Source organism: Castor canadensis, chromosome 16 (genome assembly GCF_047511655.1).
Source record: "Castor canadensis chromosome 16, mCasCan1.hap1v2, whole genome shotgun sequence".
NCBI classification, from domain to species: Eukaryota; Metazoa; Chordata; class Mammalia; order Rodentia; family Castoridae; genus Castor; species Castor canadensis.
This window is the reverse complement of record NC_133401.1, coordinates 1,664,243-1,725,190: the sequence shown is the minus strand read 5'-3', so window position 1 is coordinate 1,725,190 and position 60,948 is coordinate 1,664,243. Positions and strand designations below refer to the sequence as shown.

The 60,948-nt window shown below is 56.6% G+C and overlaps 2 protein-coding genes across 8 annotated transcripts; one reads left to right on the top strand and one right to left on the bottom strand.

Annotated features, from left to right (window-relative positions):
- The first annotated feature begins 3,446 nt into the window (after positions 1-3,446).
- Positions 3,447-13,874, top strand: Lrp3 (LDL receptor related protein 3). Of its 3 annotated transcripts, none has more exons than XM_020179713.2 (7): positions 3,447-3,729; positions 5,379-5,426; positions 10,514-10,652; positions 10,942-11,156; positions 11,488-12,604; positions 12,842-12,974; positions 13,216-13,874. In XM_020179713.2, exons 1-7 carry the CDS (start codon positions 3,657-3,659, stop codon positions 13,801-13,803), a joined length of 2,313 nt encoding a protein of 770 aa, XP_020035302.2. In that variant the 5' UTR covers positions 3,447-3,656; the 3' UTR covers positions 13,804-13,874. The 3 variants fall into 3 exon arrangements, with proteins under 3 accessions (XP_020035302.2, XP_073914269.1, XP_073914270.1); XM_074058168.1 differs by lacking the exon at positions 3,447-3,729 and adding an exon at positions 3,857-4,087; XM_074058169.1 differs by lacking the exons at positions 3,447-3,729; positions 5,379-5,426 and adding an exon at positions 9,140-9,959.
- A 993-nt stretch (positions 13,875-14,867) lies between these two features.
- Slc7a10 (solute carrier family 7 member 10) lies at positions 14,868-29,149 on the bottom strand. 5 transcript variants are annotated; one of them, XM_074058170.1, is made up of 11 exons: positions 28,891-29,146; positions 20,380-20,584; positions 18,674-18,825; positions 18,377-18,502; positions 18,155-18,308; positions 17,280-17,403; positions 17,057-17,160; positions 16,630-16,726; positions 16,286-16,474; positions 15,494-15,671; positions 14,868-15,225 (listed from the first exon to the last, which is right to left on the bottom strand). In XM_074058170.1, exons 1-11 carry the CDS (start codon positions 29,027-29,029, stop codon positions 15,092-15,094), a joined length of 1,602 nt encoding a protein of 533 aa, XP_073914271.1. In that variant the 5' UTR covers positions 29,030-29,146; the 3' UTR covers positions 14,868-15,091. The 5 variants fall into 5 exon arrangements, with proteins under 5 accessions (XP_073914271.1, XP_020035304.1, XP_073914272.1 ...); XM_020179715.2 differs by having other exon boundaries at positions 16,286-16,435; positions 28,891-29,142; XM_074058171.1 differs by lacking the exon at positions 28,891-29,146 and adding an exon at positions 24,655-25,027.
- Positions 29,150-60,948: the final 31,799 nt, after the last annotated feature.

Here is a 60,948-nt window from a genome sequence, read left to right as displayed (position 1 = left end):
GAAAGGAGGGAGGGAAGGAGTGAGTGAGGGAGGGAGAGAGAGAGAGAGAGAGAGAGAGAGAGAGAGAGAGAGAGAGAGCGAGCACGCTGGGCTTCGTGTGTGTGCCTGTAATCCCAGCAGTCAGGAGATTGAGGCAGAAGGAGCTTGAATTTCAGACCAGCCTGGGCTATATAGTGAGGTCTTCTTGTTTCAAAGAAAAATAAAATTGTTGGAGAAACATGGATTTAAAAGTCACTCATATACTTTAAAAGCCCGTGGAACCTCTGCATTTTCTCCTCTGCCAGCTCTTTGCGAGGGTTCAGCCCATGGCTAGCTGGGTCCATGGCTTTTAGGCCCATGGTAAGCCAGAAACATCACGGCAGACGCGCATGCTGAGAGAGAGAGAGAGAGAGAGAGAGAGAGAGAGAGCGCGCAGGAACAAGTTATACTCTTTCGGGACATGGTCCCCAGTGACCAACAAGGCCACACCTCTTAGCTCCCACCACCTCCCAGCAACGCTACCAAGTTAGGAACCCCCGAGTGGATTAATCCACCGAGCGGCTGGAGCCCCCATGACGAGATCATCTCCACCAAGCACGTCAGCTGGCAGCCAAGCCTGTACCACATGAGGCTGGAGGGGACATTTCTGTTTCAAATCTTCACACTATTTGAAATCGAGAAAGATTTCTGTGCAGCCGGGATCATCCTAACTCGTGTCCCACCAGCAGCTGGCAGAGGGGTGGTTTGCCTCAGGATGAGTGGGGGGAGCACGTGGGAGGTCTCTGTGACACTGGCTTCCCCCAGGCTGCGTGGGGGCTCGGCGTGGGTGGCTGGTGGCTGGGCAGTGGCAGTGGCCCTGTGTGTGGAAGACGGTTGGTGTGGGGCATCTCTGATCCTTCCTTCTCCTCTCTGCTCACCTCTTGCTCTTAGTCCTGGAGCCCATGGCTGAATGTCTCCCTGGCCTCCAGTCTCCCGAGATGCCTGGGTGGGCACATGGCTTTGTTCCCTCCCCAGGAGGAGGGTCAGCTTCTTGCCAGGAGGACCCTGGGCCTCCTGGCTCCTTGCTGTGGCTTTGCTCCTGTCCCCGCCACTCCACACATTCTGGATCTGTAGCACCGTTCTCTTCCTAGGACTGAATCCTCCCGGGGCTGGAGGTTTGGGTTGTGGATAGAAACCTGGATACAACTGGAGCTGACCTGGGGTGTTTCTGCAAGATGGCAGTTGACCAGGCAGCCTCTAGGGGGCGCTAGACCACCATCCGACTAAATGAGAAATGGGTGTGCGTCCAAGGAGAGTAAGGCAGGGAAGCATCATGCCAAATTTAAGGGAGTGCCAAAAATCTCAATGCTTAAGATAAATTAGATTTTACTTCTGCACACAAAAATCCAAATAAATGCCAAAAAACATCTGTGATGAACTCAAAGTCAACGGTTGACATAAAGACATTTGTTGTTTTCCAATCCTGCACTGATGCACGACGTGGACAATTGTTTTCATTAACTCCAAGGGTCTCAGAATCAGAAAAGCTAAGGATTTCTTTTTGTCCCCTAAACTTTTTTGTTAAAATCCAGAAGTCCAGCAGGTGTCTGCTGGGCGACGTGGCTCACGCCTGTAATCCCTGTTGCTCAAAAGGCAGAGGTAAGTCAGGATCTCCATTCCAAGCCAGCCTGGGCAAATAGTTCTGCAGGACCCATCACAAAAAAGGGCTGGCGGAGTGGCTCAAGGTGTAGGTCCTGAGTTCAAACCTCAGTACTACCAACCAAAACCCAAACCAAAACCACCTGTGTACTTTAAATATATACAGGCTACTTATTTTTGCGGTACTGGGGCTTGAACTTAGGGCCTCGTGCTTGCTAGGCTTGTAGACTTTTCAAATGTCAACCCCAGGGTAAAGTTTTTTTTCTTTTTTAAAGACGGGTTGGGGGTATGCCTGGACTGGTAGAGCGCATGCCTAGCAAGAGTGAGGCCCTGAGTTCAAATTCTAGTGCTGCCAAAAATAAAAAAGAAAGAAAAAAGGCCTGAGTTCAACCCCCAGCACAGCAAAACAAACAAAAAGTAAAAAGGGATAAAGAACTCCTAGGCCATATTGGTTGGTTGATGGAAATAACCCAACCCAGTGGGACTGGTGTGTGAACTTCTAGTTAAAGCAGGTGGCAGAGAGAGAGAGAGAGAGAGAGAGAGAGAGAGAGAGAGAGAGAGAGAGAGAGGGAGAGAGAGAGAGAGAGAAAGTCTATAGCCAGGTGCAAGTGATTCACACCCATAATCCCAGCTACTCAGGAGGCTGAGATCAGAAGGATCTCAAACAGTTCTGCAAGACCCTATCTCCAAAAACCCATCACGAAAAAGGGCTGGCAGAGTGGCTCACGGTGTAGGTCCTGAGTTCAACTCCCAGCACTGCAAATAAAGGAATGAATGAATAAATAAATAAAAATCCAGGTGTCTGTACACTGAAAGTGGAGTTAATGAGTTATTCTGTCTACAACTTTCAGGAAGACACCATGTGTTCAGTCAATCCCTCCAGAATATCCTGTGTGTGTGTGTGTGTGTGTAAGGGGAGTCCTGAGCCTCTACTCAGGCGGGTGGGGCCTCCATGCCAGGGACCCTTTGGGGACCTGTGATTTGGCATCCATCTTGAAGAATGACAGTTGAGTCTGCTTGGCTCTAGATGGCCCCTGGCCCCTCTTCCCCTTCTCCTCTGGCTCCTGCCTCTTTAGGACTCAGTCCCTCTGTTTGTGCTCCGGGAATGGCAGCCACAGCTCAGGGATCCTTGTCGGGGTGGGTCTCCTGAAGCCTCTTGGGGCGCCCACCAGTGTCCCCCTACCTTGCATTTCACAGGGATGGGAGGCCAGAGGTGGGGCAGGGCAGGGACATCTCAGGAAGCAGACAGGCCTCAGCCTTGAGTCTCCATTTCCCACCTTGCCTTCAGGTCCCCTAAGAAGCTGTGGGTGACCCCTTTCCCTGCCACCCCACCTTCTATCAAGTCTCTCTCTGCTCCCCAGCCAGCCAGCTCTGGCTCTGGCTCATGGACTCGGGCAAGTCCGGGCGAGCGCCGACCGCAGGACCCCAGGCGACAGCGCCATTCCTGAGCGCCAGGCTGGGGGACGGGGACCGGGACGGGGACGGGGGCGGGGAGGTCCCCGAGCCCCGGGCTGCGCGCGGAGCTGTCCAGCACCCAGGCGGGTTGCGCGCCCCCGGCCCCGTCAGCTCCACTGCGGCTCGCCAGGCGCGTCACGTGGCAAGCGCGGCGCGGCCTCCGGGCGCGAGCGTAGTGGTGGCGCGGGAGGCCAGACGGACAGACGGACGGACAGACGGACGCAGGCGCGGGGCGGGCCGGGGGGTGGGGGTGGGGGCGCGGGGCCCGGTGCGACGCGGGACATGGGCGCGCCCGGGGTCCCCACGCGCAGGCCGGCCTCGGCGTGGCAGTCGGGGCTGGGGGCCCGCGGCGGGTGGGGGGTCCTCCCTGGTGACCACCGCTGAGCCCCCGCGGGGCCCGTGACGCCGCGGCCGATGTGGCCCCGCGCCCTGCGGGCCTGCGCCGCCGCCACCACCGCCAGCGCCGTCACCACCGCCGCACAAAGACGCTGCCGGAGCCCCCGCCGCCGCCGCACGAGTCCCAGCCGCAGGCGGAGCCCGAGCCGCAGGGCGGGAGGCGGCGCCCACGCGTGGCCGGGCCCGGCATGGAGAAGCGGGCGGCCGCGGGGCCGGAGGGGGCGCCGGGCGCCCGGGCGCAGCTCGCTGTCGTCTGCTTGGGTGAGTGGGCCGCGAGGGCCACCCGGGCGGGGTCCAGTCCATCCCGCATGGCGAGGGCGAGGGCCAGGCCTGCCTTGGGCCTGGAGGGCGGTTCGGAACCGCGGCCCGGAGCCCGGGAGAGCGGCGCGCGGGCGGGTGGCCGGTGCGTGCAAGGGGACCGCGGGGTCCCGCCTCCCCACACGGGCTTGTCGCCAGGCCTGGTGGCCATCGGGTCCTCCGAGCCGCGGACAAAGGCCCGGCCCGCTGCGCCCTGGAGCAGGAACCGTTTCCTGCCCGGAGCTGGGGCGGGCCGGGTGCTCAGCCCCAATGGGGACTCGGGATGGCGCTGGTGGAGGATGCCGACCCGGCAGCTGCGAGGGTGACTCATTTTCTCTTTGTGTCTTTCCAACCCAGAGGGTGGCCTGTTCCTCCTGGGGGGGGGGTGTGAGGGGGACGTTGACGGTGGGTGGCACTGGGCAGGCCTGCCACCTGGGTGGGAGGGCTTCTTCCCTGCCCTGGAGTCTTTCTGTCCAGGTTTCCCCAGCTCTGTGTGCTGGCCAGTTGAATCCTGAACTCACATGGCTGCTTTATTTACGTTGATGAAGAAGGAAGGCCCTTGGAAGAGCTAGCTTAGGGTCATTAGGGGACACCCTGGGATGTCACTCACCCGTGAGGGCTCTGTAACCTGACAGATTTGCTGAACTGCTGAAATGACAAAGTGAAAAAGAACCTCATTCTAAGTTGGTCCTCTGCCGCCCAAGGAGCAGGGAGCTCTGAGTGTGGGGAGACCCCTGCTCCAGCGGTGTGAGCCCCCAGTCTAAATGAGAACCCCCTCCCTCAGAGCACCCACACAGTGGTGGTGGTCCTGAACTGCAGCTGCGGTCCCTGGTGACAGGCGGGGGATGACCGCTCCAGAGGTGTTCCTGGTTCCTTAGCTGCCTTCACAGGGGATATGTGAACCCTGGCCCCGGGAAGTTAGGCTTGCCCAATCCTTTTTTGGGGGGCAGTACTGGGGTTTGATCTCAGGGCCTCACACTTGCTAGGTAGGTGCTCTTACCTCTTGAGCCCCTCTGCCAGCCCCCAGATGTGCCTTCTAGCTCCACTTACATCCTGTTTCTGGGCCCAGAATCCTAGAGGCAAAGCAGTAGGTAAAACAAAAGTCAATCCCATGGAGGTGGGCACTTGAGGCGGGGCAGGAGAAGTCTCTCTTGTCTTGGTTGGCGTGGCACAGGAAGGAGTACCGTGCATGAGTACTGTCAGCCCACCAGCCAAGCGTCCCTGTTAAATACGGACCATCAGAATTTCTTCCACTCCCTCCCCGGCTGCTGGGCTGATGGGGAGGCTGGGAGTAGCCCTGGGAGGGAGCAAGTCCTCTGAGGTAGGAGGAGCCCTCTTGACAGGCAGGCCCCCACCTGGGCTAAGCCAAGGCCTCTCCCTGATGGGTGGCCCCAAGGCTTGATGGTCCAAGACAGCCAGGCTGCATCTCCACAGTGGTTCCTGAGACTCCCCGGTTCTCACCTTGGCCTGCGCAGCAGGACTTGGGGTAGCAGTGACGAGTCTGGCAGAGCCCTGGGCCTTGCCCTGAGGGGTGAGCAGGCACAGCATGGAGTGTGCCTGTGTTGTCCCGCACCCGTCAGGGCCCCCACTCACGTCTCTTTGTGTCCCCACAGTGAACCTCTTTCTCACCGGGAGACTGAGCAGCGCAGCTCCTGCCCTAGGTATGTAGCTCTTCTTCCTGGCTCTTCTGGGTTAGTGACCTCTGAGGATGGCTTTCCGGTTCTGGCTCTCTCCTGTGGCCACCTGGCCTTTTGCTGGGAAAACCAGACTGTGAACATCTTTTCTGCGCCATAAAGAAGTTGTTTGGTCTTGGGCAAGCTTCAGCTTCCTGGCCCTCAGTTTCTTCTTCTGTAGGATGGTGACCTCAAACCATTTAACTTAACACGGGTAGGACGGTTGACATCACGGAGCGATCAATGCCACTGAAAAAAGAGTTGATGAGTTTTCTTGAGAGAAGGCGTCCTGTCACCCCACAACAAGGCCAGGGCGATTCCCAGGTTAGGTCAGAAGCAGGAGTGAGGAGAAGGCAGAGGCCATTCTTCAAGGAGGAACGCATGTAGCTTGGAAGCTGGTCATCTTGAATAATTTTGGGGACTTGGGCCGTAGGGTGGTCTCTAGCTGCCTGACGTGAACGGTTAGGTCCAGGCCACCACCAGGAATGCTCTGAGAAGGGGGCCTCCGGGAGCCTGTTTTGTAAGTGATGCACCCTGATAAACGTCACCATCTCTTGCTGGTTCAGCCTACATGTGGCCATCTCCAGCAAAGCCTACAGAGATGTTGAGGTTCACCTGAGTGTCAGTATAAAACACTGGGTCCAGGTGTGGCGGCTAGGCTGTACTCAGGAACGGAGTGGGGTCGCCAGTGTGGGTACCTTACATTTCTGTGCCATCTATTTGTTGCATGGAGGATATGAGCTACCTGGGGTTTCTACTTCTGCGTGGGGCCCGGCTTAGGTGTTAGGAGCAGGAGCTCTTGGAGAGAGGGATCCTGGCTGATGGCGATCAGGAATTAGGGGTTCCAGGACTGGTCACCCTGCTTATCTTGAAGTCTCAGCCTCTGTCCACCTTACTATTCTTTGCTGATCTGGGCTAGCCTGGGGCCCTGTTTTGCTTAGCACTGACCAGCAGCCCCAAGTGGTGTTCCAGCCACGGAGGACAGCCTGGTTTCCCATCCTGACTTCCAGGAAAATACTGGAAATTTGGCCTAGCCGGGTCTGGTGTCTGTGACCAGGGTAGACTGGGGTGAGGGGGGGAAGGGGGTTCACATGTTTCAAACACGACCCAGGCCAGCCTTTCCGCTGCGGGGTGCCTGATCATCATCCACAAACACGTTCCCACTCAGGTCCTCGTGTTTGGTTGTTCTCAGCTGTGAAGACCTCAGGGCACAGCGGCGTACATCTGCTCACCTTCTGGGGCTGTGGCTCACAGGCTGGTGCCCATGGGTGGTGCCCTCAGCACACTGGGCATCAGTGGTAGGGTGAGGCCCTGCAGTCCAGTTGTGTCCCCACGATGGTGTTGCGTTTTCAGGGCTATCTCTGTATACCATGCAGACAGGCGCCTGGATCAGGAACCAGCCCCCTGTCCCTGTCAGCCCTACTTGGCTCAGATTCTCCCGAGGGCCTGGCAGGGCTGCCTGGTGGCCTCCGAGGCTTTGCCCCTTAACCCTTGCCCTGCTCCAGGGATGCTAGGTTCTGCCTGGGTGGAACAAGCCATCTCCTGCCTTCTCCAGCCACCACTGTGGCCCTGGATGGTGGCTGGGACACAGTCATGCTGTCCTCCTGTCACCTGACCACTTCCCGGAGTGGCTGGGGTGGGGCTCTGGCTCTTGTCATTGCATTACACCTGTAGGTTGTCTGGAGTATTGATCACCTCTGGAATTGGATCTGCAAATTACGCCTTGCTCCTGTCCTCTTAGGTGTATTTGACGACTCTTTGGACCAGGAAAGAAAGATGCTACCCATAAAAGTGCCCAGTCATCCCTTTCCCACTTGAGCTGGCCACCGAGGGCGAGGCAGTCTTCCGCCAGAGCCAAGGCAGGTCCCCTGCACTTAAGGCTCACAGACCTTCCCAGTCCCCAACAGCCCCGAGCTCTCTCCTGCATCGTATCTCCCAAATACAACAGGCCTTCCATCTCTGTCTGCTCACCTGCCATTACATGCCCTATCACAGCCCTCGCTTCCCATGGGGCGTTCCTGGAGGCCCCTGACCCCACTGGTGTGCCCCCAACTCCTCACTGAATGTCTGCCTCAAGATTGTCGCTTCCCTCATGTTTCCTGAGACCAGCAACGCAAACTGACTCCATTTCACAGATGGAGAAGCTGAGGACCAGGGCAAGAGGGCATGTCTGGCATTTGGACCTGGACCTGAGTTTATGACTCTGATCCCAGCCTGGACCCCGTCATAGTTCACGGGGGTGGGGATGAGGCTGCTGTCGCAGAGAAAGTGCAATGGGGACTGGCTGGCTGAGCTGGGCACATCCTTCAGGCCTATGGCCAAGTGGCATTTAGTCCCGGAGCAGAACCCACCATTCCTCCTGCTCCGTGCTCCCTCTTCGTGAGGCTGGCCAGGCTGGCAGCTGCAGAACCCTGGCCCCCTTTGGAGAAGAGTGAACACTTAACCGAGGCCTGGGGCCTGTGATGTTCTTGGTGTGGGAATTTCTGGGCTAGCACAGGAGCCCTCAGGTCTTGTGCAGGGGCACAGATGGGCTGGCAGTGGTCCAGTCACCTGGACTGACAGGCCTCCCCACCCCTGACTGGGGGGCCAGACATCTGGCTGAGGCAGGCAGGAGGAGGCAGGGTGTCCCTGACACCTGAGGTGAGGGCCTCACTGGTCTTGGAAAACCAGTATAGATGGGAACCTGGTCTCTGTGATGGCCCTGACAAGATGTGCAGGTCTTGTCCACCCCCTGAGGAAGGCCTCTTGTGAGGGGTGGCCCTGCCTTTGGACACTGAGGGACCAGGTGAACACGGGCAGCTCCCACACTCACTGACTTTGGCCTGGTGCTCCAGCTAACGTGCTTTAAACCCACTGTGGGAGGAAGATGCACCCCAGCTCTCCTGGGCCTTTCCTTCCCAGGACCTCTTGTCTGGAACCCTCTGGAAGGAAAGACCTCCAGGTCATTGCAGGTCATCCCAGATCGCTGTGGGGTGCACACAGCCTGGGTCTCACCCTTCAGTGGGAACCAGGCTGGGGCTGCGGCACTTTTGCATCTGGGTGAGACCACTGCTCCGTACTTGCTCTCCTGGTTTTCAGGTGAGGAATCAGCTGTGACCCAGGGTCACGAGTGAACACCAGGTACAGTGGTACTGGGTTGTATGTTGCTGACTGGGACCATGGAGGCTCTGATGATGGTGGCCGGCCCTGCATTAGGGCCAAGGGTCACTTTCAGTTCTAACTTTCTGATGCCCTTTGGACCATCAGTGGGGGTGACCACCTTGCAGTTAAATAGCATTGGCTCACCTGGCCCCCACTGCGTGGGCCTCAGGATACCCAGCAGGTCTTTGGCTCTGTACCAGGCACCCACCATGTCTCAGGCACCATGCAGGCTCCTGGGGACAAGGCCTTGGGCCAGAGCATCCCAGCCTGCCTCTGCTGGGAGCCAGACATTCCCAGAATCAAGAGGGAGGGAAATTGCTGCTGTGGCGTGGGCTGGGGAGAAGAGGGGCAGAGGACAGAGCTGTGAGAGGTGGCCTGGGGAGAACTTCCCTGGGAAGGGGCCCTGGAGCTGAGGGCTGAATCTGAGCAGGAGTGAGCGATGGTGACAGGAGGGCAGGGAGCACCCAGGACCCACAGGAGCTTTCTCCCTCCATGCTGGGACCACAGGGCATGCGGGGGGATTTATGGGAAGGGTGGGTGGGTGGGTGAATGTGGGCTTGTCCTAAGAGCATGGAAGGTGGTTGGGGACGTCCCTCTTTTCTGCAGCTGCCCCAGTCTGGGGTTCCAGAGACTCTTGACACCCAGAGAATATGCTTCTGGGGTGGCGGTGGAAGGTGCTGGCAGTGGGAGGGTGAGGTGCTGGTACCACTGGCTTGGGGGAAAGGGTTACCACTTGCCTCACTTTCTCCATCTGTAAAATGGTCTCTGCCTTTGTCACAGGCTGGATCAGTGACTACCATTGTGAGGCTTGTGGGGCCGTGAGAGGGGTGCGACAAGTGCAAGGTCCACTGCCTGGCTCTGGGAAGGCCTGGGTACAGCAAGGCAGGGCCAGGCCCAGTGTGCTACCCAAGCCGGCTTGCAGCCCCCATGCTGGGTGGGCTCAGCTGGGAAGCAAGGGTGTGGACAGTGTGTCGTTAAAGCCAGGCCAGTGGTGTGGCGTGGTTCCTGGCTCACACCGGCTGATGTTCCACACTCAACCCTGGCACAGAGTTGACACTCTGCAAATGCTTAGGACTGAGCTCACCAAAGGACCTCAGCACATCCTGACCCTGCTGGTCTTTTTGTAATCACTCCACCAGGCGCTCTGCTCTCATCCCACCCGTGAGTCCACAGGCAGGGTGTTTGCCTGTGTCATGCTTATCATTTTTTTTTTTTTTCAGTACTGGGGCTTGAACTCAGGGCCTACACCTTGAGCCACTCCACCAGTCCTTTTTATGTGATGGGTTTTTTTGAGATAAGGTCTGGTGAACTATTTGCTCAGGCTGGCTTCGAACCACGATCCTCCTGATCTCTGCCTCCTGAGTAACTGGGATTATACGGGTGAGTCATGGTGCCCAGCTTGCTTTTCACTTTTGCTTGGTGTGAAGCAGGTGCTCAGTAAATATGTATCAGGGAGCAAAGCCCCTGTCCTCCTGGCATGGAGGTCTGCATTTGACAAACCCTGAAAAAGCAGGCAGGGAACCCTGGAAAGATGCCCCATGCAGGCCTAGGAAGCTGGAAGTACAGAATTCTCCACTGAGTCTCCAGCAGGAGGCTGTGACCTTGCATCTTGGAGATGCTGCCTGCCAAGCTGGTGGCCCACTTCCAGTCCTGCCAGAGTTGGGGACAGGACCTAGGCTCTGAAGTACAGCTTGGGATGGGGGCCGGTCTGTCCTGACTCCAGGTGGACTCCCCTTGACCTCCCCAGACACAAGGCTTCCATGAAGTCTGGAGTTGTAGCCTTCCCCGTAACCATGGCTACCCTTGGCTGGACCTTGATTCCACCATGGGAGAGGCCCATGATCCTCAAGCCACGTGGGGGGTGCTCGAGCACCCCCACATCCACTTTCAGCCCAAACATGGGGCAGGTATTTGTCAACATCCTCTTCCCACAGCCGCCTGCAGCGGGAAGTTGGAACAGCACACAGAACGGCGTGGTGTCATCTACAGCCCGGCCTGGCCGCTCAACTACCCTCCGGGCACCAATTGCAGCTGGTACATCCAGGGAGACCGTGGTGACATGATCACCATCAGGTAAGGGGGTGGGGACCACATGTGCTAGGCGAGTCCGTATGGCAGGTGTGTGCGTGTGCGGAATAGCTGAGTGTGACAGATGCCATCTACAAGTGTCACGATTCTTTACGGAGCTTCCCTGAGATCCCTGGTGGGAAAAAGTAGATACTGAAGGACTGAGTCACAGGGCAGGGGTGGTGGGTGTTGGCAGGGCTGGCCATCCTTGGCCTTGGGCTCTAGGCTGACCACTGATTCTTGAGCATGGAGCTTCTGCCGCCCACCCATGCCACGGGTCCCTCTGTCACTGTAGTTTCCGTAACTTCGACGTGGAGGAGTCCCACCAGTGCTCCCTGGACTGGCTCCTGCTGGGCCCAGCTGCCCCGCCTCGCCAGGAGGCCTTCCGGCTCTGCGGCTCTGCTATCCCGCCTGCCTTCATCTCTCCCCGTGACCACGTTTGGATCTTCTTCCACTCGGACGCCTCCAGCTCCGGCCAGGCCCAGGGTTTCCGTCTCTCCTACATCCGAGGTGATGATGGCTGTGGGCGGGACAGGGACATCACCCAGCATGCAGTGTAGGGCACACAGCACCTTGCAGGGCCCCCTGACCAGCTCTGCTAATCTTAGGATAAGAGTGAGACTGTCATGCCGCTGTCTCAGAGCCTCTCCAGGCCGCAGACCCACCTCACGGGTGTGGCCACAGGGAGGATTTGTTCCTTAGCCTTGATCCCAGCTCAGGGACTGAACCGAATCCAGCATCCCAGGGGTCTATCTGTCGGCAACCCCACCTACCCAGGCTCCATGCTGGAGGGAGGCTCTGCTGTCCCCTGACTGCCTCCTGCCCCCTTCTCTGTCCCCAGGGAAGCTGGGCCAGGTGTCCTGCCAGGCAGACGAATTCCGCTGTGACAATGGCAAATGCCTGCCAGGTCCGTGGCAGTGCAACACGGTGGATGAGTGCGGAGATGGCTCCGATGAGGGCAACTGCTCAGCACCTGCGTCCGAGCCACCGGGCAGCCTGTGTCCCGGGGGCACCTTCCCCTGCAGCGGGGCGCGCTCTACGCGCTGCCTGCCTGCAGAACGGCGCTGTGATGGCACTCAGGACTGTGGTGATGGCTCTGATGAGGCCGGCTGCCCCGACCTGGCATGCGGCCGGCGCCTGGGCAGTTTCTACGGCTCCTTCGCCTCCCCAGACCTTTTTGGCGCAGCCCGGGGGCCCTCAGACCTGCACTGCACGTGGCTGGTGGACACACAGGACCCACGGCGTGTACTGCTGCAGCTGGAGCTTCGGCTGGGCTACGATGACTACGTGCAGGTGTACGAAGGCCTGGGCGAGCGTGGTGACCGCCTGCTGCAGACCCTGTCCTACCGAAGCAACCACCGGCCTGTGAGCCTCGAGGCCGCCCAGGGCCGCCTCACTGTGGCGTACCACGCCCGTGCCCGCAGCGCTGGCCACGGCTTCAATGCCACCTATCAGGTGAAGGGTTACTGCCTCCCTTGGGAACAGCCATGTGGGAGCGGCCGCGAGGTGGACGACAGTAGCACAGGTGACCAGGGCTGCTTCTCAGAGCCTCAGCGCTGCGATGGCTGGTGGCACTGTGCCAGTGGCCGCGACGAGCAGGGTTGCCCAGCTTGTCCACCTGACCAGTACCCCTGTGAGGGTGGCAGTGGCCTGTGCTATACACCTGCTGACCGGTGCAATAACCAGAAAAGCTGTCCTGATGGTGCTGATGAGAAGAACTGCTTCTCCTGCCAGCCTGGCACGTTCCACTGTGGGACCAACCTGTGCATCTTTGAGACTTGGCGCTGTGACGGCCAGGAGGATTGTCAGGATGGCAGCGATGAACACGGCTGCCTGGCCGCCGTGCCCCGGAAAGTCATCACCGCCGCCCTCATCGGGAGCCTGGTGTGCGGCCTGCTGCTCGTTATCGCACTAGGCTGCGCCTTCAAGCTGTACTCCTTGCGCACACAGGAGTACAGGTGGGCACCACGTGTGGCCTGCAGCCTCGCTTCCTTTATTTCTTTGCAGAGAGGCCCTGGGCTCGTTGTGCACGCAGCTGCGGGGTTGTAAACCGAGTCCTGGCTGATGTAAGCTTGTGTGCGTGCTGGGCTCTGAGCATCTCACGGTGTCCAGGTGAAGGGGTGGGGGCCCTGGGTCCTGTTGCTGTGGCAGGTCCTGGCCAGCCCTGTTATACCTCCCTTCTCCCGTTGCTTCAGGGCCTTTGAGACACAGATGACGCGCTTGGAGGCTGAGTTTGTGCGGCGGGAGGCACCCCCGTCCTACGGTCAGCTCATCGCGCAGGGACTCATCCCACCCGTGGAGGACTTTCCCATCTACAGTGCGTCCCAGGTGAGCTCCAGGGTGTGCAACCCTACAGGATTCATGCTAGGACTCAGAGGACACCCAAGGCTGGAAGGCCAAGGGGCTGGGTGGGCCTAGGCTGATCCAAGGGTGGAAGGAGAGGGAGAGGAGGTCTGAGCAGGATGACCTGGTCAGATGGAGGGGCACGAGTTGGTCTCCGGTCCCTTGGGGGTGTGCTGACTTCTGTCCCTGAGTGGCCTGGTCACCTCAGCTGCTGCCCGCCCTCCAGGCCTCGGTGCTACAGAACCTCCGCACAGCTATGAGGCGACAGATGCGCCGGCACGCCTCTCGCAGGGGGCCCTCCCGCGGTAGGCTTGGCCGCCTTTGGAACCGGCTCTTCCACCGGCCCCGGGCACCTCGAGGCCAGATCCCGCTGCTAACTGCAGCACGCACTTCCCAGACGGTGCTGGGCGATGGGCTCCTCCAGCCGGCACTGGGGACCACCCCAGACCCTCCAGCACCCCATTCGGACACAGGCGGTCCCAGGGCAGCTGGGGATGGGCCTCCCAGTGCCCTTGGTCATGCACCGGAGGTGGAACCTTCAGTGCTACCCCCACCCTCAGGCTCTCAAGACCCAGAGCACCAGCCAGTGGACAAGGACAGAAAGGCCTGTAGGGACACTCTTGGGGATGGCCTGGCCGCTGTGGACATGCCTCCCGAGCCTTGCTCTGCCGAGGACCGCCACTCCCAGGCTCCCACCGCCAGCAGCATCCAAGGCCCCCACTCGCCAGAGCCACTGGGGGGCTGCAGGAGCTCCTCCTCACCCTGTTCCCCAACGTTGGAGACCAGTGACGACGAGGCCCTGCTGGTCTGCTGACCCAGTGGACATGCTGGCGACCGCCACAGCCCCGCTTTGTAACCAGGGAATACACAGTCATTTCTACCCTGCCTCTGCGTCCTTTCTTACAGAGTGGGGCCCCCAGCGGCCCATGGAGGGGCTAGGCCTCTGCCAGCCGGCTGCATCAACAAGCCCACAGTGCTGGGCTGCAGGGCTGGCCAGGGGAAAGAGTCGGAGTTGAGCCCGATTTCAGGGTCCTGGTATACACAAGCACCTTGGGGACTCACGCCCACCCGCCTCCCAGCTCTAATCTGGGAATGTATCTGTGGAGAAGCAGGGAGCCAGTGCTTCTCATCTGTCATCCTGGGTGCCACCATCTGTCCCCCTCTGAGCTGAGCTAGGAGCTTAGCAAGGACCAAAAAGGGCCATGAGGTAGGAGACCACGTCCACAGTGACGGCTCCGTCTACACCGAGCCCTCCTCCCACTCAGCTGGGCTAGGAGGCTTCTGTCCCCTTCTCATGCCTCGGGTGGCAGCATGAGCCTGGCCAGGCTGGTGCCCTTTGCCCTCTGGCTGTGAGGGCCATCTCACAGATAGTGTGGCAGGGCATGACATGGGGAGAGGACTGTGGAGTCTCTTGCAGGCCACGAGGCCTCCTAGGACATGCTGTTTTAGGTTTTCTCAGGGGACAGAGGCCAGGGTATCAATTGACAATGGCAGATCCATCCCAGGCTGTCTTGGGGCCTATTTCCCACCTATAAGCCAGGAGAGGCTGTTGCACAAAAGTTAGGACATTCACTCTGGTGATTTACGGGGAGAGAGAATCCCAACCAGGACTCCCAGGGCTCCCCTGGTGGCTGAGCTCAGGTTAGCATGGAAAGACTGGAGTGAGAAGCTGACGGAGCTGCTCCCTATCCTCTTTGGTGGGCCCCACAGAACCAGCCTTGGGTCATGTGGCCAAGAACCCCACTGCTGAGAGCTTCCTCCATGACCCCTGTCCATGGTTTGCGTGGCAGCATCCCAGCAAGCACCACGCGTGCCCCAGTGAGGCTCGCCACTGCTTGCCCCCCTCTGGGTCCCCCAGGGACTCCCCTGAGCACAAGCAACAACCAGCCCTGTTTATTTCTAGGTCTTTCCAGGAAAAGCTAGCAGGGCAGCACTACAACAGGAAACCCATTCACATCAGCGGGGCTTCCTTATGGCAGACCTCTAACAGTTGCAATTCTTTCTTTTTTTTTTTTTTTCCAGAAAAAAAAAGTTTTTGCAAAAAACACCACCTCAATAAACAACATGTAAACAGAAACAGCTGCCTTGTCTCTGTAAACGTCTCACTGCATCTTGAAGGGCTTGTCCGTGGCGGGCAGTGGGGAGGACTGGACCATGAGACCATTTTCCTCCTCCTCAGGGGAGCTCTGGGGGTAAACCACGAAACACAGCTCCTGGCCCCAGCGTGTCAAGGACTCTGAGGACAGACAGACAGGTGGATCTGAGGGGTTGTAAGATCCTTTGGGGCAAGGGTGACCCACCTGCGGACACCTCCCCTGAGCAGGGATCTTCTCCATCTGCTGGTGGATTCCTGACATGTCTACATCTCATGGGGACATGGGAGAATGGCTAGGCTCCTCTGTTAGTGGCCGAGCAGTGGGGAGACCCTGCTTTGTGTGAGATCCTAGAACCAGCTCTTCTCTCCAAAGTCCTGGGCCCCAGGGTGACCCAGTCACCTGGCTCACCTGTGAGTCTGTGCACACACTTTGGTTTGCTTCTCCAGAATACGCCCAGGAAGAAAATGGGCACACCTGTGAGGATGATGATGACGCCTATCCCACAGACCACGGGCTCCGAGATGAAGCTGAAAACTAGCAGGAAGGCCCAAAACACCAAGTACGTGACAGGGATGAGGAGGTTCACCTGGGGGAGAGCAAACGGGAACGCCCCTGGTGCCCCAGCTCTCTTACCCACTCACCCTGGGGCTTTGGGGATGCTTTCTTCTTTTCTTGGGAGCGGGGGCCCCAAAAGAGCACTTTGGGTGGCAGCCCAGTATGCTGGATGCCAGTTCACGGGTTGACCAGTTGGCCAAACTGAGTTTGCACAGCTCTGAGTCCACACGTGGTGTGTACAGACTTACTGCTTACACTTGGCTACAGGTCAGCTATTTTTTGGTGTTTCGTAGCTCAGGCCCTGAGTGTTTCTCTACTTAAGGATTCATATGCAAGTGGAGGGCTTTTCTTTCAGCCGGGTTTAGGGGCTTCTGTTTTCTGTTTTCCTGTGGGATCAGTTGTGTCACCAGCAGCCTGTGTGACCTTTGTAGACTGGGAGTAATGTGAGCTCTCCCTGCTGGGAGTGGGGTGGCTGTGGGCAGGGACAGTGTCAGTACAAGAAAGACCCAGCCCATAGCAAAAGGTGCAGTCACAGTCACTGCTGCCACCCACACCGGCCCCTGGTGCCCAGCTCGAATGAAGGGGTGGCCCTGACAGTTTCCAGAACCTCAGCCAGCTGTTCCTCCCACCCTTCCGGGGCCTCACCTTAATGGGCCTGTGGAGCGCCGGCCGCCTGCAGCGTAGCACAAGCAGGCCCAGGACAGTGACACCATAGCAGAGGTAGTTGATGAAGGACACGCAGCTGATAAGTGTGTATGTATCTCCCACAAGCATGATGACTGCTGTGGCCCCGCACTGGGAGAGGACCTGGGCTGACAGCTGGCCTCCTGCCCGCTCAAGCCAGGAGCTCTGCTGAGTCCCCGTCCTCCCCACCCGTCATGGGCTGCTCACCGCGGCCAGGGGCTCACCCCTGCCATTACCCAGGAGGGCCCCCCAGGGCTGGGTGGCCCTGGCTCCACATCCTGCCTGGCTCGGGTCCCCCAACTTACACAGACGAGGAGGGCGGGGATGGGGGTACAGCGTCTGACGTGGATCATGGCTAGTAGGCTGGGCAAGTGACCTTCCCGGGCTCCAGAGAAGCATAGCCTGGGGACAGAGGCAGATGACTAAGGGCCATGAGCCCAGCCTTGGAAGCTCCGCACTGGCTAGATCCTGGGTCTCGGCTCTTGAGCTGATGTTCCTCTCCAGCTGCCACCCCTGACCGCCGGCTCTAGGCATTCCCAGCCCCACTGGACAGTCCTGCCTTCATCTAGCTTGCCTCCCTCTTGCTTTCTTTACCTCGGAGTTGGAGTCAGACAGTTGTAACTAGCGAGCTTGTTGTCCTAGTTTTCTCTTTCCATGGTCCCCGGCAAGGCCCATGCACCCCAGGGTACCTTCCTTGCCTCACCTTGATTTCCCTCTCCCCAGCCCAGTCACCTGGAGGAGGTGAACAGGTAGCCATTGATTCCTCCGAAAGTGGAAAGTGCCACAGAGACAGGCATGACCCACGAGAAGTAACCCAGTAGCTTCTCCCCGAAGGTCTGAGTGGGCACAGAAGAGGGTGTGAGTGTGAGGTTGAGGCGGGGGTGGGGGGGCGGGGGGTTGGGGGGGTGGAGGGGGTGGGGCAGGGTCTGGGGACAGGGCAGGGGCTCTGACTCACCACGGCTACCGCGTTAGAGGACAGCAGCTCCTGGGGGGACATGGCGGTGAAGTAGGCGACATTGGTGAATGTGTACACGAAGGTCACCAGGGGGATGGAGATGAAGATGGCACGAGGTAGGTTTCTGGGGGCAGTGAGTGGAGTGGGTCAGCCCCTGGCAGGGGGGATGGGGCCCAGGGTGGGGGCCAGGAAACCCAGCAACAGGAGCGGTGTTGAGTCTCCGTCTCCTGCTTCTGCTGGGGGTCTTGGGACGGGAAAGGGGTAGCATTGCTGCTGGGGACACAAGAATACTGCTGTCTGCCTCCCCTACCCCCAGCACAAGCAAATAGAAGGAATAGTAAAGGAGGACATGGCTGCGTAATCCTAGCCTGAGGGTGAGATTTAAGTAATGTCTGTACCTAAAGAGAAAATTGCAGACAGCCACAGTCAGCCTGGAAACCCTCCCTGTGTCCCTGGAGCCCAGTCTGTAGTCTAGGGTCTCCCCTGGGACCCTCCCTCCTCCCCAGCCCCCTCCGCTATGACTGTTCTGTCGAGGTCCCTGGCTGAGCATCAGACGGAGTCTTTGGCTTCATCTGTGGGGACCATGTTGTGTACATATGTACATCATGGAGCCAAATGCAAATCACTTTGTGATGATACATTCTCTGAGGCCCCGCTAGGGGTCCTGCCTGATGTGGCTGCAGGCACACAGAAGGGGGCCAGCTAGAACTGGCTTTCTGTCCAGGACCGTTCCTGTGAACAGCCAGGGTGGCAAGTGGGTGACCAATCTGAGCCTCAGTTGACTGCAGGTGGGTCTGTGTGGGCAGGCCACCTCTTCCAGCAGCTGGTCACCTCTCCTTTCTCCGCCCCAGTGCTGGACTAAGTGTTCCACTCACTTGCGAGGGTCAACCAGCTCTTCGGTGACATAGTTGAGGAAGTTCCAGCCACTAAAAGCAAAGGAGCCCTGGAGGAAGGCCAGGGCCAGGTGACCCACAGAGGGTGTCATCCAAAAGGCGAAGGCACGGCTTGGCCTCAGCTCCTCGAAGTGTCCTGAGGGTCCAGACACGAAGTTTCAATTCAGTACCCCCTTCCCTCCCCACACTGCCACCCAGTCCTACCTTGGAAGATTTGGACAAAGCCAACACCAATAATGAGTGACAGAGCCAACAGCTTCCCTCCCGTGAAGACGTCCTGGATTCTTGTGGCCCAGCGCACGCTGGAGCTGTTCACCCAGGTCAGAAGCACTGAGGAGGGAAAGGAGTGGGCGCCCGAGGTGGCGATCGTCATAGTGGGCCCAGCCAGGGCAAACCCAAGGCAGCAGAAGACTGGCACCCCCCACCCCATAGCAGCCGAAAGCAGCAGGTGGATGGGGCAGGGGACGACGGAGGTCCAGCCAGGGCAATGCAGACACTCACTCAGGCATGCCATGGAAAGCAAGCGGGAGGCAGTGGCTGGGGGGATGCAGTTGGGGAACACAGGCTGCAGCACGTAGTTGGAGAAGGTCATGGAGATGACAGCCAGGCTAGTGGGGTACATGACAAGCACAGCACTCCAGAGCAGCAAGAATCTGTAAGCAGTGAGGGCCAGAGTGGCACAGGCATCCCCAGCCACTCCTGGCCTACGGGACCCAGGACTGGGCAGTGCTGGGACCAACACCCAAGGGCTGGCAGGGCTGCTGGAGTCCCAGGTCGGCTCTGGGAAGGTGTTGGGAAGAACTGAGAACCAAACACCTTCCTCATGACCACCGAGGCCCCTTGGCTGGAGGCTGCGCGTCCTGAGTCACAGTGGTTGTCCTCCCACCCCCTACAAAGGGCCCTGGCCGTGGGAGGGGAGTGACTTAGTCCCTCCCACCAGCATCTCACCTGTGCAGGACTCCGGCTCTGCACCCAGGAAGAGTCTGCCCTTAGGGGTCCTAGCTCCTGCTCACCCTTGAGGGTGTGTTCTCATGAGAGAAATCAGCCGCCTCTAGGTCACCGAGTTCCTTGGGCTCCTCTGGGTCCTCAGCTTTGCCTCCTATCCCTCCTTTGTGTAACCCCCCCCACACCTGGCTTCTAGAACATTTTAGCTTGGTAGTCCTCCTGCCCCGGGGTGGGATCCTGGCCCTGAGTGCCCTGCTTTCTTGGGTCTCAGGCCTGCCACCCAGGACCTGCCCTTGACATATTACAGACCCTATCAATATGACAAGTCCCATCCAGAGGTCTCTCCCTCTTCATCCCAGGGATCACCATCTATAGAGTCTCTCAAAAGGTGTCACCCACTGCACCCACCTCTCTCTCGTGGCACGTGGGCCACCACGACTCCTGCATCAGGTTCCTAAGTGATTCTGGAGATCTGCCTGTACTTTGGAGGCTAAGCTTATCTGGACAACAGCTGCAAATCCTGTGTCTTCCAACCCTGCCACGACCGTGAGCTTGCCGCTGGCTACAGCAGACAGACAGACTGGCCCGGGCACCAAGCCTTCGGCACTGGCTCCCGCTGACCTGTGAGGGAGGGATGTCCTCCTCACCGGCCAGGGGGCTGAGAATGACCTGTGTATCTTGCAAGGCTGTGCACACGTGACTTTCCTGGGAGCCTTCTCTAGGTGGCCTGTCCCCTGGTCTCTGCCGTGTGGCCGTGGCCTCTTGTCACATCCTCAAAGCTAGGGTCCTCTGAGTTGAATCTTACCCAGGGCTGCGTCTCTCTGCTCTATGAGCGACTGGATGATGTGACAGGGGTTTTATCATGACATCCCCAGCCCGTGGCTTCCGCAGGTGTTCAGCAAATGTCCACAGGTGAGTAAGGAAGCCCAGGGACTTTGCAGGGCATGGGAGGGACATCATGTCCTCCTTCCTTGCCGATGAGGGGCTTACTAAAATCCAGGTTCTCCTTGTCTTGTCACCAGCATTGTCAATGGCTTCAGACAGTCCGAGTGGCTCCCCGCATCAGCACTCAGGTGGGGAGTGTGCGCTGATGCCCCTCCCCCGGTCTTGGAGGACTGCCAGACACCCCGCCCCCTTCTTCCCACCCACTCTAAGATCGTCCCGAGATGTGGGAGGTAGAATGGGAAACTGAGGCTCACAGCTCAGTAGCCACTCCATTCCAGAGACCGCCCCTCTCACACCCGCCACAGCACCACACTCACCCGGCCAGGCCCCCGAAGATCTCGGTGACATAGGCATAGTCCCCGCCAGATTTGGGGATGGTCACCCCCAGCTCTGCATAGCAGAGGGAGCCCAGGGCCGTCACGCCCCCACCCAGGACCCAGACGAAGAGCGCCAGCCCCACAGAGCCTGAGTGCTCCAGGACGCCCTTGGGTGAGATGAAGATACCAGAGCCGATGATGTTGCCTGGAGGAGAGACAGAGGCGTCAGCTTGGCGGCTGCCTGGAGGAGGTGGCCTGGGGGCCTGCAGACGCCACTGGGCCCCTCAAACCCAGCAAGGCCCATTCTGACCCCTTCCTCAGTCCCTCAGTCCCTGCATGGGAAATGGTGTCTTGTCCAGCCAGATGGGCCCTGAGTGCCTTCTGCCCCTATCCCCACCCCCGGTGAAAGTGAGGTGTCCCAGCCACCTGAACAATGGCAGAGTGGTCACTCCCCAGGTCCCCGGTGTTGTCAGCCTCCTGATCCCCTCCTGCCCACTGGCCAGTGCCCTCTAAAGTGAGACCTTGACCACTCTCCCACCTGCCTCTCTCCTGTTGCTGGCCGAGGTTCAAACCCATGGGGCATCTTGGGGGTAGTGCCAAAGTCTGGTGCCCTCGTCGTGGGCTCCTCTGCCCACTTCTAAGCCCTGCTCCAAGTCTGACTGACTTCTTTTCTGTTTCCCCTTTCCCTCTTGGGGAGCCCCTCGCCCACCTAGAGCCCAGGCCTGGTGCTGGGCAGGGATCAGTGGGGTGAGGCAGAGAAATTGGTGCCTCCTTGGGGGCTGCAGGTTGTTGGCAGCCATGAAAGCAAGGATAGGTCAGGCAATGACAGCAGTGCAGAAACCATGGTCTCGCCTGCGGTCTGGACACAGACTGCTGCTCCCCTTGGGGCTATCCCCAATTTTACACGGTGAAATCCCAGCTGGAGCTCAGACTGCTTCATGCTTGCCTCGTCAGTCCTGCCCGTAAAATGGGTTTATTGTGAGGGCCCAGGGAGACACAGGTGTGACATGGGACGTGCTTGGCGTCTTCATCGGGGGGTTTTTGGTGCACTGCCTGCCCTCGCTCACCTCAATCGCAAGAGCTGAGTAAACTCACAGACCGACACCCAGCCTGCTGCCTGAGCTAGCATCCATGCCTGGCCACAAAGGATTCATTTCCTCATCTGTGAGGTGGGGGCAGCAGGTCCCTGCCATCCCTCCCACAGGGAGTGGGGAGGTTGGGAAGAGGCCAGGGCGGAGTGGAGAGGCGTCAGGTTTCCGAGGTTCTGGCAAGTAGAATGGCCTGTGGTTCTGGAAGCCCAGCCCCTGGCAGAAGAGGAGGGAGGAGGACAAAGGTGTCTTGGGTGGGGAGAAGAGAATGTGCCCCTCTGGTTCCCAAAACCACAGGAAGTGTTCTGAAATCAAGCTGTGGTCAGCACAGCAGGTTCCTGGGATGAGAGACTCTTACGATGCATTCTGCTCCAATCTTCCTCAAAGACAGAGCACAGCCAATGTCTTTGTGAGTCCTTTTTTTTTTTTTAATTAATTCATTTTTTATTTTGAGGTGCTGGGGTTTGAACTCAGGGCCTACACCTTGAGCCACTCCAACAGCCCTTTTTCGTGATGATTTTTTTTTTTTTTTTTTTGAGATAGGGTCTCAGAAACTATTTGCCCAGGCTGGCTTTGAACCGAGATCCTCCTGATCTCTGCCTCCTGAGTAGCTAGGATTGCAGGTGTGAGCCACCAGTGCCCAGCAGGGTATGAGTCTTGACACTGGAGATTTGCACTTGAACCTGTTGGGGGCGGGGTGGAGGGAGGACTCCAGAGCCACCGGCCACATGGACACCAGAGCTAACCTGGGTGGGACAGGGATTGCCCCCACCTGACGGGGTCCCTGGTTCACACATGCATCTGAGCAGAGCCTGTCTTCTCCACCTGCCAGGCAGGCGCACAGGCGGGGCTGGACGAGGACACAGCTTCGCTATCCATCTGCATTCACTTGGGCTTCACGGCACCGCCCCCACCCCCAGCCCCCGGCCGACACAGATTTCCTGTCTCGACAGCCGTGAGGCCCTACTTGGTTTTCTGGTCACATCCTAGGAGCCCTAAATACATCCAGATAAGGATGAAATAATTCCTGTGCCTCAAGCCTCAGAGGTAAGCTGTGCCCCCAGGGAGATCCAGGAGCCTCCCTTCTGCATCTAGCTTGACGGGCTCAGGACCTGGGTGGGCTGTTGAGTTTCTAAAGAGCTTTTGAGTCCTCTCCATCCGGCAGCGGTTCTCAGGACCTGGCTGGCGGAGCAGGATTTGCCAAAAGCCAGTGAAGTTGGAAGCCAGCGGGGGCTGGGTGGCCTTGGAAGGAGCTGGGGAGGTCGGAGCTGGGGGGGATCCAGTGCTCGGAGCCACCTACTCTGTGAAGACCCCACTCCTGTGTGCAGCTCAGCCTGGTGGGACTGCAGAGTACAACCATTGGGGAAACCACACCTCACATTTTGTCTTCTGGGCTGGTGTCTGAAAGGCCACAAATCACCAGTTCCGTGCCAAGTGGCTCAGACTCCGGGGACTGGAGATCCACCATTGCTTTGGACACGTGGCCTCAGGCTACCATTCGGGACTTCTCCCCACATGGCTCAAAGGACCTAAGGATGCCAGCCAATATCTCTGAGGTCCTCTGGGGTCTCTCTTCCTCTCAGTCCACACGACCTCCAGCAGTTGCCCCAAGTTTGTGCTTGAGGGTGGCAGAAGAGCCATCGTGGCATGTGGCTGGGACTCAGTGAGGAGCCACAGGGGTGGTGGGCTGGGGTGAGTGGCAGAGGATGGGATGGGGCAGGGAGAAGCCAAGGACAGGGTTGGGGACCCCCAGCATGTGAACAATTGCAGGTGTGGAGGACAGTCCACCCGAGTCAACTTGTCGTGGTACCTCCTGCTGGTAGTGAGAGGCCCAGGCCTCCGTTCTCAGTGCCCACATTCAGGCCCAACAGATGTGCCTGGTGTGAGGCCAGCCCGGTCCTCAGAGCGTCCTGGATTCCAGGAAACGGAAGGGGCAGGAACTCAGGGTCCAACGGGACCAGGATAGGGGACATGGGACAGGCTAGAAGACACTGCTGAGCCTTGACTAGGTGTCTTACTGACAGCCAGAAGGATGCAGATGTTGAGGGCTCCAGGTTCCTGTCACCCAATGGGACAGCTGGTCTTTGGTCCCTGTAGAGGCCAGCAGGGCAAGGTGACAGTGTGGGCTTCCCGGTGGTGGTCCTCCCTGATTCTCCTCCTGCCTCTCTCCTTGAGCCTTCGCTGGGTGGCTTTTATCACATTAAGATTTTGGCCTGATGGGGCTTAGTCCGCTCCTTGAGAAACAAGAAAGGGCCATTGTTCCCTGAGGCTCTGCGGTGCAGCTGACCTATTTCTGGGAGGCAGTGGCAAACCACGGAGGTCACAGGGGTGGACTGCGGAGGTCGGCTCTGCAGAATGAGCCACCTGCCCATGGTGTGTGTTGGTGGGGGAACGTGACTTGGTGAGGAACAGGGAAGCCCAGGTAGGCCAAGACACTGGCAGCATCACTTATCCCTAGAAACACACACTAGAGTTAGCTGTGTGACCTCAGGCCAGTGCTGACCCTCTGGACCTCAGTTTCCCCATATGTTGGGGGGAGGGGCACTGGGCTAGGGGGCAGCAGAGAGCTGGCAGACAGGATGCACCCTACATAGCACTGGCTCATCTCTCCTCCACTGTGGCGGGGCTCTTCCCAGAGCATTGGCTGCCCTGCAGCAACACCACCCCCAGCTCCCTCTGATTACCCACCTTGACCCTGACTAACCCTGCCCCACACCCTTGGTACCCCAAACCCCGGTACCCAAAACCCTGGAAAGGGTTTCTTTATGTCATGTGGGCATGGAGGCATGCTTTTGACCTTGTGTGTCACATCACAGGCTGCAGGAAGCGCCTACAGATCTTTCTAATATGTCCACCTTGAAGCACCGCCCCCCAAGTCCTCCAGACCCTCCTCTGTAGACCTGATTCCCAGGGGACCCCAGAACCCTGCTGAGACCTGGCTGTAGCCTGCACCCCAAGCACAGGGGTGCCCTGTGCCAGCACAGTAAGCATGTCAGGTTCCTCCTTGGGATGACAGATGTGCCCTCTGAGGTCGTGGCAGAACCCTCCCGGAAGTGAGTGGGGACATCCAGGAGATGCCTGGGATTGCTAACTGGGTGGCGTGGGCCTCCAACTAACCCACTTTTCTTTTAAGAGAAGGCATGAGTGGAAATATGGAACCCCCTCTGCCTGGCTCTGCCACTCTCACCTGCACCCCATCTGGAGCACCCCATCCAGCCTGGAGGCTGAGTCTCGTGGTGGGCTCCAATTCTGACAGTCAAGCCATCGTTCACATCGTCCTTATTCCAGCCTGGCATGTCACAGGTTGATCGCTCCCTCCTCCTCGTGCCTCCTACCTGGCTGGCAGCTACTTCTTGGAATTCTTTTTTTGCGGTGCTGGAGTTTGAACTCAGAGCCTCACACTTGCTAGGCAGGCACTCTACCGATGAGACACTTCACCAGCCCTGTTTTTGTAATGGGCTTTTTTGAGATAGGGTCTCAAGGACTATTTTGCCTAGGGGCTGGCTTCGAACTGTGAACCTCCTGATCTCTGCCTCCCGAGTAGCTGGGATTACAGGCGTGCACCACTGGCACCCAGCTGCTCTTTACAGCTCCCTTACCTTGCCTGGCTGATAAATGCTTGGTGCCCAGTGCTCAGTCCTGAGGCTCCTTCCTTCTTTTTTCTGCTTTTGCTCCTGGGAGGCCTCATCCAGCCCTTGCTTCTGAGGGCAGCTTCCAAACTGACATCCCAGTGTGAATCTCTCCCTACACTCAGCCTGTACAGACAGCCAACTATCTAACCAATAACATCTCACACTAAACGTGTGCCAAATGGACCCCACTCCCCTGTTCCCTTTCTCTGAACCTGTCCCTCCCTGACTTTCCCGATCAATCAATGACAAACATCTCCTGTCTGCTCAGGCCGTGACCTGTGTCACCATGGACCTCTCTCCTCCACATCCCCGCCCAGTCCATCCCAAACCCTTGGGCTCTGCCTTCCAAACAGAATGTCTCCTCTGAGCCACTCCACTGCTGCCACTGTGCACTAGGCCACCATTGCCTGTTGTCCAGGTGACTCAAGTGGTCTCCTGTCTGGCCTCTGCCCTCTGCTCCATAATAAGTCCTGTCCATGTCCCTTAGCTGGAAACCTTCCCAGGGCTCTCGCCTCCTAAACAGAAAGAGCAAAGTCCTCCCCATAGCTGGCAAACCCACCCCACTCCCCAGCTCATCCCCATCCCCCGTTTCTGCACAGTGAGTCCTCCTTCCTGGCCCCACTGCTCTCAATGACCATTGGCCGCACACGTGGCTTGCTTATCCTGTTTGCTGTGTTGCAATGTCAGTGTCTCCCTGTTGGGGATCCAGCACCTGTAACAGTGCCTGGCACGGTTGGATAAATGTGTGTGGGCGTGTCCAAGGCTGGCAGGGGTCCATTCTTGTAGCTAGAGCTGCTGCTGGAGCCCCAGAGTACCCCAAGGACATCTGACTCTGGACAGGTCGAGGCCTCGGCTCTCAGTTTCCCCATCTGTAAATGGGGCACGGACAAGCTCCTACGTACTTTTATGTTTTCTTGAGAACCTGGTAAAGAGAACTGGGGTGGCCCGATCACCCCCAGCCCTGGGGACCACAGACAGAGACCTGGTCAAGGCTGGAGGAGCAGAGACTTGCTCCTAAAAAGACGAGGTTCATCCACCCCTCCTCCACCAAAGTCCCTCAAGTGTATGCACCTGAGCCTGACCTCAAACACCTGCATGATCTGGACACGAGTCACACGCAGAGTGCAGGAAGGGGGCCTGGCCAAGGGTGACCCACTCTGCCAGGCCTGGGTACATCCTTGGTTGTGGATCATTTGAGGGAGACGGCCCAGGTCCCCAAGTCAGCATTCGAGACCCTATGTGTACACAGCTGGGGAGAGTTAATGTCCCTGTCTGCCTGTTCACCCTTCCATAGTGGAGTGGACAGCTCGTCCTACCCTGCTTGGGTGAGCGCCCAGTCCCCATCCTCCCCCACGTTCTCCTGATCAAGGACTGTCTGAGTCTGCCTCCAATTCAGGACAGCATCAGAGCAGCGTAAGGGCACTGGACAGAGACTTGAAAGCAAATCTGGTCCCAAATCCTGAACAGAAGTGTCATTCAACTTTCAACCTCAATGTCTACATCTGTATAATGGGTACCACATTTCCCATGTTGCAAGGTGCGCAGCAGAATCAGAGCTAAAGGAAGAACATACCTCCCCAATGCTGCAGCAATGACTGTGTTTCTGAACAGATACCGGGTGTGATGATATCGGTGCAGCCCTGCCCCAGCTAGCCTGGCCTTGTCCCCTCCAACTCCTCTTGTTTTGGCACCGTCCTAAAGTCATGTGAGATGGAGCCTCACTCTTGCCCGTAACTGGCCCTGTCCTGTCTCTCCATTCCTGAAAGCCTCGCTCCACCTGGGACGGTGCAGGTGAGTGATAGCGTCTTCTGGGCGTCTCTTTCTGGAAGTTTTGCAACTAACAGATCTGGCAACTGGTACCAACCAAGAATAGATCAGGGGCCAGGATGTGAAGTTCTCAACACTCGAATTGAGAAAACACGGCACTTGACAGACTTTCGACTTTGACCAGGCTGGAGAGGACTGGAGGCTCTGCTGGGTGCCGTGGGGGAGGTGTGTCTGCAGCAGAGGCTGGAGAGGAGGTGGGGAGGCAGAGCAGAGCTGGCTGTCCTCTCCAGTCACCTAGCTGCGGATGGACCCCCACCCCTTGTTTATGTGCCACCCAATCTACCCTCTTGACCGCTGTAAGCCCTCAAAGTTCTTCACGTCAGGCTCACGGGGCCATTATGGAGTGCCTTGGGCTGGGGCTTGGGTCATCTGAGTTGTGTTCCCCTGGTTGGTTAAGTCACCCTTCACCCTAGTTCAGCCTCTGAGTTCTGGAGGCCAAGGGGAAGTGGACCAAAGGGAAGGGGAGATGGAGGGGCAGACCTTGGTTGCAAGAGTGAGTTCTTCCAGGGTCTGTGATCGTCTCTTCCCACTCTCACTGCCACCAGGGTCCTCTTCTGGAGGGCTGGAAGTCTGGCAGCCTCTGGCTGACCCAAGGAAGAGGGGATGGGAGGTGTGTGTGGGAGGGAGTGTCAGATGCAGCTCTGGGATGCTGGGCTTCCTTGAGACTACCTGGGAGGACCTGTGTCACTCCTGCACCCACGTGGCACAGGAGCCACAGCTCCAGACGCAGTCAGCCTCTTGAACCCCTGGCCCACCCATGCTATGTGAGCTTCCTCTTTCTGGGGGACAGCCCCTGGTGAGGGTGTGGGCCAGGTAAAGCTCAAATCAGTACCCTGGCCAGCCAGCCAGTGAGACAGACTGATAGACAGTCAGGGGTGCCCATGCCAGGAAGCTCCCAGGGCTGGACCAAGATCAGCTCCTGGGAGATGCTGCTGTAAGGGGAGAGTGGGCAAGGCAGAGGAACCACCTGTCCAGGGCTGGATTTGAGGACAACTCTGCAGGGTACAGCCGAGAGCCAGATGGCAGCTCTGGCCCCAGAGCTTCTACCACAGGAGCAAAGAAGTAGCAGAAGATTCTGGTCCATGCCCTGGGCCCTCAAATGTCTCCATCTCCAGGGGCCTATAGGGAGGGGGAGGGAGGTGATGCTGCACCAGCAGCTCCTGCCTGGCTTGGGGAAGGTAGGACAGGCAGGTGGTAAGGCAAGAATAGTCAAGGACCCAGATCTGTCCCTGCCTCCTGTGCACCAGGAACAGGAAAAGTCCTTTCCAGGAGGGCCCAGAAGTACCTGGTCTGGGTTCCCTAGAAGTCAGTATTCATGACTTGGGCCAGCTGGAGAAAAATCCCACACCATTCTCATTCGCCCTGAGTTCTCTGCCTACCCAGAATCCCCTGTGTGTGTGTGTGTGGGGGGGGGTAGGACACACAGACCATTCTTCGCCTGCTTCAGAGCTCAGGTGCCCTCCGGCAGGCTTGGTCTGCCCACCCTAACCAGTCACTTGGCCACCAGGCTCTACCTGACGGGCCTCCCCACAGCCCATCCTGCCTTGAGAACCTGCACTGCGTAGCACTTGAACCCAGCACTCAGTAGGCAGCACACAGTAGGAGACACAGCCCAGAACCACTGGAGACAGGATTAGTCATCATCACAAGGTACCCGTCCTGCCAAAGCCCCCAGCACCCAAGTCCGCACCCCTCCATACAGGCGGGAGGAGAACGTCAGGGGTGAGTGCGACCCCCCAACTCCCCAACAGCAATGTTTAGGAGGAGGAGCGGCGATGAGGCCCGGAGGCCACTGAGCCAGGCCCTATCCTGTGCGCTGGGCAGTGCCAGCCCCAGGTTGGGGAGACCTTTTGTTGTCCCCAGTCCCACTGTGGCAGCACCTGGAGCCACAGACAGGGTGCCCCTTGCTTGGGACGGCTGAGCCCCACCCCAAGCCTGCACCCCCGACCCCCAGGCCCGCTCACCGATGATGATGGTGCAAGCGCTCACCAGCCCGATCTCTTTCTTGAGCGCCACCCGCTCCGAGGCGCCGGGACCCGGGGAAGGCGAGGGCGCGGGGCCCGGGTTCCCGCGCCCGCTCGGCTGCTGTATGTGGCCAGGCATGTCACTGTCCCGCCGCGTCCCTGCTCCCTGCGCTGCCGCGTGCGTCCGAGCGGCCGCCAGTCCGTCGGTCCGTCAGTCTGTCGGTGAACTCGCGGCCCTTGCAGACGGGACAGCGCCCACAGGCGGGCGCATGCGCTGGCGCCAGGCCCAGACAGGGGGCCCCCGGGGCGGCGGGGGCCGGGGAGTGGGGGGAGGAGGACCAGCCCGCAGCCCCCTCCCCCCACGGCCCTTAAAGGGCACTCCCCCCCCCCCCGCCCCCATCCTGGCCTGGGAGGGAAGGCAGGAACTGCAGGCAGACCTAGGAAGAACTTCCCGGTTGAGCAAAGGCAGGGCCCCCGCTGTCTGAGTTCCACCCAGTTGTGTGTGTGCTTGGCGTGGTTTGTGCGGAGAGGTCTCAGGTCTCGGGGGGGGCGGGGGGGGGGTGCAGAGCTCCAAGACAACACTGTTCCCTGCCCTCTAGGAGGCTGAGCAGGCTGTGAGCGCATTGGGACACGTGGGCCAGCACGTGTACCCCTTAAACACTGAGTCCCCAGATGGTGGGGCATAGTGGGGGGGAGGAGAAAGGGAGCTTGGTCCATTCTACAGGTGGAAACTGAGGCCCAGAGGCAAGTAACCATCACTGACCCAACCCGGGGCCCAGACACAAACCCTTCCCTGGCCTCCAGGTCCTGATAAGTGGCAGAGAGGCATAGCTGTGGAGGAGCTGGGCTGTCCCCCCCAATTCTGTTGGGGGCCAGAACGTCCTGTGTACCCATCATCAAAGAGGCCTAGAGTAGGAATGAAGACCCCTGAGTCTCTCCATTAGACCCAAGACCTAGTGGGAATTTTGGACAGGGCCACCCTCCCCCCATCCCACCCAGCTCTGGCATGGGTCCCCACTGCAGACTTCTGGCCACAGGTCAACGTCAGGGCTCAGCGGAAGAGGACTTTGGCACAGGCTCCCCAGGCAGTCCTGCCAGGTTCAAGGTGACCAGGCCACTGGGAGACGCCAGGAAGGGGTCTGCGTACAAGGGTGGGAAGGAGGCTGCCTCCTCCTCCGGAAAGCCATCCCGGATTGTGCAGCGGGGCAGATACAGGGGGGCAGCGGGCGGGTGAGGCTGGCACTGTGCAGCCGCCGGCGGAACAGCCTTTGTCTGCTTCTGGCGGCCGCGATGCACTGTCCCCTGCATGCGGATGAGGCCCCCCCGACCCTAATCGCGGCCTCCCTCCGGGTTTGCTGGGGCCTGGCTGGGGTGCGACATCCGCAGGGCGGACCCGGGATGGGACACGGCTGGGATCAGAGCCTGGAGTGGGGCCCGCAGTTTTGCTGCTAAGTTGAGGCGGGTACCTGAGCAGTGGAATTGTGTGTGTGTGTGTGTGTGTGTGTGTGGAGGGGGGACGGGACCCTGGGTGGACATGCTGTGGGGACCGGGAGGGGGAAGCCACCGGGAGAAGCTTCATTCTTGGCGACCTCTGCCTCCAGCCCCAGAGACGCATTCAGCCCTTGATTCTCTTAAAGGAACCTCGTTCATGGATGGAGCTCAGCCCCACCCTGGGAGACTCAGGATTGTCAGCAGCAGGTGGCTTAAGTCCCATCAACTTATTTGCCCTTGCACTCTAGGGTTTGCTGGGTGAGGGTCCAGCGGAGAGGCACTGGGGCTGGGTGGGTTTTCAAGGTGCTCATCTCCTGGGACCTGGAATGTGGAGTCTGTGATTGAGGGGAAGGGAGGGGTTAAAACTCTGCACAGGAAGGTGTTTGCATGTCCCCACGTCCAAGTGCAGAGCCCAGGAGATCCATTTTAATGGAATTGAACTTACTAGAATCTGCAAACTCCAATGGGAACAAAAGGAGAATAGTTTTACCATCCAAGAAGCAATCAGCGTAATTTCCCACATAAACAGAGAGGGGGGAAAAAAAGACAAATCATAGGACCTTCTCAGTAGATGCAAAATCAGTCATCATGACTTAAACAAAAACTCTTAGCAAATTCGTAACAGAAGAAAACTTCCTTTATCTGATGCAATTATCTACCTAAGAACAAAACCCCAAGAAACAAACAAACAAAAAACCCTGACAAACAAAAACTCTATAGCTATCATGCTTAACATAGAAATACTAAATGCTTTTTTTCTGAGATTGGAGTGAAAAGCGATGCTGGCACCTATCAATTCTTTCAACACTGTACCCCAAGTCCTAGTCAGGGTAACAAAGCGTGAGAAAGAACTAAGAGGGTTTTGAAGATAGCCATGGAAGGGATAGAACTGTCATTCATAAATGACACAATTAGGTATATAGAAAGCTGAAAAAAATTGTAAGTTTTGACGAGTTCATCAGTACACTCATTACACGCTCCGTGTCTGGGGGGAGTGATAAAGGAGAATGATATGTGTGTGGGGGGAATTCAAGTTTGACATATTTGGTATATTGTAATAACTTTTATAAATGCCACAATGTACCCCCAACCAGCACAACAATAAAAAAAATAAAAAAAGTTCAATATACAAAAATTAATACTTTATCAGCAACAATCAGAAAATGAAGTTCGCAAGAGCAAATGTCTAAGAATTAAACTAGGGAGTGATACACTCTTTCTACCGAGAAAAACCACAAAACCTTATGGCAAGTGGTAAAGATAGGGCAATGGAGGGTAGACCATCTTCATGGATTGAACTGGGCTACAGAACTGATGGATGCATAGTGCAATCTCAATCAAAGAATGGGAGAGGTTTGTTATTTTTATTTGGCTTTTTCCTTTTGTGGGGGTTGGAGGTGAAACCTGACAAGCTGATTCTAAAATGTATACACAGAACAAAGTTGGAGGAGATACACCACAGTAGGGAAGACAGTGGGGAACTGGTGCAAGGAGAATTAAGTCTTCTAGCAGAACTCAATGAAATGCAGAGACAGACCGTCCCGGGTTGAGGGTGACAAAGTTGATTTGCTGAGTGATGGAGAAAGAACAGACTTTTCAATATATTGTGGTAGATCAGATGGGGGGCTGGGGGGCCAGGGATCCTTTTACCTCTGTCTTACACCATCCCCTAAAGCCAATCTGTGTTAGCTTCCCACTACTGCAACACCAGGCCTTTTTGTTTTTGAACTAGGGTCTCACTCACTTTGCCCACACCAGGCTCAAACTTGTGATTCTCGTGCCTCTGCTTCCTGAGTAGTGTGCAGCACACTAGCTTAGACTTCTACCTCTTCAAGGTTCCACTATTTCCTAACAGCACTAAATGGGGACCATGCCTTTTACTTATGAGCCTTTGGGCAACAGACCAGATCCAGACTCTAGCACAATCCCGGCAAACGTACATATGAAAGGCAAACAGCAAAGCTGCTAGAAGAAAATTTAGGGAGAGTGTAGCTTCGTTTTCTCAAACACGACACAAGCAGCACTGCCAGCAAAAGAAGTGATGGGCTGGACTACATTAAAATTAGAAACTTCTGTTAGTCAAAGAGACATGGTTAAAAGACAGAAGCATAAACCACGTGTGAGAGGAACTGCTTTGATGCATATATCTGACCAAGGAAACTTGTATCTAAAATTATGACTTGTATCTAAAAAAATCGATATTAAATCCATAGAAAAAGACTTTAAATAGGTGCTTTCCAAAAACGGATATCCAAAGACAGATAACCCCCTGAACAGGTTCTCAACCTCGCTAGTTATCAGGGAAATGCAAATTAAAACCAGAATGAGATGTCAACACTCATCCGCTAGAAGAGCTAAAATTAAACACCCGGTGTTGCCAAGGATGCAGGGCAGCATGGGGCCCTCATACTCTGCTGGAGAGACTTGGTTCCACCATTTTGGAAAGCTGTTGACAGTATCTGAAAATCCCCAGTAGCCAGCATCTCTTGGGTACCCATTTCAGTCCTTCAGCCTCACCTTGCTGGGGGGCCAGGACTGCCTTTCCTTGCTTCCATGTCAGACATAACCTATCAGCACCTCCCAGCAACCCTCGGAGCTTCCCTGCTACTGCTCAGGCACGAGAGCTACTGCTCACACCACCCCCCGAGAGCCTGCGACAAAATTACAGGAGAAGCAGAGCACTGGGTCTATCCTTTGACAAGACAGACAGGAGCTGTGAGTTCATTCTTCCCCTCCTCATCTCAGAGGACTGTTATGAATCAGATTTTTTGTTTTTATTTATTTTTATTTTTTATTAGTTCTTACAGTATATATTAGTTGAATTTCCCCTCCATCATTCTCCTTTATCCCCCTTCCCCCATTCCTGGAACAGTTTCCACAGGTCTCATTTTTCCATTTTCATACATGAGTGCATAATATTCCACCAGATTCACCCTCCCACACCCTTTCCTTACATCCTCTCCCCCACGATGGAGCCAACCCCAGATGGGACCTGTTTTACCTTCCTGTCCTGTTTTTGAAAAATGACATTTTTGTTTGTTTAAGATAGCTACACAGGGAGTTTCCTTGTGACATTTCCATGTATATATGTATTGTAACCCAAATTGGTTCATCCCCTCTATTTTTCTCCTTTCTACCTCAGTCCCCTTATGGTGATTTCAACAGATGTAAAAATTCTATATTCATTCTTGTATAGAAAGTACATCAACCATATTCACCTTCTTAGCTTCCTTCTTTGACCCTCCCTCTCTCGTGTGTGACGTCCCCTGAGTGTGACCTGTTTTCATGACATAGCTGTGTTTGTATTGGGCCTGTATTCCACATATGAAAGAAAACATGTTACCTCTGGCTTTCTGAACCTGGCTAACTGCACTTAAGATGATGTTCTCCAGTTCCATCCATTTACCTCCGAATGACAAAAGTTCATTCTTCTTCATGGGTGCATAAAATTCCATTGTGTATAGATACCACATTTTCTTAATCCATTCGTCAGTGCTGGGGCATCTTGGCTGTTTCCATAACTTGGCTAACGTGAATAGTGCTGCAATAAACATGGGTGTGCAGGTGCCTCTGGAGTAACCTGTGTCACAGTCTTTTGGGTATATCCCCAAGAGTGGGATTGCTGGGTCATATGGCAGGTCTATGTTTAGATCTTCAAGAAGCATCCTTGGGCTGGAGATACGGCTCAAGTGGTAGAGGGCCTGCCTTGGAAGCACATAAGCCCTGAGTTCAAACCCCAGTCTCACCTAAAAAAACCAAAACCAAAACAAAACAGCCTCCAAAATGATTTCCAAAGTGCTGTACTAGCTTATAGTCCCACCAGCAGTGTAAGAGGGTTCCTTTTCCCCGCATCCTCGCCAACACCTGTTGTTAGTGGTGTTGCTGATGATGGCTATTCTAACAGGGGTGAGGTGGAATCTTAGTGTGGTTTTGATTTGCGTTTCCTTTATGGCCAGGGATGGTGAGCATTTTTTCATGTGTTTATGGCCATTTGGACTTCTTCCCTATGAACCACATTTGTTGTACAGTCTCTTGGATGATGGTTCCACAAGATCCAGCCTTCTGGATGCCTTTGGTACCAAGTGATGGCCAGCTCAGAAACTCACCCACCCTGCTCTTGGTTCTCTCGACTTCCCCGTGTGTTTCCTTGTTCTCTTAATTCTCTGAGATTGCACCTTATCTTAGCCCATCTCTCTGTTGCTATAACAGAATACCTGGAATGGGGGAATTTACAAAGCAAGGAGGTTTATTTTGCCTGACGGTTCTGGAAGCTCAACAGCATGGTGTAGACAAGGGAGTTGTGCTTCTGGGAAGAGGAACAGCAGGCAGGTGCGTGCAGGGAATAGAGAGAAGGGAGAGAGACCATGAGGGGGCCTCACTTTATCAAAACAGCACCGGTGGCTCACGTCTGTAATCCTAGCTACCCAGGAGGCAGAGAGAAGGAGAATCATAGTTTAAAACCATCCTGGGCAAATAGTTTTGTGAGACCCTATCTTAAAAAAAAACCCATCACAAAAAAGGGCTGGTGGAATGGCTCAAGGTGTAGGCCCTGAGTTCAAACCCCAGTACTGAAAAAGAAAAAACAAAACCTGTTCTCACAGTAACTAACTCACTCCTGCGAGAAGTAACCTAGGCCTCTGAGAAAGGCACAAATCCCTCTTAAGGACCTGGTCACCTCCTGGAGTCCCTGCCTTCTCTCTTCTCTCGTTCTCTCACCATTATCCTGAGCTGTCCCCCTTCTCCCTCTGTACCCTCCCTGCGCCTCCCCGCACCATCCAGCCGAACACCAGGTTGAGCACAAGTGCGTTCATGAGGCTGCACACGCCGTGTGTCTAAACATTCAGAAGTTACAAACGGAACTCTTACCCCACAGCCCTGCACACTGGCCTGAGGCCCACTCCCCGGTTGGGTGTCCCCAGCCAGGCCTGGTGACGACTACCCACTGGGCAGGGTAAGGTGGAAGCTGGGACAGTGAGCACCACCCTCGATGGGGCTGACCTGGAGCCCTCTTCTCCCACCTCCCTGTCCACCTGAGGCTTCCAGGCCATTCTAATGTCCTTCCCAAGAGTCCCCTTGGAACAGGAAATGGAGGGAGTACGGCCACAGGGACCCCAGGCCACTTGGACTCTCTCCTTGGTGACCCGGGACCACATCTTTCAACAAAAGTGTCACCTCTTGCTCTGGTTTCCCAGGGCAGAGGCTGTGACTGTCCCCGACACACAAACATGCATGTGGACACACACACTCACATTCTCACGCAGTCTCACACACCAGGTTTCACATTCATGCCCACACACGCTCACACAGTCACTCACACACCACATTCACGCACTCACACTCAAACACCACACATCCCACTCTTACACAAATTCACAGCCCACTCTCACACCCCCACTCCCCACTCTGCCCAGCGTCCTCTGGCCTCGGGGGTGCGTGTGTGTCTTTTTCTCACACCTGTCCCCTACAAACCACCTTTGTTCCCTTAGTAATCAAACTTTGAAACTGCCTTATGAGACTGAATTTTTTTTAAGTTGTTCTCTGCTGTTGGGGACACCCTGGCTTTCCATGGTGTGGGTCTCACTACAGAATCCCTTGCTCAGGTTCCAGGGTGGCCCAGCCTCCACAACTGGCAGTGCTTGTAGCATGGACGGAGGTGTCACTCCCGGGCTTGCTGCTGTCAGGTGCCACAGGTATCAGCTATCCCTATGATAGGGAGCCAGGTCCCGGTCTCCAAGCCCAGAGCCCGGCCGGCCCTTCACCACACATGCCCCTCAGATGGACTGCACCATCAGATGGCCCACCCTTCACTGGAGGCCGACAGCAGCTTTGCCCCACCTAGGGCTGCTCCAGAGGGCCACCTGACCCCCCCCAAGATGTCCTGGCCGTATGCAGCCCTGGGTGATGAGCAGCCTCCCGTAGTGAGGTCCTAGCAGGGGGACTACGTAACCTATACCCCACCTGAGAGTTTTGAAAACAGAAGGAGGCAGGTATAAAGCAGATCTCCAAGCAAACTGTGGCGAGAGGTCACTCTTTGTAAAGCCATTGTCCCCAGGTCTGCATGCTTACAAGGAGTGGGCTTCTCTTGGTCTGCACCCCCAGCCTCTTTACGCTCCCCGTTCCCCATGGGTCAGACCAGGAAGCCTTCCTGGTCCCCAGAGTGGGTGACAAGCCCATTCCATGCCCACACTGTCACCTCCCTTGCTGCTGCTGGAAGGCAGGGACCTGGTCTTACCCTCTGGATGTGGCAGGTCACCAGGGAACATTCCAGGTGTCTGGCAGACTCTCATCCCAGCTCTGCCTCTGAACTGGATGAGTCACTGAATATCCAGAGGCCCCTGTTCTGTGTGAGGTAGGGGGACCCACGGCTGCATGTGGCCCTTCTGTGCCCACAGTTGTCATGAGGGGCAGTTTGCCTGGACTTGTCCCCTTGCTCCCTACGCCTGGGATTCCTGGGCTCGCTGGCTTTGGAAGGGAAATGGAAGGGAGGGGTGACCTGTTGGGGAGGTTAGGATTCCCAGGTCAGCCTGGGGTCACCCCATGCCCCTACTTGATGGCAGTGCTGCCCTCTGTTGTGATGGGGACTGTGAATCACAGGGACCAGTAGGGGACATGAGAGGTTGTAACCTGGGGACTTTATCCATATTCCTCCATTCAGGACACCTGACATTCCAAGAGGCGCCACCAGAGGGCAGCCTACCCACGCGCCCTTGAGCCCAGGTCTCGGCTGGACTCCTGTGCTTTGACTCTGGCCTCTGCCAGGTTTGGGAGCCAGTTCAGGAGGGCAGGCTGGGCTCCCCGGAACCAGGACCTGTGCTGGGACCACCATCAGGGACCACTTGTCTTGCAGCAGCACCCCACCGTGAATGGGAAGGTTCACCTTCTGGCCTGAGAGGTGCACAAGGCCCCTGGGACGTGGGTGCTGCCCTGGGTCAACAAACTCATAGTGAAACCAGAGAGATCTCTTAGTGAAACTCATTCTGAGCTGCACACCTGCCTTGGGGCAGGGCTGGGAGGGTCTGGGAGGCGACTGGGTGGTGGTGGCTGTGGGGAGGGCCCAGTACCTTATCTGATGGGCCCAGCCTTTCTCATAGGTCTAGGGAGGCCACCTGCCAGGGGGACCATGGCCAGTGGGCAGGGGCTCTGCAGACCCGTGGGCTCAGATCCCCACCTGCCGAGCTTGGGAATAGCGCGGGTGGCCCAAGCAGGCACTGTGGTGGTGGTGGGGGGGGTGGCACTTCGGGGCTTGAAGAAATATAAAGACTGGGTACAAAATGTGTGTGTGGGTTCCAGGTGTTCAGTTCCAACAAACTGAGAATGCAAGACTGAGCACCGGGTTTAAGAGTACACGGGTTTGTTAAAGAGGCCGAAAGTCAGCAAGCTTAAAGCTAAACTCAGCAGTGGACATTTCAGTGTTACATCTTCATCAGAAATCGTGGAAATGTCACCAGATCTCTGAATTTCATTCGTTGTAACCTTAAGGTCTTAAGCCAGCAAAAAAGATTTTCAAAACGATTTTTTAAGAAGACATAATTTATAAAGCCTAACCATTGAAAAGCACATTTATAAACTTTTATTCCACTTATATTAAAAAATGTAGGTTCATGGTGCAGTGAAGCAGACATGAGCTGGACGTTGTCCACCGGTGGGGGCAGTCCTCAGTGGCTCGGGGGCTATGCGTGGAAAGTTCATGGGGCCAACACAAAGTCTGGAACCTTGGAGGTGGCTGCAGAGGATCTGGGCTTCCTCAGGATGGGGGCTGAGCCACTGTGGGGAATCAGAAGCTACGGGATACTTCTCCAGGGACCCTGTCTGGATTTGGATGGGGTCTGTGGGATCCTGGACACTGTCACAGGCTCTGAGCAGGAACAATCTCAGTGTCAGAAGAGGCCCCACTCAGCTGGACACAGCGACTCATACCTGTAATCCTAACTCCAATTGGGAGTGAAGAGCAGAAGGATCTCGGTTTGAGGTCAGCCCAGCCAAAACACAATCTCAATCAATAAGCCAGGCGTGGTGGCTTGCTATGAAGGAGGCATAGGTAGGAGGATCTCTCCATCTGCCTGTGGTAAAAGCACAAGACCCCATCTGAAATAAACTAAATCAAAAAGGGCTGGAGGCATGGCTCAAGTGGTAAAGGGTTTGCCTAGAAAAGCAATTACGAGGCCCTGAGTTCAAACCCCAGTACTGCCTAGAAAAAAAAAAAAAAAGAAAAAGAGGCGGCTCCATCAGCCCCTGGCCTTTCTCCTGGCCAACCCCTCTCTGAGCACAAGGCAGCTCTGGGATAGGGTCAGAACCTGCATCTACTCCATCCGGGGCCTCAGGAGCACATGTGCTGGGAGACCTTCCTGGGGGGGATGGTGCAGTCTCTCCAACCTTCCAGAGGGAGGGAGGACAGGGAGGGAGGCGTCTCCAAGCTTGCCTGGGGCTCCAGGCTGCCGCTGGGTGGGGGTCAGTCAACCTGGCCAAGGCTGGGTCCTGCCAGAAGAGAGGCCGTGGGGGTGAGAGCAGGGCATTCTGTGGGAACACGGGAGAGGAGCACTATCTTATCTTCCCATTTAAGAGGAGAGGGATGGAAAGTGAGAACCTGGGCCCAAAGTCACCCAGCCGATAAGCAGGTAGCCTATAGGCCTTGCAGGCATGGCCACCTGGCCCTGGTCCTCAGCCCCATCCTTCCCAAGGCCTCTGGACATTTACCCTGGCCCAAGAAGCCCAGACCTGCCAATGGACGGGTGTGGCCAGCCTTGAAGGCCTGAGGGGGGCCCGGTGGTGTCTTCCCAGACTGCCTTTGGTTTTAAAGGGAGGCCCCACACAGGAGGGGGTCTGGGCCCCGCTCTACTCCTACCGCACCCCAGCACAGACTATTCCTGCCTGAACTTGACTGTCAGGTTGCTCTCAGTCTCCTCTGTGGCCTCTGCCCTCCACCTGCCTGCAGTGCCCCTCTAGTCCCCCACCCCCGACACTTCTTAGTGTCTGCTCTTAGACCCCGTTTGTGACCTCAGCCCTTCTCAAGCTGAGGGTCCTGTGAGTGGCACCCAAGCAAGAAGCTTCCTTCGTATCCATGGTTTCACAGGCAACAACCTGGGGGGGGGGGGTGCCTCCTACTCCCCCTCCCCCCATCTCCCATGAGCACTATCAGGCTTACTGTCTCTTCTATAAGGAAACATACAATATCTTCTTATGTCCCCAAATACAATTCACAGATAATATAACCTGCTCTTGTAATTTTCAAAGTGAGCGCAATGTCAGCACCAGGGGAGGTAGAAAAGGAAGGCGATGTACAGTTTCGTGGCTGTATTTGATCGGAGGACTGGGGCTGGCCACGTGGAGGGGCGGAGGCTGTGACTGCCGCAAGTTCAAATGGAAGCAGAACGTCTTTTCTGGCTCAGGTACCTGCTGGAGTCACCCTGCTATCTCAGGCACGTGCCTTTTCCAAAGGGCAAACATGTCCTGGGGAATTTCTAAACAAAACAGGGCTCCAGCTCTGTCATGCTTATTGAATTTCTACAAGATTCTGTATTTGGAAACCAGAAGTAGGTTTCTACTACAGTTTGTCCCCAAGAGCCTGTGTGTTGAAGGTTTGGTTGCCCACCTGTGGTGCTGTTGGAGCCTTGCGGTGGGGCCTAGTGGAAGTGAGGTCATTGGGGGTGTGGCCTTGAAGAAGACATTGGGACCCCAGACCCTCCTCTCTCTAGCTCTCTCTCTCTTTGTTTGCTTCCTGGTGTCATGAGGTGAACAGGCCTCCTCTGCCACTCGCTCCTGCCATGATGTACTGGGCTGACACAGGTTCAAAGTGGCAGAGTCAAGTGACCATGGACTGAACCGTCTGAAACTGAATGAAAACAAACCTTTCCTCCTCTGAAGCTGATGCTCTCAGGGATGTGTCACAGTGACAGGAAGCTGACTAGGACGGTTTCCTCCTGTGATCATCACTACTGGGGGCTCCACCCACTTGGGACCTCCCACCCTTGGCACAGTAGCTGTGTCCAGCCAAGTAGCAACATCTCTGGCCTCTATCCAATAAGCGCCATTAGTACCCCGACTGGTGAAAGATCCAGTGTCTCCTGTGTTACTAAATGTCCCCTGAGGGGTGTAACTGCCCCTGGTTCAGGACCACTGACCTGGGAATGTTGGGCTCGGGAGAGTTCACTGTTGGGCAGGTGGCCCTCAGCAGTGCCGTTTCAGCTTCAGTAAGCCCCCCAAAGCTCATACTGTCGCAAACTTGACCCCCCGTCTTACATTAATGGCATTTCTAAGGTGGACTTTTGGAAGGTGACTGGGTCATAAGGGCAGAGCCCTCATGCATGGATGAATCCACTCACGTATTCACAGGTTCTTACTGTAATGGTGGTGACGGCTGGTCCGTGAGGCTGGCCTCAATCTCACCAGCCTCCTGCCTCTGTCTCCTGAGTGCTGGGATCACAGGTGAGGACGAGCACGCCAGCCATTAATGGTTATTGTAGGAATGGCTCTCTGGCTTCTTGCTCTGTCTCGCCATGTGATTCCTCCTCCTGTGTCAGAAGGCAGGACAAAGGCCTGCCTCACCTTGATATTAGACTTCCCAGCCTCCAGAACCAGAAGGAACAGAAACCTCTTCTTTGTAAATCAACCAGTCTCAGGTATTCTGTTGCAGTAATAGAAAATGACCTCACACACATCCCATTACCACAGGTACCCAAATCTCCCATTTCTAACCAACCCCAAAGGAGAGAGAAGAATTCTAGCACCAGGGTTGAGGGACTGTGACCCACCTGATCCTCGAATACAGGTGGGTGGGAGAAAGGCAACCCCCTTCCTGGGCGTGCTGTGACACCTGCAATTCTCATTTGCTCCCCAGGCTCGGTCACTTTGTCTCAGCTGCTCCCTCACTGGCCCCCGAAGGGTCAGCTGACTCATCCCTGTCATGACTCCCATCAGCCCCTGGGCTCTGGGCTGTCTCTCCGTAATTCCTGCCTCCCTCCCCCTTCCAGTTGCTGGAATCCCAACATCTCTCTGTGCTCCTTTCTCTGCAGTTACCTTGGTCTGCAGCTTCCTTTGTCTGGCAAAGATTTCTCAGTCCAGGTGTCCTCCTCCTGGAGGCTCTCCTGAGCTGCCCCTCCCTGGCAAGCCTGGACCAGCACTCCCTCCCAGGCTTCCAGAGCCCCAGGGCGGCTCCCATGTGCGGCTCATCTATGCTCTCCACCCCGACACCACCTCCAGCCAGGACCTTCCTCTCCTCTTTGCAGAAGGCTCCAAGGCTGCCTCCTAAGAGTGCCATAAATATTGGTGACAAAGTTCAGATAGTGACTCAGAGTTCAATACTCCAAGGTTTCCAGCACCCCTCCCCCAAACAGAAGCGGGTACCTTTTAGGGGGCAGACCTGGAGGGAAAGGAGTGGTGCAGTGTGGACAGGGTTACAGTGTTGGTGGGGGTCCCTTTGGGAACTGCCTGGAGTCATCTTGCTCCCGCTCCTTCTACAGGAAAAGGGAGAAACCAGCCTCAAGCCACCATTGGCAAGGTTCTGGTCACTGTCACCTCCCAGGCCTTTCCCCTAGTTCCTTAAGGTGGAGGTTGGGATTTCTCCATCTGAAAACACCCACCAGAAAAGCACCATTCTGGTCCAAATTGGACTGAGAGAGGAAGGGAAGCAGGGGTACCCTAATTCTTACCTGGGGACCTGTCTTGGCCTCGGGGACACCTCCTCTGGGTGGTACCAGAACTGGAGGCCGAGGGTGGGGGCAGGGAGTGTAGGAGAGCAGGCCCGCGCTGGCAGGGTTGAGTGTGCAGTGGGGAGGGACGCCTGGGTCCAGGGAGGACCTAGAAGTAAAACTGACACCCTGCGGGGCTCACTCCCAAGCTGGGAGGCGAGGTGCCAGGTCCCCTAGCCCCTGTCCCTTCCTGCCAACCTTAGTGTCTCCTCTCTTGGTGGCAATGAAGTTGAAAAGCCAGTGCCATCCCCAGAGGTGACCCTTCAGGCCAGCTGGGCCAAGGTTCCAGGCCCCCAGCATTGGCGTCTGCTGCTGGTTACGTGTGCCCCGTGCCTCATTTGGGATGGCTCTGGGCACCGCCACCTACCAGGTCTCTCCTCCAGTTCCCTGGGCTCCTGTCCACGGTGCGGGCTTGGCCAGCATGGGAGAGGGCCCTTGCCCGTGCACAGGCCTCGCCCTTGGGCTGGCTCCTCCTAAGCTCTTGGTGAGGTTGGTAATTTTCTTCCTACCTGGGCTCTGACACAGACTTAACCTTGATCTCCTGCTTCTGCCTAGGTTTGATTTCCAACAGCAGCTGTGAGGCCGACGAGGAGCAAGATGGGCCAGAATTTCAAGAGGTTGGCGAATGTTCCTTTGTAGGCCTTGTGTCTGATCCTGCTCAGGAGAGTGGGGTGCAGCTGGCCTGGGGGGCGTGCCAGAGAAGACCCTCTGCCCAGAGAGCCTGGGGAGGCCACCCCCTTGGGCCCTGTGCGGCTGTCACTGCGTGTGTGTGCGCGTGGGAGGGCTGAGCCACCAGAGGGTGTGAGAGTGAGTGTGTGGGCAGCTGCCCGAGAGGCTTTTCAGGGGAGGGAACCATGAGAACAGGTCTGTGGGTGGAGACCTAGAGCAGGGGGTGCCCTTCGTTTCTGGGGACATCCCCAAATTTGCAGAATGGGGGGCAAACAGTGCAGCAGGAATTCTTGGCCACTAGGTGTCACCAGGAGCCCGCAGGACAGAAAAATGGAGCCCTGGATGAGGGGGCAGAGCCCTGCAATCCCCAGGTACCTCCACCCCCCGGAGGTAGGGGATGCTCAAGGGTCTGTCAGGGTTGAGTAGCTGGGGTGTTACTGCCCCATTCCAAGATTATATTATGGAGGCCACTCGTGCCCACCTCCTGCCCACACGGACCCAGCACCCCACCATGCGTCCTGCAGGACACCTCCAGGACAGCGCCGTGGTTCTGTGCCTCTCCTATCTGTGTCCATGAAGTAAGAGGGAGAAGTCCCTGCCTACACCTCCCACCTGTCCCCATCCAGGTTCTGCTCCTTGATTAGATCCCCAAAGCCCTGCCCAGGCATCTCCTTGGGCCTGGGTAGATGCCTGGAAGTGGTGGAGTTAGCTGGAGGAGGACACAGAAGGCCATGGACCACGCAGCCTTCATCTCTCTAGCCTCCCAGCAGCCAGCTCCTCTGTAGGGGCCTGTGACCAAAGGTCTGTCCCACATGGGGCTGGGGATGACAGGTAAGGACAGAATGCTACTCGACCCAAACGGGACCCGGTCCTGGCATCCCTGCAAGCCAAGGAGCAATTAAAACTCAAGAGGAGCCCTTCCCCCTGACTGAGGGCTCCCCTGTCAGCCTCAGTGCAGCTGCAGTGTTCGGAACCCCCTGGAAGTAAGTTCAAAGGCAGTGGACTTTACGTTCAGCCCAAAGAACCTTGTCCACCCACGTTCCCGGTCACCTGCTTGGCTGCAACCACACTGCTCCTTAGGCAGGCACAATCCAGCTTCAGGGCCCTTGGGCTTGCTATTCCCTCTGCGTGAAATGCTTTTCCCCCAGACGCCCTCAGGATTTGTTTCCTTACCCGCCCCCAACACTTTGCCAAAGGTCACCATCTCAGGATGCTTTTCCTGACTATTCCCCGGAAAATCTCAGAACTTTCTTCCCTGATCACCATTTGAAATTCTAGACATTTTACTTATTTATTTTTATTGCCTGTTCCTCCCACTACCCTCACTGGGCTGTAAATTGAATGGTCTGGTTTGTTTACTGAGGCATTCAGAACTCTCAGAACCGTGTCAGTGACCAGCAATGAAGGAAGGAAAGAGAGAGGGAGGGAGGAGGGGAAGGGAGACAGGGAGGAAGGGAAGGAGGAAGATGAAGGAAAGAAGGAAGGAGGGAGGAGGAAGGAAGGAGGGAGGATGAAGGAAATAAGGAAGGAGGAAGGAGGGAGGGAGGGAGGAAGGAAGGAGGGAGGGAGGAAGATGAAGGAAGGATGAAGGATAAAGGGAGGAAGGAAGGGGATGGAGGAAGGAAAGAGGAAGGAAGGAAGATCAAGGAAGGAAAGAGGAAGGAGGGAGGGAGGGAGGAAGGAAGGAGGGAGGAGGAAGGACGAAGGGAGGAGGAAGAAGGAAGGAAGGAGAAAGGAAGGAAGTAGGGATAGAGGACGGAAGGAAGGAGGGAAGGAGGAAGGAAGTAGGGATAGAGGACGGAAGGAAGGAGGGAAGGAGGAAGGAAGGAAGGAAGGAGGAAGGAAGGAGGGAGGAGGAAGGAAGGAAGGAGGGATAGAGGACGGAAGGAAGGAGGGAAGGAGGAAGGAAGTAGGGATAGAGGACGGAAGGAAGGAGGGAAGGAGGAAGGAAGGAAGGAAGGAGGAAGGAAGGAGGGAGGAGGAAGGAAGGAGAAAGGAAGGAAGGAGGAAGGAAGGAGGGAGGGAGAAAGGAAGGAGAGAGGATGAAGGAAATAAGGAAGGAGGAAGGAAGGAGGGAGGAGGAAGGAAGGAGGAAGGAAGGAAGGAGGGATAGAGGACGGAAGGAAGGAGGCAAGGAGGAAAGAAGGAGGGAGGGACAATGAAGGAAGGAGGAAGGAAGGAAGGAGGAAGGAAGGAGGGAGGAGGAAGAAGGAAGGAAGGAGAAAGGAAGGAGGGAGGGATAGAGGACGGAAGGAAGGAGGCAAGGAGGAAAGAAGGAGGGAGGGACAATGAAGGAAGGAGGAAGATGAAGGAAAGAAGGAGGAAGGAAGGAAGGAGGAAGGAAGGAGGGAGGATGAAGGAAATAAGGAAGGAGGAAGATGAAGGAAAGAAGGAGGAAGGGAGAATGAATGACTGGGATGAAACCTGTCCCCACTGCCCCTGACCTCACCTGGCTACAGCAGGACAAGAGGCTGGGCCTTAGCATCCATCCTTCTCCAGGAAAGCCATCTGCCTCCAGAGGTCCCTTGCCCCTGTCATGCTGGGCTTGAGGTAGTCCCCATAGGAAGCTTCCCATGGCCAATTTAGGCTGACAGTGGGGGCCAGGCCGGGGCCAGTGTGTCGGAGCCACCCTGTGAACCGCGGTTTACATCCAACAAATCGTATTCATGGTCCAAGCAAACACTGCAAGGAGCGGGACACAGGCGTTGCGGTGTGCCACCTCTGTGACACGGAGGCACTGGGACCACATGGCAGGGAGGAGGTGAAGCCTTTGGGAGAGACAGGTCTCAATGGTGCTGGTCACTGGGTGGAGACCCCTGTGACTAGGGTCCCTGTGCCAAGGCCGAAATGGCAAGGCAGCGCCTCTTCTGGGAACGCTTTACTGGAGGCTGCCCAGTTCTGGGGAGAACACTGTCCCTTCTTGCTTCTTCTGGTCTCCAAGAGGTATTTAAATCAGAATCTCCCTGCTTTGGCTTATCCAGTTTCCCTAAAGTTAGGAGATAATTGGGTTATTAACGCATTAAAACCCATTTAATCATTCTGAGAAAAAGATCTGCTTGAGCTATGCTGTGAACATGCTGTTAGAGCCGAAGGTCAACAGCTAACCTAACTTAATATTTTTAGAGCGATGTCTTCCAAAAGCTCAATGTGTGAAATCAATGCCCTTTTTGAGGAGGGAGATTGGGAGCATGCACCTCAATTTTGGGGAGTTGTTGAAAGAAACTGAAGGCACCCCAAACGGTTCCTTAGAGGGCATTTGGAAAACCACAAATCAAACTCCATCCAGCCTCCGCTCACTTTCTAACGGGGGAGCCATCTCCAGGACAAGGGCTCATAGAGTCTGTGTGCAGTACCTGTTATGCCCAGGGGGGCCACTGCTAAAAGGAAGTCCTAGCCAGGCCCTGGTTAAATCCAGGCATGCTCCACAACCAGTGGATCCACGTGCCTCTGCTTGGGTGCTGGTGACCTCCAGCCTGAGTCTGCTTTGAGCCAGGGGCCACCGCATGTCCTCCCAGTGGACAGAGCTGCCCTCTGGCCATGCTGCCAGCTGGCCAGCGCTGGTGAGGAGCCCTCAGCTCCAGGACAGCTGCCAGGGCCAGGGCCTCAGGGACTGCTAAGGGTTTCTGGCTAATCCAGGCCGAGCCATTGTAAGGAAGGGCTTCAGTGTCTCTCCAGTCAGTTCCTGGAAGGGGGCCAGCCCAGCCTCAGATGAGGCCAAACACACGCCAGTGCATGCAAACAAGAACACATGTACATCCGCATGTGTGCATGAATACACGTGTACACACAGATGCACAAACGTGCTCACGTATGTGGTCAAAGCCCACGAATACAAACGTGCACACACAGATAACGCAGAGATCCCGAGCACATGGATGCACACGGTGCAAGTGCACATGCATGAAAGTACATGCGTACACACTCTCAGTCCTGACTCTCCCTCCACAGGTAAGCTTGAGGATGAATGAAGAACCACCTTTGGGGCCAGGTTATTTGGGGCGAGTTCGGGGTGGGGGGTCCTCTTCTCCCAATCTGGACTGAGTGTACCAGTGTCTGCTGTGCCTGAGTTGTGCTCAGAGGCAGGGAACAGTTCCTAGGGTTGCCTACTGTAGCTTTCTGGGGTGGAGGAGCTGGAGTTGCTCCTGTATCCCATCCCATGGAAGCAAGCCAGGCCCAGGGCTGAGGTGGGTGCTTCAGTCACCGTCAGGTGTTGGGACGATCCCCTGCAGCTCTGTGCTTCAGCCTGTTCTCCTCTTTAGAGATCCTCTGGCCTGGAGTCGGTCCCGGCAGGAAGTTAGGGCTTCTCCTCCTCCTCCTCCTTCTCCACCTCCTTTTCCACCTCCTGTACTAGGGGTTGAATTCAGAGCCGTGCACTAGCTAGGCAGGCGTTCTACCACTTCAGCCATTTCCTCAGCCCTTTTTGCTTTAGTTATTTTTCAAATAAAGTCTCAGGTTTTTGCCTAGGCCGGCCTGGACCTGGATCTTCCTATTTACGCATCCCGTAGCTAAGATGACAGGCATGATGAGACACCAGGATGCCCAGTGTTACTGGTTGAGATGGGTTCTCTTGAACTTTTTGCTCCGGTTCACCTTGAATCTTGATCCTCCCAGTCTCTGTCTCCTGAGTACTTGGGATTACAGGTGTCAGCCACTGCGCCTAGCAGATTGGGGCTTCTTGACCTCCTGATTCCTCTTAGTCATATGAAACCTGTGAGCGCCTCAGAGGCTGGAGCACACAGGTCCCTATTGTCCCCTGGCTGGGCAGGCCCAAGCTCGCTGGTGCATCAGGGTCACTAAGGGTGACAGTGAAGCTGCTGTGGTATGACCATCAGCTCCTTGATGTAAAAGGACCTGGAGGGGCTGTGGAAACCCCATCTGTCCACCCTGCTCCTGGTGGGCTCTGTTGAGCCCAGATAGCTGGCCACTAACTCATGCCCACAGCCCTTGGTAAGAGACAGAGATTTGTCACCTCCCCCACCCAATCAATACCTCCCAGGTTACTGTCAGCAAATCTTTGACCTCTGGCCTAGCCACACACTGTGACCCCTGAACCTACTGGTCTGTCCACCAATCCCTGCCCTGGTCTTTGGGGTGGGTGAGGGGCTGATCTGGCTCTGGCACAGGCTTCAGGGGGAAGACAGTGTGAGACCCTCTGTCATCATGGACTCAGCCCCTTTCCTCCAGACTCAGGCTGCAGTGTAAGATAGAAGCCTCCACAGTGGGGGCATGGAAGGAGGCTCTGTAAGGAGGTCCTCCTTTCCTGGCAGGGCAAAAGGATTGGCCTGGAGCTGAGTCTGCAAAGGAGGCTGTGTGGAAAGGCTCTGTGGACCCTCTGGGGTCATCAGGGGAGAGACCGTGGCCTTTCTGACTTCTCTCCCAGGTCCTCAAAGGTGCAAAGACTGCTGGGCCCCTGACTGAGTCCCAAGGACCAAACCTTTGTCTTCAGTGCAGCCCTGGCTGCAAAGGAGTCCAGGACAGCAGGGAGTGCAGCCAGAGACAGCATAAGCCTGTGTTCATCCCAGCACCAAGGCTGGTCCGTGGCCTGGCATGGATGGAAAAACAGTGTCTTCCTCACTAACAGTCCCCTCCCTGGGGCAAGTTCCCTGGTCAGGCTGACAGTCAGGATCCCTGGAGCTTTGACCTGCTGTCCCCTGTGGCTGAGCTGGGAAGGCCTCTGCTCTGGTCACCCCTGTCCTGCCACAGTCCTGTTCCACTGTCTTGCTAGTGGGATGATGAACGCCTCACATCCTGAACTACCTGGGTTGCAGTTTGGGGAGTCACAAACTGCCTGGCAGTCACTGCTGGTCTGATATTGCCTCTCCAGGGGGTTCAACAGGTGCCATGTCACCCTTACCTGGTGGCCCTTCACCCTGCTCTTTTCAAAGGGGAGATGCCCTCCCCTCCCTGGGAGGTGTTCTGAAGGCCATGGGCCCAGCAGCTGTCTGTCCCAGCTCCATGGTTGTCTGCCACAGGGAGGGGCCATGAACCAGAGACTCCAGCCACGAGACAGTTCCCCCTCCAGGAGGAGAGGAAGAAGAGAAGAAGGAGGAAGGGCGGGGGTAGAACAGGAGAAGAAGGATGGTAGGGGCTGTCGGCTAAGATGGGAGGTGTGGGTGGGGAAAACACATTGAAGAGGGGAAACTGAGGCTCAGAGAATGGGGTAAGCGGAGGAGCCCTGGCTGTTACTCAGGTGGCCTGATACCAGTGTCATGAAGTTCTCAGCCTTGATCGTGACCTCCAGGTATGCTGGCCTTAGGCAGAGCCGGGAAACACTGTGGGATCCCCAGGTCCTACCTTTCTGCTCCCCTGGAGCTTTCTCAGGAGCCAAGAGACACCAGGCAGGGCCCGAGTGGCAGACCACTGGGATGGCCCAGGCCAGGTGTGTGGCCTGAGGACAATGGGTGCTACCATGGCAACACCTTGCATCCCACACCGGGCCTTGTGATCCCCATTCTCCCGACCAGGGAACCTAGCTTAGCTTTAGGGGACAGAGGAGACAGAGCCAGACTGCAGGCCCAAGTGCCAAGCGGGAAGCCCTGCTGTAGGGTGAGGCCCTGGCAGGTCAGGCCAGGCTCCACTCAGGCGCCCAGGGCCCTGTATGACTGCCAGAGAGGCAACAGTCTCTGGTTTGTTGAGCCCTGGGGCGTCAGAGCAGCACCTGCAGGGAAGGGGAAGGTGAGGAGAACAGCTCCAGAGCCCTGGTGCCAGGGTACACCTGCCTAGCCTTGCCCCCCTACAAGGCCTGGGGACTTGATGGCTGTCCTAGTGCCAATGGTCTTTCCAGCCCAGCTGCATCTTGTGCTGTTCCAGGCTCTCACAACACACTGCGGCACCTTGCTCGATGGGGGCTCTAAGCAGATCCCTGCTCCAGTGGGGGCACAGACACACCCTGTCCACAGACTGAGCCTGCAGACGCACACACCACACTGGCACCACCACACACCACCACGCACAGTCATGCACCATTCTTCACAGCTTACAAACACACCACACACCCAGACACACACGCCACCCATACCACACTTGACACAGCCCACAGACACACACGCACACACTGCTCACAGCAACCAGGGGACACACAGTCTCTGCCCGCTGCTCCCACTTGCCGGTGCACATGTGTCCCCAGAGCCAGTCTCACATAGCCACAGCCCTGTAGGATCCCTGGGGCCGCATGGCCCTTCCCCCACTGCAGAAATTCCAGAGCCTGGAGTCCAGGGAGGGCCAGGCCTGGGGGAGGAATGTGCCTGGTGGTGGGAAAGGACCGAGGAAGCTGGGTCTGGGGGACGTCCTGCGCCCCCTCCCCTTCCTTTGGAGTTGGGACTGCCTCAAGGGACCCCCCCCCAGAACTAAGTTCCCCTCTTTACCCTGGGGTCTTGGTAGGCCCAGAATAGGCCCTTACTATCCCTTGTCAGTTGACCTAGGGTGGCCACAGGTGGCACACAGGACTTCAGACAAAGGGGTTCCTCACATCTCATGCCTGGAACAAGGGGCCTGGCCCACAAGGAAAAACTTTGAGCCAAGACCCACCATCTGCCCCTGGTCAGGGCAGAACCCTCTCAGACATGAGAGCCCTGGAGGCCTCTGACCCCCTGCCTCGGCTGGACCAGAACCTCCTCTGGAGGAGCCCTGGGCTCCTCTCAAACGTGTCTGCTTCGGGGTGTTTGAGGAGGAGTGCGAGAGTGTGGCAGCTCTACTAGGCCTGGGGGGCTCTTTCTTCCCAGAGGTCAGCACTGCGGGCAGTGGGAGTCCCAGCCTGAACGCTGCCTGCTGCCCCTGCCTTCCTCACAGTGACCCAGGTGAGCATAGGATTACAGGAGGTGGAGCAGGTGCTGGGCTCCGGCTTAGACAGCATTTCTGGGGTGATCTCCCTCCCCAGCTGGGCAGGGCAAAGCAGTTTTTCCTCCTGTCGTCACTGCCCAGCAAGGTCACCACTGCCAGTGACCTTCACTCTTGTCTTATCTGCCCACTGAGAGCCACAACTGTCAGCACCGGTCACTGCACAACCCCCTCTCCCCCCTCAAGATTCCCATGGTGGCAATGGTAGCTGTAGCCACTAGTGAAATAATAACCTGGACAAAGATCTTCCTAGAGGATACGCCTACCAAGTGCAGGGCCCAGAGGAGGACGCAGCCCAGGGGTGCTGAAAGTCAGGGGCACCTTTTCCCAGGAGGTCCCTGCGCCTGGTCTGGCTGAGGGCACGGTGCCTTTTGTTGGCTTTGGCTGGACTGTATTGTCCTGCTGGTCATCTGCAGGCCACAGCCCCAGGCTCTGGTCCACCTGGGGCTTGGTGAGTTGGTCTGCCTGGGCAGGAGTCATGCTCACAACCAGGACAGGATGAAATTAGGAAGTTGTCCCAGTGCCTGCCAGCCACTCTTCCTGGGTGTGGGGATGGCTGCAACCGGAAGGGCCTTAGTCACCCACTGCTGGCTGCTGGGAATCCTGTACCCGGTCTCTGTGAAATGCCACAAGCCTCCCAGCTGGACCCTTGGGGCTGACCCAAAAGTCTGTGGTCAAGCTACCTGCTAGGGATGGGCCAGGCTTGTCCCCTGCAGTGCCCCTGCTGCTCCCTGGCTCCACGGAAAGCCAGGCTGGCCATGGAGCTGCCTCTGCCTCTGCCTGCCCTTGGCCTTCTTGAAAGTCCAGAGATGGGGCACCAAACTTCAACCTGTGGTCCCCTGACTCCCCCTAGGCCCTTTGGCCTAGGCCTGTGGATGTCCTATCTTCCTAGGGCAACTCCATCACCCAGATTTTCTTTTTTATGTGCCAAATGTCTGGAATAGGACCTTAGATGGCAGGTGCTTAATAACACCTCAGACTTACACTCGGACAGACCCTCCCAGACTTAAAATAGTGTGACTTACCATTTTTTTTCACTTTGTGATGGGGTGAAAGTGATATGTACCTTAAAGAAACAACCGGTCTTCTACAGTGTCCCGTGTTGCCAAGCTATGACGTTTGGTAGGTGAGCTGTGTTCGTTGCATTTTTCACTTACAATCTCGTCTTAGTGCATTTTCTGTTGCTGTAACAAAATACCCCAGACTGGGTAATTTATAAAGAATAGAAATTTAAACTGGGTACAGTGACACACACCTGTAATTCCAGCTACTCAGGAGGCTGAGGCAGAAGGATTGCAAGTTCAAAACCAGCCTGGGCAACTTAGCAAGACCCTGTCTCAAACAAATAAACACAGAAAATAAAAGTTTATTTGGCTTACAGTTCTGGAGGCTGGGAAGTCCAATGTCAGTGTCTGCTTGACCTTGCTACAGCATACCTTCGTAGAAGGTAAGCAAGTGTGGCCTCTCTTCCTCTTCTTGGAAAGCCGCCGAGGATGTCACGGGATTTTACCTTCACGATCACATCCAATGCTAATCACCTCCCAAAACATCGGAATTTGGGGTTAAGCTTCCAATGCATGAAATTTGGGAGGCACACCACTCAGACCACAGCAGATACTGTCAATTTACAATGGGTTTATGGGGCTGTAACCCCACCGCAAGGAGTCCGTCATCCCTACTGCTCTGTCTAGCCCGATACCACCTGTGTCTTATCGCTCCCAGCAGCTGTGGCTGGGAGGAGGGTCCCCGTGTCCTAACTTCTCCGTGGAGCTCTGCACCCTTTCTCCCAGGCTGCCCTCTCGCCTGGATGGACCTAGAGGATCATAAAAATAACTTCAGGTGTGTCATAGGGGAGAGGAGTTGCGTCAGGTGAGGGGCAGGGAAGGCATATGAAAGGGGTCAGGAGGAGATGTGGGGGAAGGGCGGCTGTGCTCAGAAGTCAGAGCAGCTCCAGGGCTAAAGGAATTGTTCCTGACCTTTGACCCCATCCTTCTGACCTTGTCGGAACCAGACACAGAACTGGTTTGCTGGGATTCTCTCGCCACCTTATCTCCATCTTCTCAGGGTGTAGCTTGGTTCTTGACCTTGGCTTTCCCCACTGTCTTGTCCAGTGTGCCCATCCTAAAGGGAACCAGCCATCCTCCAAAGCAGTTCGCATCGCAGAGGCAGCCAGGAAGCAGAGAGAGGGTCGGGGAGGAGGAAGTTCTCTCTCTTTCTCCCTCTCTCTCTCTCTCTCTCTCTCTCTCTCTCACACACACAGATGGGGGGGCAGGGAGGGAAGGAGGGAAGGGGTGAAGAAGAGAGAGGAGGACAGGGAAGGGAGGGAGGTAGAGGGGGAGAGAGGAAGACGGAGAGAGAGAGAGAGAAAGAGAGAGAGAGAGAAAGGGATGGAGGAAGAGAGAGAGAAAGACTGGGAAGGGAGGGAGGGAGAGAGATAGAGGGAGGAGGGAAGGAGAGAGATGGAAGGAGGGGGAGAGAGAAGGGAGGGAGAGAAAGTGAGTTAGGGAGAGAGAGAGTGAGGGAGGGAGAGAGAAGTCAGGGAAAGAAAAGGGGGGAGAGAGGGAAGAGGGGAGGGGAGAGAGAGGGAGAAGAGAGGTAGAGAGAGAGAGAGTGAGAGAGAGAGCGAGAGAGAGAGAGAGAGAGAGAGAGAGAGAGAGAGAGAGAGAGAGCCTGTGGTTGCCCAGAGCTGTGCTGTGCTGACCTGTAGGCACCCCTCAATCCAGTCAAGTTCACAGTCAAGATTAACCATCCCAAACTATCTGGTTTCTTTTATTTTTAAAATTTGTTATATAGTATTTTTTCAACTCCCATTCTCTTCTCTATCTTAGTCATTTTTAAGTATTCCTTATAGATCATCTTTTTGAGTCTCTAACTCTGAGGCCTCCTGCTGACGTGCGGCTTGCTTCTGGGTAATTCTCCTTCAAGATTGTTTCGCTGTGGGCTCATTGTCTTTGGGAGTTGCTTCTTTCTGTGTTCTCTGGCCTGAGGAAGTGTCCATCCTGAGTGACTGAAAGTAAGTTTCTTTCCTGGCCCTGTATCAGATTTTATGTTAACTTTTAGATCTGGCGTTTGTGCTAGAACTGGTGGATTGTATGAATTTGAGCCACACCTCTTCACAGAGGTCCCTTCTTTTCCCCACCCTTGCCCTCAAAGGATGGAGACTGTCATTACCACTTCCTTGGATCAACTTTACCAGCCTCCTTCGTACGGGGCAGCCCTCCCAGCCCTGGACTGCAGGGAAGGGGGAGGTCACTTCCACAGGACCCCTCTTTCCTGGCTCCAGGCTCTGTGCCACAGTTATGCTCAGAACCCTAGGGGTGCCCCATAGCACAGCACCTTCAGACAGGAGCACCCCACCTCTCCCATGAACCCCAGCCGCCGGCCAGTTAGGCTCTTCCATCCAGGACTTTCTCGCACAAAATTGTAAAACAGGCTAACAGAAACCTACAACTTTCTAGTTCTGGAAGCCGTGGCCTTTTGGTGCATCTGAGTTAGTGGTTCTTGACTCAGGCCAATGTTGCTCTCCCTGGGGACATTTGACAATGTCTGGAGACATTTGGGGTCAGGTCACTGCTGGAAAAATATTTTTGGCATCAAGCAGAACCTGGTCAAGAATGCAGCCGAGCATCCTAACGATCCTAGACAGCGCCAGCGATAACCGTCCAATGTCAGCAGTGCGGAGTTGGGGAGACTGATGGTTACTGCTCACCAGTGGGTCCTCAGTCCCCAGGGGCAGAGCCCACGTCCACTCTGGGTGGAGGGCTAGAGGAGAAGCCTGTGGCCCTGACCCTGAGGGATTCCTAGGAGGCTAGGGGAAGCTCGGAGTCCTTATGGGCTGAGAGGGGATCTCGTCAGAGATGAGCAGATGGCGCCCAGCAGCTCACAGAGCAGCTCATCTGAGCCCCCTGGCCACACTCCCACCCTACTTGCCCACGAGGCCGCCTGCTGTGGCCTCACACACACACGCTGGCCGCACGCGCCCCGTGTGATGTGGTGAGCAGGCCCCGTGTGATGTGGGGAACAGGCGTGTGGTCGTTGGAGGGGGGCAGAGCCAGTGGGGTGGGATCAGGGCGTATCTCTGGTGTCATCTTTCCTGTCTGATAAATAACTGATCTGTGGTTGTGGCAAGAAGGTCACCTCTGCCCAGGGAAGCTCAGGAATAAACCACTTGTGACCGGTGGGAAGAACCCAGGGTGGGGGCAGCGGGAAGTCTGCCTTCCCTGGCCACCAGTCTGCTGGGGGCAGATTTCAGAAAAGGGAAGTACTGAGCTCGGGCAGCTCTTCCTGTGGTCGCTGGCAGCCAGGGTGTCGGGATGGGCACGGCACATCAGAAGGGTGGTTGCCCTACCCCAGGAGGGGGCGAGGTGAGCCTTCCTGGCCTCTGTTGCCCTCCATGGGTTGGGGCTGGGGTTCTGGGGGACAGAGAAACTTCCTGAAAGGCCAATAGGACTGCAGGTCCCCTCTCTGCCTGAGCGAAGTCCCCTGGGTTTCTGGATTCTCTGATTCGCTTCCTCTTGGCCGTGCCTCTCACATCTACTCTGCAAAATGCCAGCTCGGAGCACCGGGGGGTGCCTCCCCAGTGACCCTCAGTCCCTTCCCCTCTGGGGAGCCCATAACCCCTGGCCTGGCCTGGGAGCCAGGGAAGTCAGGAGCACAGGAGCTTGTGGGAATCTTGCCAGCTCCTGAGGCCCCTCAGGTGGGCAGCTGTCTGCGTTCTTCGCTCTGTTGTTGGGGCGAGGCTGGCGCATGGCCTATGAGCCAGGGTGGCGGCCAGGAAGCCCCCTTCTCTCTGCCTCCACTCGACTTGGTGCTTCAGGGAGCATGACCCAGACTCTGTCCCTGGAGTGCTAGGCCTGGGAAGTGAAGGAGGGGACACCAGCAGCCCTGAAAGTAGCAGCCAAGGAAGGGGAGCCCAGTTCACTGCACGAGTGCCCTGCTCCCCTGTCCCTGCCAGCTTACAGGTAAAGCACAGACCCTCGGGATCCTTGCCCCTGGACAAACCCCACCTAGACTGTCAGCCCCTCCAGACTCTGCCAAGACCCAAGTGAACCCCAGTGGATCTGTCTGTCCCCTTTGTCCTGGGTGAGTTCCCCTCCTAGTGGGCCTCACGGATAAGGAGCCTGGCTTGATCAGCCTCTCTCAGTCAAGTGTAGCCCTGTGCCTGCCTTTCCTCCTGAAACTGAGGCTCTGTGGGTCTGGGCTCTCAGACTGGTGGGTGCATTGGGGCTCCAGTGTGGCTGACCTTGACTCTGTGTCCCAGCTGGGGCCTGTGACTGGCAGGTGTCATCAGCAAGAGTGATCCCCCTCCCCGCCAAGTTCAGGTCACATGGGCAATGCCCAAGGAAAGCCAGGCCAGCCAGCCTTCCTCACAACTCCCTCTTGGCCTCTACAGGTACCTCCTTTGTCACTCACTCTGTCTGTCCACCTTGGGTGGCCGCCTTTCTTTCTGACTCTCAGTCTCTTTAGTAAGTCTCTGCAGCTGCTTATATATCTGCCAACCTGCCTCCACCCTGCTCCTGGCTTTCTCTCTCCTTACCTCTGTCCCATCACCCCGCCTGACCTCTGTTGTGTGTCTGCCAGGCTCTGTCTTTCTCTCTCTCATTCTCTCTTTTTCTCTCTCTGTTCTCACTCTTTCTCCCAAATTTCCTCTCTTTGTCTCTTCCTCTCTTTATTCTTTGTCTCTCCCCCTCTCTATTCTCTCTCTCTCCCTCTTTTTATTCTTTTTGTGTGTCTGTCTGTCTCTCCTCCCCGCTCTATTTTATTCTCTCTGTGTGTAGCCTCCCTCTCTCTCCCTCCTTCTTTTTATTCTCTCTCTGTGTCACCTCCCTCTCCCTTCCTCTCTCTCTCCCCCCTTTCTTTATTCTCTTTCTGTGTCTGTCTGTCTTTCTGTCTCCCTCCCCTAGTCCGTGGCCTCCCTCAGTCTCAGCGGTCCAGAGCCCCTCCAGGCAGCCTGGTCCTCACCTGCGGGCATTTCTGAGCTGCCCTGAACTCATCCTTATCAGCTGGAAATGAATCAGAGATTAGGAAACGGGGTGAGGGTGGGGTGTTATCGCCCAGTGCACACGGGGCTCGCAGCTAAGCTCGGGCGGCCCTGGGTTCTAGAGGAAGCGCAGTTACAACACCGAGCCTGTCTTACCGTCACTGTCACTCTGTGGTGAGGCTGTGGAGACGCCCGAGGTTGGAGAGAAGAGGGGAAGAGCAGACGGCCAGGCTGGAGCCCCTTGCAGGTGTGTGCAAGACACACATGCATGCTCACACGTGTGCACCCATGTGCACACACGCACAGGGAGCCTCCCTGGCCCTGCACCTCCTATCTCATCCTCCCGTCACCTTTGCATGCCTGTGTCTGTCCACATCTCCCCCGTCCTTCAAGTCCCTGGTCACGGTCTCTCCTCACTGAATGACTGCTCTGGCCTCGTCCAGGCCCCTGCAGCCGGTTGGAGATGAAGAAGCTCTATCCCTGGGCCACTTCCATCACACAGCAATCCTACAGTTCTCAGGCTCCGACATTGTCACTGTGGTCCCTGGGTCTGTGAGGTCACTTCCCTCTGCCCCAAAATACACTGTCTTCCCTCCCCAATCTGGCCTCTACCATGCATGCCGCCTCGCTCGGCTTTTCAGCCCCTTCCTCAGTGCATTCAGGATCTCCTAGTGCCAAGCCACCCAGGTTCACTGCCCCAGAGTCTCAGGTCCCCTGTGTTCTGTCCCCAAAGCATGGGGTCCCATATCACTGTCAAAACTGCACCGTCTTCCCTGCCCTCCTCCCACCGATTGATTGTGGATGACAGGAGAGGGACAGTGTTTTCCACTCTCTGTCCAGTACCTGGCCCGGGCCTGGCCACAGAAGACAGTGGACAGGTGTGTGAACACACCTTGAGACACGGATGAATGTAAGCCCACGCAGAAACCACGCATAATGCATCCACAGGCAATGTACAGAAACTCAGGTAGATGGACAGTCAGACAGACTGGTAGACACGGGCTCACAGACGGAAGTACCCAGAGAGAGCCGTGTGACTGAGGCTCACACAAGCGCCACGGTCTTTTGCAGTACTCTGCACTCAGTGTGCCTCCTCACCTGGTGGGCTCCCCCAAAATCACCCTTTAGGAGGGCTCCCCCTGCCATGGAGGCCTTCTGGACTCTGTGGTGCCGGCCTTGGCTTTGGAGGACTAGCTCCCTTCCAGGCAGAGTTCTCCGGGCCCTGACAGTGTGTGTTTGTGTGGTGTTTCCCTTACAAGTGACTTCAAGTCACTCATAGCTAATATCACCCAGGACCACGATTCAGAGGGAGCATGGTCTTAATCCCCTCTGTAAAGAAAAGTCCCAGTGCAGAGGAGGCACGGAAGGGCACACAAAGCTACTGGTAATTTGCTTTGGAATCACCAGGTCAGGGGTTCCCTCCCTGGCCGAAGGAGGCTGCAGCTGGAAACAGGTGGCCAGGCCTGGGAGCTGGATGGCAGACTGTGACTAGGTCAGGCCTTCAGGGCAACATTCAGGGTGGTGGCAGCACAAGGGTCCTTTCCTGGCTCCATCTGGGGGACCTGGGCTGGGCAGGGCCTCTGAGGGAGGAAGCAGGAAGGGTGCATACAGAGACTGGTTTGTAGAGAGAGAGTCACATTCTTTGGGGTGGGGTGGTGTGGCTTTGAGGCTTCTTGTTATCCTAAGAACTTGGGGCAGCCTCCCTCTTGTGAAGGTGGCTTTTGTGTGTGTGTGTGTGTGTGTGTGTGTGTGTGTGTGATACTGGGTTTGAACTCAGGGCTTCACACTTGCTAAACAGGCACTCTACAGCTTGAGTCACTCCACCAGTCCTTTTTTCTTTTTTTGCATGTTGGTTATTTTTGAGATAGGGTCTTAGGAACTATTTGCCTGGGCTGGCTTTGAACTGTGATCCTCCTGAGTAGCTGGGATTACAGGCGTGAGTCACAGGTACCCGGCTGAGGATGGCTTTAACCGTAAATCACAACAGCTAAAAAAGCGGTGCATCCTTCCCTGAAGGTCTGTTCATCAATCTGAGTGTCCCTTAGTCACTCTTTCTTAGTGACAGGAGCAAGAGAACTAGAGCCATATGTGCTGTGCACCATGTGCTGGGGGACACAAGGTGACAGCTTTGTGACCTTTCTCCAAGGCCATTTCCTTGCCTTCTGGCCCTGCATCCACTGGCTGCCATCTTCCCCCAGAAGGGCACTGGAGAGTTCTTGCTCTGAGGTAGTAGCCCTCATGGCTTCTAGGTCCTTCTGTCTTGATCTCAGATTTCTCTAGAAGGCCCAGGCCATGCCCTCTCTGCAGGCCCCATATTTGCCAAGGGGCTGATGGGAATGGATGCTGCAGGCCAATGCAGGAAGGGTTTCCTCAGTGCTTTGTCTCTGTGTGCTTGGGCTTTGTCCCCCAAGGCTGGTGGCTGACCTGGCTTTCTCTCAGATGGACTGCTGAAGACTCCTCGGCTGATCTCAGAAACACGACAGCAGCTCTGGGAAAATCGGCCGTTTTTGTGGTTTGGGGGTTTGAAGCAAGTTTCACAACTGAAACAGGGTCCGGTCAGATGTGCTCCCGCTGGCCGGCCCATTTCCCTGCTCACTCTGGGGCTGACCACCTGCCTACTGGGCCAAGGCGGGGGGCTTTGATTGCCCACCCAGTCCTTTCCCTGCTTTCCTTCTTTGGGGGGACATTCTTGAGGAGCCAATAAGTCAGAGCCCTTTTTTGGGGGGTGAGAGGACCTGGCACCCCTCCCTCCCGTCCTGGAATTCTTTCTCGGAGACCCCTGGACTTCTTTCTCAGTTTAATTTGGGGGGCACAAGGAAGTCTTTGGTTGCTGTAATCTTGGGCTGGGGCCTGGCTAGCGGAAGTCCTGGAGGGACCTGCTGTAGGGCTCAGGGAGAGGGGAGGGACCCCAGAGAGGCACACACAGCCCACCCTGGGTCCCCAGAGCTTCCTTCCCTCCTTTGCAGACATCTAGGGCAGGGAGAGGGTCCTCAAGGGCCAGCCCTGCCCCCAAGTGTCCCGGCCTCCCTGCTAGTCCTTCCACTCCGGGAAGTCCCAAGTTGCTTCAGGCCAGCCGGGGCAGAACTGAAATTGGTGACACGTGCCTCTCTGGCCCTTGGGCTCTGGCTTCCGCTCACTTACCCTCAGAGTCTTCCTACAGGAGCGTCCAAACCCAGGGAAGAGCGGCAGGTCAATGTCCTCCTGCCCCCGGGAGAGCTGCCCTGCCTCCTGCGTGCCCCAGCCCAGTCCAGCCCCGCCCTGTGGGAGTTGGAGGCTCTGATTTCCAGGGGTTGGTGCGTGATCCCCACCATCCTTCTGTTCAGGAGCCCAACAAGCTGAGATCCCCACACCCCACCCATTCCACAGACGTTCTATCTCCCGATCCACGTAACAGGAGTGGAGGCCAGGGCCTCAACCCCTGGGCCTTTTCTGGTCCAGAACACAGCGTTAGGCAGTGGTACCCATGGCGCCGAGTCCCAGTTCTGGCCGTGGCTGAGGGAAGACGACAGTCTTGAGTGTAGTTAACAAGTGAGGGTTGGGGCTGGGGACAGGCCACATTCCACAGGGCAGCTGGAGAAACAGCCAGAGCTGGGAGTCAGTGGCCAATGTGAGACTACAACAGGCACAGGACAGACTCGTGCCAGAGAGCTGGGCATTTGGGTGCTGGGTCAGGGGAGGGACAGGCTGGTCATACAGACAGGGTGAGTCAAGGAGAAGCACCCCGGTCTTGGGGAGGATCCCACGGGGCAACACTCAGGGGCCAGGGAGAAGCCCTTGGCTAGCTAACCATCAGACACAGGTCACCCGGACAATCGAGCATGCCCTGAGGGGACAGTCATCCTGTCTCTAAGTCTGCCCTTCAGGTGGGTCCATCTGGGCACAGAGTGGACCGTGGCATCAGTGTTGGGCAGAGATACCCAGGCACTGCCACTGTGTGGGTCCCGGGGAGGCCGGGGTGCTCTGGGTGCATCTGCCGGGTGTGTGTCCCCTTCCCGTTCCCTAGCCATTCCCCTCTCAGCTTCCTGTTTCTGTTTTGGGGCCATAGAAACTTCCTCTTCTCATCACAGACCAAAATGGCTTCGTGGTCTCAACTGGAGATCTAGTGCAGGGTCTAGTCACCCTGGCACAAGGGACATCCTCAGAGGGAGGGGAGCTGCGTGCCACTGCAGAGTGACATCTCCTAAGGGCTAGGCTGTGGCCCTGCCAAGGAGGGTCCTCCAGCTCCTCCAGTGGACCCTCCAGCGTGAGCCCCTGCCCAAGGCCATGGTGGCCTGGGTCCTCAGCAGCCATGTGTCACTTGCTGCCTCACACAGGGCACCCTCCCCTTCTTCCTGCTTCCTCCCAGGTGTGCTGACACATGGTACGGGCACTCCTGGGCAGTGCCATGTTGATGGCACA

Excerpts from the sequence above, each read along its gene's own strand:
- Lrp3 (XM_020179713.2), top strand. The coding sequence starts at position 3,657 with ATGGAGAAGCGGGCGGCCGCGGGGCCGGAGGGGGCGCCGGGCGCCCGG. Across the intron at positions 11,157-11,487 it reads CCGTCTCTCCTACATCCGAG|GGAAGCTGGGCCAGGTGTCC; the intron begins GTGATGATGGCT and ends CTCTGTCCCCAG. Across the intron at positions 12,975-13,215 it reads CCATCTACAGTGCGTCCCAG|GCCTCGGTGCTACAGAACCT; the intron begins GTGAGCTCCAGG and ends CCCGCCCTCCAG.
- Slc7a10 (XM_074058170.1), bottom strand. The coding sequence starts at position 29,029 with ATGCCTGGCCACATACAGCAGCCGAGCGGGCGCGGGAACCCGGGCCCC. Across the intron at positions 18,826-20,379 it reads ATCTTCGGGGGCCTGGCCGG|ATTCTTGCTGCTCTGGAGTG; the intron begins GTGAGTGTGGTG and ends CACTGCTTACAG. Across the intron at positions 18,309-18,376 it reads CTTTGTCCAAATCTTCCAAG|GACACTTCGAGGAGCTGAGG; the intron begins GTAGGACTGGGT and ends CTGGACCCTCAG.